This window comes from Primulina eburnea, chromosome 10 (genome assembly GCF_022965805.1).
Source record: "Primulina eburnea isolate SZY01 chromosome 10, ASM2296580v1, whole genome shotgun sequence".
Taxonomy (NCBI): Eukaryota; Viridiplantae; Streptophyta; class Magnoliopsida; order Lamiales; family Gesneriaceae; genus Primulina; species Primulina eburnea.
In genome coordinates, this window is record NC_133110.1 from 234,163 (window position 1) to 302,656 (window position 68,494).

Consider the following 68,494-nt stretch of genomic DNA (forward strand, 5'->3'; position numbering starts at 1 on the left):
TATAATTTACTTTTTAATTAATTTAATGAAAATTTAAATGTATAATTCATATTTATTAAAGCTCGATAAAGGTTTGAATAAGCTCGTGAGCCATGCATATATTCGTTAAATAAAACTTGAGCTCGGCTCGATTATAAACTAACCAAGCTCAAACATTCAAGAGCTCGGCTCGACTCGACTCGACTCGACTCGACTACATCCCTAATCGAGACCCCCCCTCCCTTAGAATGGGAAATCAAAAAAAAAAAAAAAAGATTATAGGTCGAATATTGAATTATTTTAGTTATCGATGACTGACCTTGTCGGGCCCACTGAGTTGGCTCACGGTTTTGGACAGTTTTTTCCAAATTTTGACTTGATTTTTTTTTTTGTAGGTTAGATGCTGAAGTAGCATTCTGTAGTAGCCCTGTTTAGAATAGAGAGAGGTGGCGCAAAACATTCGTACGTCGATACATTTCATATCTTGTTAATCTTAGGCTAATAATTTATTAAATTTTGTTTGTTCTATATTTTTATAAGGCAAAAACTTGTGTGAGACGGTCTCACGGGTCGTATTTGTGAGACGGATTTCTTATTTGGGTCATCTATGAAAAAGTATTACTTTTTATGCTAACAATATTACTTTTTATTGTGAATATGGGTAGGGTTAATCCGTCTCACAGATTAAGATCCGTGAGACGGTCTCACATGAGACCCACTCTTTTTATAAATCTCTATTTGCTTCTCTCATTTAATAATTTTTTTTTTAAAAGTCATAAATGCATTCTGAAATATCTATTAATATGGAGAGACATGAAATGCTTGAATTTAACTTGCGCTAGTTTATAAATATGGTGTCTTCCACATTGGTTTTGAGGTGCTGAATGGCTTCCACAAGGTGCCATCTGCTCGATTTATCCGACATGCTAACATGTGTTTGCGGGGTTTGTGTGTAGCTTAGGTGGTAAGAGATTGGTGACAGTGTTGTGGTTCCTTTTGGTGTGTAGATAGTTCAAAGTAGTGTTTTCTCGTTTATATTGCATTGTGATGTGTTCGAGGTAAGGCTTGATTAACCTTGCACTAGTTTGTCAATACGGTGCCTTGCTCACTCAATAAGTTATCATGATTTTCTATGGAACACGATTACAAGTTTTTATTTTCTTCTTCAATTTCTATATTTTGTATTGCTCCATGTGGTTGGAAATTAAACTGATGTTATTTATATTTATCCTCCAGGCTGGGTCTTGTTGCTACCATAAAGGTATTGGTCTTTTACCATTTCTGTCTGCCATTCATAAGTTGTCATTAGATCTTGGTTTATTTTGCGTACCTCCTTATGTGAAACTTATCTATTCAGGTATATTGACAATGAAATATGGTCAACCATTCCTTCTAGACTTTCTTATATTATATTTGTTTGAGGTAAGTTGAGAACAGGGTAGGAATCAATCACGTGTTTGATATATGTATCTCGTCCCGAGAATTATGCGATGTTGATGACAATTCCAACGTGGGCCCTTTGGTTTACTAAAAAATGTACTGTTTATAAGCTTGTTCCGCTCATGCCATATTTTATGGTTCAAACTCTAACAACACGTCTATCAACGCATGGATTCTGTGGTCATTTAGAAAGTTTGGTGTCCATTTTTTTGTAAAAAATAGTCTCACACTCTCTGCCTACATGTAAAGGTCTTTACTTTATGTTTTTAAAGAGGGCATATCGATTTTGTCGGCATAGACTACTTTTGGTTTGTGAATTTTCCTTGGAAATGTTGAAATTGCTTTTTTTTGCCTTACATGTAGGTTTTAACTTCTGAAAATTATGACACTTTGTAAAATGAAGTCAAAAGATTTCAATTAGTTCATTTGGTTTTGTATTTTTAGTAGTTGGGGATTTGTAGGATATCTTAATTAGTTTGGAGAAGCCGTTGAACCTCTGTTAATGTGATGTTGATTTCAAGGATCGAGCAAATGAGATATATAAAAAGGTAGAAGATCAAAAGCCTCTTCGTGGGCGAAATCAAGATGCTATTTTAGCTGCTTGCCTTTACATTGCTTGTCGACAAGAGGATAAGCCACGGACCGTCAAAGGTTTGGTTTGACCTACGTGGAAGTATTTCTTGTTTTTGATATGTGATTTCGTCATGATCTTGCTGAACATGTGGTTTCAAATAGAAATTTGCTCTGTTGCCAATGGGGCCACCAAGAAGGAGATTGGGCGAGCAAAAGAGTTCATTGTGAAACAGCTAGAGGTAGAAATGGGGCAGTCTATGGAGATGGGAACAATTCACGCTGGCGATTTTTTGGTGAGTTATTTCTAACACCTCGCTCACACACGTACTGTAGTTTAATGTATGAACATGATTGCAGAGACGATTTTGTTCCCATCTGGGCATGACTAATCAAGCTGTGAAAGCGGCTCAAGAAGCCGTACAAAAATCGGAAGAGCTGGATGTAAGGTAGAATCACTTACTTTTCTCAGACGCCTGACCTAGGGGCTTTTCTCACAAAACACATGCTTGCAGGAGAAGCCCCATATCCATCGCAGCTGCAGTAATATACATAATAACCCAGCTTTCAGATGACAAGAAACTTCTCAAAGGTGGTTTTTTTTTTTTTTTTTTGGTCGCTCACATGCAACGACAATAGCCCGGTTTTGGTTTTTGAAATTTATGCGTAAATTTTCTGAAATCCGAACACTTGACAGATATTTCACTTGCCACTGGAGTTGCTGAAGGCACGATTCGGAATTCATACAAGGATCTCTATTCATACGCAGCGAGGATTGTACCCAGTTGGTTTGCTAAGGAAGAAGATTTTCGACAACTCTGCAACCCATGATTGATTTTAGATGTGCAGATTTTGCAGTAGGATTGGACAGGTCCCGTTTAAGTTTTGTTTTCTTCCAGTTTTCCCCACCCCCGACCCATTGCTCAAATCTTGTGGAAATTAAATTCTCACTACAATCTAATTAAACTATTTGTAAGTATAAGAAATAATCTATTTTTGATAGTTCAAACTCATTTTTAATTACGGTCTCATTTAATTTTCAATATACATATATGTTTAGACTATCATTCATGAACCGAACCAGAATTAAAACAAAGTATCATTCCATGTTAAAGGTTTTATATATTTCATGTCCTAACGTTACATATCCATCTTATGTGGAATCCTCTTGCTCGTGGACAATTGAAAACATGTACTTGCATGTAAATAATAAGTTTACCATCATTCATTCTCAATGTTCCAAATCCATCTTATATGGAATCCTCTTGCTCGTGGACAATTGAAAACATGTACTTAGTAAGGGAATAAACCAAGGTTATATATATTTATACAAGTCAAACTGCAATATATCATAGCAGTATTTCAACATGAGATGACATGTAGAAATAATAATATATTGTTATGAAAATATCTAATCAAATGATATGCAGTGACTGTTTAGGACCACGAAGTGAATATCATGGGCTAAAGAGCTGGCTTCACCAACATTTGGTGTAACAGTTTTCCTCACATACTCAAATATCATTCATACAATTGATTATTTGTGAGTCAAAGTGAACTCACATTTTCATAATGAAATCACGTTGTTCAGATAAACTATATACACGGGTTAAATCCTCTTGTTCATTGGACTCAGTTTTCAAGCCAAAGTCGCGTTATCTAGTGGACTAACAATCCGATACATATACCGTTATCCAGGACTCGAGTCGTTCATTCATTCACTCAAAAAGTAATCGATTAGTAATCATTCAAGAACCAATAATATACAGAAAAATCATTAGTTTAAGAAATTTTACAGTAAATTTCAAGTCAAATGCCAAAATAACTTTAATAAAAGAAATGCAGTAATATACGTATCATATAACTTACAGTTAGAGCTCAGTTGATAGTCCAGAAATTAAATGAATTCCTAAAATTCAATAAGATCCATATTTTATATATTGGAGCCATATCATATTATACTATTTTTGTATATTTTAAGTAATATCGGTTCAAACCTTAGAAAATTAACTATAATTACTGTTGAAATATTATTTAAAATGTGAAAAATATTTGTGTTGAAAATGTGAATGTTGAATGTTGAAAAATAGGTGTTGAATATTGAAAATTAGTGTGTGATGATGTAGGTAATGATGTATTTTATTTTTGGATTATGTGTAAAGATTTCCTATAAATAGATCTCTCATTTGTGAAGAAAATCACAATTGAGTAGAGAGAAAAATATTATAAAGTGTGTAGTTTGGTAAATTTTGAGAGTTTGAGATTTTTACTTTTTACCATAAATTTTTACTTTTTCACAACACGTTATCAGCACGAAGCTCTAAAAGTCCTACATATTTTTCCAAGCTCCAAACAGAAGAAAAAGGTAACAAAAGTAATTATATTTATTTTACTGTTATTTGTTTATTGTGTATTTATTTAATATACAATATAATGTTATTATTAGAAATAATAAAAATAAATTTTTCATAAACTTGTTATAAATCCTGGGAGGATGTTAAGACGACATCCCACACTCCCGACAAGGGATACGACAAGTATAAAAGCCTATAAGGTTTTTAAACAAAATAAATTATGACACTCATTATAATATTATGATATGATATACATAATTATTTAAACATGTCTAATATTATATACATCATATTATTACCATAAAATTATACAAATACATACATTTATTCTTTTATTCACCAACAGTCATAAACGGTAACAAAACGGCTAGTTTTTGCCCTATAAATATGATCTCTCAAACTCATTCAATCACCCCAACTTTCTCTTCTTCTCTAAAAATTATTCTTCATCAAATTTTCGGAGAAAAAAGAAGATGGCTTTCGCAAGGTTATTTTTAATTATTTTAGTTATCATACTCACGAGTCTTGTATTTATCGGAGAATATCCTCCTCGTGTGTTTTCTTTATTTTTACGAATACTTGTACTTGTTGTTTATCCATTACTTTGTATTGCAATATTCATTAACTAATAAAATGCATCGTGATTTTTAGTACCACCATGGCAAACTTGACAAAGCTCGAATTCATCGCTCTTGACATTACTGGGAAAAATTATATGCCATGGACTCTCGATGTAGAAATGCATCTTGAGTCATTAGGTCTAAATGAGACCATAAAAGAAAATGGCATATGCACATCACAAGAAAAGGCAAGAGCCATGATATTTTTGCGTCGACATCTCGACGATGGATTAAAATGTGAATATATGACTGAAAAAGATCTCATGGCTTTATGGAAGGGATTAAAAGAAAGATTCGAACATATAAGGGAAGTTATACTTCCGATCGCTAGGGATGAATGGAATACGTTAAGATTCCAAGACTTTAAAAAAGTCAGCGATTACAACTCGGCGATGTATAGAATAATCTCGCAGTTGAAATTTTGTGGGCACGAGATTACAGAATTGGAAAAGCTTGAGAAAACATTTTCCACTTTTCACGCATCGAATATAACTCTACAACAACAATATAGAGTGCGTGGATTTTTGAGATATTCTGAACTTATCGCCTGTCTCCTTGTGGCGGAAAAGAATAACGAGCTATTAATGAGAAATCATCAGGCACGACCTACTGGTTCAACGGCATTTCCTGAAGCAAATGTCGTAAGCAAAAATGAATTTAAATCTGGCAACCAAAATCAAAGTTATAGACAAGATTTTGGTCGAGGACGAAATCGAGGTCGTGGTCGTGGTCGTGGACGTGGTCGGGGACGTGGAAATAGTCGTGGTCGTGGACGCGGCCGTGGTTTTGAAAATAATCGAGATAGTTACTTCAATAACTCATCTCAAAGGAACGTCCCAAATCATCCACCGAAAAGGCATCAAGAGAACATGAGTGTAAATGAAAATCACTCAAAAAGATTTGAAAGTTCTTGTTTCAGATGTGGTACTCCAGGACATTGGTCCCGTATTTGTCGAGCCCCTGAGCACCTTTGCAAACTTTATAAAGAATCAATAAAGGGGAAAGAAAAGGAGACCAACTTCGCTGAAAACAGTGAACCTTTGAGTAATTCAACTCATTTTGATGCTGGAGATTTTCTGATTGATTTCTCAGACAATGATCAATTTGCGGGTGGAATAAATATGTAAAACATTTTATTTTTCATGTAATTGTATGATAATATTTTATCGTGTGTTATATTTTAGCATATGTATTGTATTGTATTTTTATAAATGTATTGTCAGTAATTTTATTTCATTGCATATTTTTTTGAAGTTCAAATATGGAAAATACTATGAACAAAGATGAAGTTTGCATACCTGATAGTGGTACAACGCACACTATCCTCCGAGATAAAAGATATTTCTTGGAACTAAAACCAACAAAAACAATGGTGAATACAATATCAGGTCCTGTAGACTTGATTAAAGGTTGTGGTAAAGCACAATTTTTGTTACCTAATGGTACAAAATTTTTGATCAATGATGCTTTATATTCACCACAATCGAAAAGAAATTTGTTGAGTTTTAATGATATATATTCCCATGGGTATGATACTCAAACAATGAATGAAGGGAATGAGAAATATATGTGTCTTACCACATATAAATCAGGAAAGAAATATGTAGTTGAAAAACTACCAATGCTACCTACTGGATTGCATTATACATATATAAGTCCAATTGAATCAAACATGGTAGTTGATAATTCTTCAATACTGATCAATTGGCATGATCGATTAGGACATCCTGGTTCAACAATGATGCGAAGAATTATAGAAAATACACATGGTCATCCATTGAAAGACCAGGAGATCTTTCAGAATAATAAGTTTCAATGTAAATCATGTTCTCTCGGAAAACTTATTATAAGACCATCACCAACCAAAATCCAAACTGAATCACCAATGTTTCTTGAACGTATTCAGGGTGATATTTGTGGACCAATCCATCCACCATGTGGACCATTCAGATACTTTATGGTATTGATTGATGCCTCCAGCAGATGGTCACATGTATGTTTATTGTCAACTCGAAATGTTGCATTTGCAAGATTACTTGCTCAAATAATAAAATTGAGGAATCAATTTCCCGATTATACAATCAAGAAAATTAGACTTGATAATGCTGGTGAATTTACTTCCCAGACTTTCAATGATTATTGTATGTCTATGGGAATCATTGTTGAGCATCCTGTTGCTCATGTACATACACAGAATGGATTGGCTGAATCATTGATTAAACGTCTGCAAATGATTGCTAGACCAATGATTATGAAATCAAAGCTCCCTATTTCTATATGGGGACATGCAATTTTACATGCTGCTGCATTAATTCGTATCAGACCAAGTGCATATCATAAATACTCCCCATTACAGCTTGCATTTGGTAAAGAACCAGACATTTCTCATCTGAGAATTTTTGGATGTATGGTGTATGTGCCTATTGCACCACCACAACGAAAGAAAATGGGACCTCAGAGAAAGGTTGGAATTTATATCGGTTATGATAGTCCATCAATCATTCGATATCTTGAACCTCAGACAGGCGACGTGTTCACAGCACGTTTTGCTGATTGTCATTTTAATGAGGAAATCTTCCCAATGTTAGGGGGAGAACAGAAACATACCGAAAAGGAAATTACGTGGTATGTATCATCATTGTTACATATGGATCCAAGAACAAAACAATGTGAAAATGATGTACAACAAATTGTACACTTGCAAAGAATAGCAAATCAAATACCAGATGCATTTGCAGACACAAAAGGGGTAACTAAATCATATATACATGCTGCAAATGCCCCTGCTCGAATTGAAATTCCAAAGAAACAAATTGAAAATACTCATGATGTCATTAAACGCCTGAAGCGTGGAAGGCCGGTCGGTTCCAAGGATAAAAATCCTCGAAAAAGAAAATTCATAGAGAAACACGATGATCACAAAATAGAGAATGATGTTCCTGAAGAAACACATGATGATCACAAAATAGATAATGATGTTCCTGAAGAAACACATGATGATGAAAATGTTCTGTCAGAACCACAAACTGACGAGAATCGTGAAATATCTATCAATTACATTAATACTGGAAAAATATGGAACCGAAAAGATATAGAAGAAATTGATGATATATTTTCTTATAATGTGGCAATCGACATCATAAATGATAATGAAGATCATGAACCAAAATCTTTTGGTGAATGTAAAAATCGACAGGATTGGGTAAAATGGAAAGATGCTATCCAGGTTGAATTGGATTCGCTAAATAAACGTAATGTTTTTGGACCTATAGTCCTTACACCTGAAGGTGTAAAACCTGTTGGATACAAATGGGTTTTTATTCGAAAGCGAAATGAGAAAAATGAAATAGTAAGATATAAAGCTCGACTTGTTGCACAAGGTTTTTCTCAAAGGCCTGGAATTGATTATGAAGAAACGTATTCTCCCGTGATGGATGCAATTACGTTTCGGTATTTGATTAGCTTGGCGGTATCTGAAAATTTAGAAATGCGTCTTATGGATGTTGTTACAGCTTACTTATATGGATCACTTGATAGTAATATATATATGAAAATCCCTGAAGGATTTAAGATGCCTGAAGCACAAAGTTCAAAACCCAGGGAATGTTATTCTGTGAAATTACAAAGATCATTATATGGGTTAAAGCAATCAGGTCGAATGTGGTATAATCGACTAAGTGATCACTTGATGAAAAAGGGATATGTAAATAATTCAATATGCCCTTGTGTTTTCATTAAGAAAACAACATCCGGATGCGTAATTATTGCTGTATATGTTGATGATTTAAACATCATTGGAACGAATAAGGAAATTCAAGAAGTTGTGTCATACTTGAAGGAAGAATTTGAAATGAAGGATCTTGGAAAAACCAAGTATTGTCTGGGTTTACAAATTGAACAAAAAGAATGTGGAATGTTTGTTCACCAGACAAATTATACAGAAAAGATCCTTAAACGTTTTAATATGGATAAAGCAAATCCTTTAAGTACTCCAATGGTTGTTAGATCATTAAACATAGAAAAGGATCCATTCCGTCCATAGTGAAGATGATGAAGATATTCTTGGTCCAGAAGTACCATATCTAAGTGCCATCGGTGCCCTTATGTACCTTACAAATTGTACAAGGCCTGATATATCTTTTGCCGTAAATCTGTTGGCAAGATTTAGCACATATCCAACAAAGAGACACTGGAACGGAATTAAACATATATTCCGTTATCTACGAGGAACGACAGACTTGGGACTTTTGTATTCAAAAGATGCTAATTCAAGTATGATTGGTTATGCTGATGCTGGATACTTATCTGATCCACACAAGGCACGTTCCCAAACTGGATATGTATTTACTCGTGGAGGCACTGCAATTTCTTGGCGTTCACAGAAACAAACGCTCGTAACTACTTCATCAAATCATGCTGAGATTATTGCACTACATGAAGCAAGTCGTGAATGTGTGTGGTTAAAATCAATGACCCAACATATCCAAATCTCATGCGGATTATCATTCGATGAGAAACCTGTGATACTATATGAAGATAATGCTGCATGTGTTGCTCAAATGAAAGAAGGATACATAAAAAGCGACAGAACTAAACATATTCCTCCTAAGTTCTTCGCATTCATCAAGGAGCTTGAGAAGAATAAATGTATTGATGTTCGTCACATTCAATCAAGGCACTTCCTACGTCAATATTCAGAAAGCACATATATAATATTGGGATGCGCAATCTACGAAATTTGTGAAGAATTGTTCATGTCAACATCAGGGGGAGTTTACGTGACTGCACTCTTTTTCCCTTACTATGGTTTTTATCCCAATGGGTTTTTCCAAGTAAGGTTTTTAACGAGGCAGTACAAAACACGTAATGAAGACATCATTGTATCATGATCATCATCACAAGGGGGAGTGTTGAAATATTATTTAAAATGTGAAAAATATTTGTGTTGAAAATGTGAATGTTGAATGTTGAAAAATAGGTGTTGAATATTGAAAATTAGTGTGTGATGATGTAGGTAATGATGTATTTTATTTTTGGATTATGTGTAAAGATTTCCTATAAATAGATCTCTCATTTGTGAAGAAAATCACAATTGAGTAGAGAGAAAAATATTATAAAGTGTGTAGTTTGGTAAATTTTGAGAGTTTGAGATTTTTACTTTTTACCATAAATTTTTACTTTTTCACAACAATTACTATATATTTCCAAAATTCTGAAATTTAGTCAAATGATCGAAAATCAGTGCAGAAAGCGACAAAGACTGGAATCTTGGCGTTCCGATTGCACGTGTATTCAGTACCAAGGAAAGTTCCCTTGGCATATTCCCCTTCGGAATCCTGCAAAATCACATTGATTTCAGAGAAGGGGGAACTCCGCTGCTCAACAAGCTCCTACAAGAAAGCAGAGGAAACATCTGCCTGAGAAGCAGGAATCATTTGAATGGAATAGAATGGAATGGAATGGCTGAGCTCTCAAAATCAAACTCAATTTTCTTATTTCATAAAATTTTATTCAACTTAAATATATAATGTGACTTTTTTTTATGAGAGAAATTAGCGTAAATTTCATTTATTTAGTATGTCTGAAAAATCAAAACATAGAAAATTTGATTAGTAATTTATTTGAAAATTAATTTCAACTAATCATGATTAGTTGATTTAAAAAAGGATATTTGATTTTTAAAAAAAATCTGGTCAACAATTTTTTTTTTTTAAAAATGACATCTCTAAATATATTTGAAACATAATCAAATCTAATAGGATTTCTCAGTTTTAATGATTTTTGGAAATTCAAATGCTTTTACATTAATATTTAAGCAAATTTATATTTATATTTGTGAATAATGAAAAATCAATAACATTTAGTATGCCAACTAACAATATTTATAATTATGAAATACTTGTGATAAAATTAAATTATTATTTATATATTTCTTTTAAAATGATTTATTACCTTCCATTCCAATTAAAATTTAAAATTAATTTTGATTCTTTGATTTGATTCTTCACAAAAAACTCAAATAATCAAAATAACTCAACAAGCCCTCCAACAAACATAATCAACATAAACGATTACTGACTAGAAGCCTCCAAAAAATCTCTATTTTCGTCAAAAATCGAATACGGTTTAAAATACGACTCGACACGTCAAAACACCTAAAAAGTTTTCATTTTTGAAAATATCATTTAAAATATACCATATATTAAATAATTAAGAATAATCATTTAATAAAAATATTTTCTTTTATATGGTTTCCGGTCTTCGTTCTTCGATCGTGTCTCGAATAACCTTTAAACACAGTTTTATGCATTTTAATAGAAAAACATATTTTAAACATGCAAACATATACATCATATCTAATTAGTCATTTTTCATTTTCACTAGATTTATAAACAGTTAAATTACGTTATCACATTTTAAACCTTACAAAGTGTGTTGGTTAATTGAACACATGCTCTTCTCTTTTGGATTTCGTATTCATCGTATTAATGTTATTTATCAGTCAGTTTTGTCTTTTTGGATAACTTTAAAAAAGCGCATAATATATACGATTCTTTTAGTCAAAAAATTGTTCTTGTTAAATATCTTATTATACGACGTGAAATGAAGAAACATGAAAACGTATCATCAGATGATAACCAAGCGAACAGAACTTGGATGCAACAAAACCAGCAACCTAAGGCTGAGATGTATCAAAACGAGAAAAGCAGCTTTCTTTATTAACACACAAAATTTGTGGTGAAGCAAACCAAAACACAACTGATACATCCATACTTACAATACATAAAAGAAAAAAACTGCAGCGGTCTCCTGGACAACATATAATACGTCAAAATAGTATTCAGCAAGATATTTAAGTCATCAAAAGCATTCCAGTTATGAAATGACAGGGTACAACATTTTAAATGTACTACGCAATAAGAATGCAGTTTATGAAAAAGATCATTTATGAAAACAATACATACTGCGCCAAGGGACATCTCCGATGAGCATCCAGTCTCCTTCTTTGTCTTCATTTATGAGTATGAATTCAGATGAATCATCCGATAACCTCCGCTGGTATCTCGTATCAGCCATGACAGCTTGCTCCTCCTAACTTGATCCTATAATCATTCAGAGTTGGTAATTACAAAAGCATCCGGGCACAAATTTGACAACTATGTAAATATTTCCATCATGGTTTATCACAAAACTAGGATATTAAGAAAATCACCATAAAAAAATTAAAACGTGGTATTTGTTCTTGTTTACCAATTTCAATAATATTCATGCATAACCTTCCCTTCTTACCAAGAGGGAAAAAACATACTTGTGACTTATAGCAAACATGAGTATTTAACAGTGATCTAAAAACAGAGATTAATTATACTCTGGAATATATGTGAGGTAGAGCATTGCGTTTTGGGTGAAAGTGGAAAAATTGAAAGAAACTTCACCCTCATTTTTCGATGTAATTGGATTGTATGCTTGTTCTTTGTACTAAACAAAGTAAAAGATAGAAAATTACCTCTTGGGCCAACTGCTGCACCAGGTCTAAACATCTCATCCTCGATTTTATATACGAACAAGAAATTGATAAAACGCTGTGACAAAAGAGCTTGAGGTGGTGTTTGTGGTGACTCCTGCTACTGGAGATGCTGTTTGGTAGAAGTTCAAGTTTGAAAAAAAATGCAACAAAACTAGTGGAGTCAAAGGTTGATTCGTTATCATCAAAGGAAATTAACATGGAAGCAAAGGCCAACTTTCTTGTTCCATTGTTCGATTTGCTCTCAGCAAGAGCAAAACATTGGGGATATTAGATAAATCAGTTTTCAATTATATTTAACTTATCGATGCCAGATATGCTAACTGTACTCTTTATTTGAACTAATTATATTCATAGGAGGATAAAGTTCCCAAAGCGCAATTGTTGTATCTTCACAAGTTAACGTCAATTTAACGTCAATTCTTCACAAGTTAACGTCAATTTTTAGGAGGATAAAGTTCCCAAAGCGCAATTGTTGTATCTTCTGAAGATGAAGCCAACAGTTTGCTATTAGACGAGAATGAAACAGCATTACAAGTGGCATGATGATACTTCAATATGGCCAAAGCATTTCCTTTGCGATAGTCATATATCCTCACACGGTGATCCCAGCCAGCAGTTGCTAATATTTTGCTATCTGCCCGGATCGATGCTCCAGCTGTTCCAGGCCTCTCCAAAATAATTTCTTTCTTGGCCAAACATGATCCCATCGAAGGATCCAATTTAAACATCACTATTTTTTCATCAGCGGATGTAGAGATCCCCCCTCCACATGAATAGTCAACACACAAGCTTAGAACTGGTTCTGAATGAAATTTTATACATGACACTGGCAAGGATGGATTCCTTAAATCCCACCAAACCATGGATCCATCTTCATAGCCAGATATAACATTTATGTATCCTTGGGATTCAGAAGGTAAGAATGCTCGAACAGCCATACACATTCCTCTACCCTTTGTAGAAAAATTTGATCCTGTGGAGGGATGAGATAGCTTGACAAGGTTTTCAGCAGCATCGACATCCCAGATCTCAACCACAGATGAATCTTCGCCAGCTACAGCAACATACCTAACTCCTGCTACTTCCTTGTCACCTTCTACCAATGTCAAGTTTTCGATTTCACTAGCCGCAACCTCACTCTCCGGGCGATCCTTGACGAGTCCATTGATCTTAGCATTGGGGTTTTGTAAAACTGAAAGCTTGCAAAAATGATAAGAACTGGTATTGAATGTAGTAACTGGGAATCTGGACAGGCCCCCTTCTGCAATATCCCAACACTTGACTGTTCCATCACGTCCCTGGCTAATAACCCTGTTCTCTCCAACAGCAACAACACTCATAATCCCATGAGCTGCGCTGTGCACCCATGAAGAAGAAACAGTTCGATGTTGTACAGTATCCCATATGCGCAATTCACCATCTGCAGCGCCCGTGAATAAGATATTTTTGGAGAGATGAAAGGAAACATCGGTGACCGAAGCACGGTGGCCTCTGAGAACGGCCATTGGATCAGGGGGTGGACGCTTGCTCATTCTTTATTCACAGTTGTTTGAGTTCAGCAATATATCAAACACTTTTGCTTCAACGGTTGAAACAATGTTTTTACACAACCAAATACACCTCAAATTAGTGGCATCTTTCAATTTTTACAGCACCAAAATGAAATATCTTTGATGCTTTCTTCCTGTCAAAAAGAAAGAAAATTTAAATTAAATAATATAAACAAGACTTAAACTTTAAAATTGTATTAAAAAATAACGAAATAATTGATTGAATTAAGTGAATACACATATCTATTGTTTAGAAATTTTGATCTGAACAAGACCTAAACTTTGTTTTTAATTATCTAGATGAGTATATATTTAAGTTGAAATGTGTTGTATTCAATGATTAAGAATGAGGAGAGAAACTGCCAACAAGTCAATGTCAAGTTCCAGAATATCTGAAACAGCAACAACTTTTTCAATTTGCAAATCTACACTCAAACTCACAGATGGACAAATAATTTCATTACAAATTAAGGAAGCAATTCAAATATTTCCATACATTTGCTGCTCAATCATATGATTGGGGAATGATGGTCGGTCTATTTGGTGGGCCGAAAGAACTAGGAAAGCAACTTTCATGATGGATTTCGAAGGTGATGATGCACGCTGGTTCAGTCTTAGGCTTAAGGAAATCATCGAATCACCTGACACAGGCTCGGTATTTCAAAGATTCAGAGGCAGAAATGCAGTTCTTGTTATACAGAGAATAGCTGACAAACGTGGAAAATTTTTGGAATTGTTCAAATTCAACAAGCATGGCAGAAAGCAGACTACGATTATACCGAGTGGCTTCAATTCACAAGGGTGGATTAATATATCAAGAGTACTGGATAAGTTGATGACCAGAGGGTACCAGAGGCGATCAACCCACAGTAATATTTCTCATGGAGATGCTCAGTCGAAGCAAGCCCTTCAAGACGAGTCATACTTGGCGAAGAATTCTATCTGTGGGACGACGACACCTTCGGAAGGTAGTGACAAGCTACGAGCTCAGAAGAATTGGAACGAAGCAATCATCGTCACCAGAACCAGAGTAAATTCTTCATGGGAGATTATCGAAGGAGTTTTAGGGAAGTCAACAAACAGAAAAGTGGAATTATTTCCGTTTCAGGCAAATAAAGCTCTATGGTGGCCCTCTAATGCGGATGAAGCTTCTTTCTATGTTAATCTGAAAAGGGGTTTCTTTGATTCTGGAGTTACTTTAATTTTCGATGGTTGGTGAGAAAAAATTAATACTACGGACACGGTAGAAAATTGTTGCAACAGTTGGATATCCATTTGCGGATTACCGTGGGAGCTTTGGTCGCCGGCAACATTCACAATCATTGGTGAGAAATGCGGGGGTCTGTTGGCCATCAGCGCTGACACTTTACATTTTCGAGTGCTCGGAGCAGCGAAGATAAAGGTAAAAGGAACTGAAGGAGGCTTTATTCATACGAAGATGATAATTCCGTTGCAAGGGACTAATACAGAGATCAGGATTAAGGTTGAAACATTTGAACCTAAAGGTTACGAAAAGTATGAAAGGATGACTTATGCTCAAGCAGTGGTGAATGGAAAGAAAATCCTAGCGGGGTGGGGCAACAATAACATTTACAGGACATTATCAGGGAAGGCCGAACTCTCAAGCAGGACTGGTGAAGGAAAACGGGTTCAAGAAGTACAATCTCTACAAGAAATACGCAAGTCAGATGAAAGGATAGGAGGCGGTGCAGGAAGTTTGGGAAATAAGTTGGAAGACACTCATGGATCCACATCTCCAAATGATCAACCGAAAATATCAACTATAAGGAATGAATCAACGAAGCCTCCACTTGTGGGGAAGGTGTATAAGGTACTGAGAAAAATTGATCCAAAAGAATTAAGGCAATTCAGAAGTTCCTCTATTGAATCCATGAATAGCAAGCAAGACGAAGCCCAGATCACCAGGGAGGGATCAGCAAGGAACAGAATAATAAACAATAAGTTTGGGCAAACTTACTACAGAAGAAGAAAAAAAGTTGTTGAGGAACCAAATGAAGCTAAAGATATATGGGGGAGTTCGGTTAATAACATTCATGACAAGGGGATTAGTAGGATGACGGAGGATGCTGATTCGGAAGAATTAGAAGAGATCGGATTTGATGATTCACAAGACGATTTGTTTGAAGAGGAAGTCGATTCCTCGGACTCTGATAGTATGGGATTCATCGGCTCTGAGTTCTCAGAAACAATTGAAGATGAGGCAGCAGATCTTGCCGGATTATTTTCATCACCGGAGGAAAGGAAGACCGTCCCAAGCTCACTTACACTAGAAAATCCGAAACCATTTGTGGGACAAATCATTACTGACATTCATTCTACTATTCTAAATCACTCTTTCTATTTAAACTGTATTTTACCATCTTCTTTTTCAGCTTTGGGTTTGTCTTCTGGTTTTTTAGGTGGTGGTTTAGGAAGAGTTGATGAAAATCCTGGTAAAGTCAGCGATATACCTACAGGGAAAGTGGAGGAGGAAAAGATTATTTTAGCAAAAGAAGTGGAGGTACTTGAAAGAGATGTCAACAGTGGGAAGGGGGCTGAGAAGTCGAATGGTTGGTTAAAGAAAGAATTGTATAGGTTACACAGCGGTATAAATTATGAAAGAGGTTCTACATCGAAGGGTTCCAACGAGTCCATATGAAAATTTTTTCTTGGAATATAAGAGGTGGAGGGGCAGCAAGAAGAAGACAGTTGGTTAGGACAATTATCCGTAAAGAAAAACTATATATCGTGGTATTAGTGGAAACAAAAATTGAGAAGGTGGACAGAAAATTCGTGTGCAGTGTGTGGAAGTCAAGATTTGTTGATTGGATTTGTTTACCTCGAAGAGGAGGGAGAACCCTATGCCAATGCAAGACCTGGATTTTCTTCCTGAAATCACTCGATCTCTTGGATGGGAAAGAGCCTGCCCCTAGACATTGAGCACCTCATCAGGGTGCAAATCCAAATCCTGTCTATAATACGAACCCGCGTACCATCACTTGGAAGGTCTGGGGGAATTCTTGTCAAGTGGGACCCAGGAAATATGACAGTGATCAATAACCTAATTGGGGAATTTTCGGTGTCAATTGAAATTAGTGGAAATGATGATACAACTTGGTGGTTTTCAACCATCTACGGACCGGTGAAACCAAGAATGAGAGAACAGTTTTGGGGATGAGATAGCGGGATTGAAATCAATTTGTGGGCATATCTGGTGTTTAGGAGGAGATTTCAATGTTGTAAGGAATCCGGGAGAAAAATTAAATAGTCAGTCTTCGACTACAAGCATGACATGTTTCGATGTTTTGATACAAGAATTGGAACTCGTTGATCCTCCGTTGATAAATGCTAAGTTCACTTGGTCAAATTTTAGAGCGGTACCTATTTGTTGTCGACTAGACAGATTCTTTTTCTCCCGGGGATGGTCAAACTTGTTCCCAAATTATAGACAAACGGTTCTGCCACGAATCACGTCGGACCATTGCCCTCTAGTGCTTGATACTGTAAAGATGTGTTGGGGGCCGATTCCTTTCAGATTTGAAAATGCATGGTTGTCACATAGCAATTTCAAAAAGTTGGTGAGTAGTTGGTGGATCAAGGGGGGCAACCCAAGGGTGGGAATGATACAAATTTATGCAAAAATTGAAAATGATAAAATACTAAGTTTGCAAGTGGAACAAAGAAGTGTTTGGAGACGTGGGAGTGAGAATTCAAGAGTTGAGTAATAAGATTAAGCAATTGGATGGGATTGAGGCAGATGGATTGTGGTCGGAAACGCTAAACGAAAAAAGGAAGGAAGTGAGGTGTGAGTTGGCTGATTTATCGTTTAAAAATTTTCAAATGCATAGCCAGAAAGCCAAAATGAGGTGGCTCAAAGAAAAGGACCATAATTCAAAGTTCTTCCATTCTCTGTTGAATAACAGAAAGAACAAAGCATTGATTGACATAGTGGAATTGGACAATGGAAGAGTGGTCACGGAGGAAAATCAAATTGGATCTGAGATTTTAAAATTTTACGGTAATTTGTTCAAGAAATCTGAAAGTGATGGGGGGAATTTTGAAGAGGTAGGGTGGGGACTCAACGGGTTGGATTGGAGTCCTATACAGAGGATAGATGCGGACGAGCTGGAAAAACCATTCGAGGAGGAAGAGATCAGAAAGACGGTGTTTGACTGCGATGGTAACAAAGCTCCGGGACCGGATGGATTCACCATGGCTTTCTTTCAGAAAAATTGGGTGACGATTAGAGAGGATTTGACAAAGGTGTTTGCTGAATTTTTTGAAGATGGGATTGTCAACGGGATTACAAACGAAACTTACATATGTCTTATCCCAAAGAAAAAATATGCGCGACGGATCAATGATTATAGGCCAATTAGCTAAAGTACCAGTTTATATAAGATATTGGCTAAGGTCTTGATTAGCCGTATGAAAAAAGTCGTGGGTGATACCGTCTCGGAGAACCAATGTGCATTTATTAAAGGAAGACAAATACTGGATTGTTGTCTCATCGCGAATGAAATTGTGGAAGAATATAGAAGGAAAAAAAGACGGGATGGGTGCTGAAGATTGATTTGGAAAAGGCTTACGACAATGTCGATTGTACCTTTCTAGATTTCGTGTTGCAAAAGAAGGGGTTTGGGGAAAGATGATGGAGGTGGATAAGAGGATGTGTTTCTTATGTCTTTTTCTCAATATTTATTAATGGTAGACCGCGAGGGAAAATAAAAAGGGAGAGAAAGGCTGCGACAAGGGGATCCTTTATCACCATTTCTATTCAATTTAGTCGTTGATGTATTGGGGAGGATGGTGGAAAAGGCAAGGGCTGTAAAGGAGGTTACGGGATTCGAAGTAGGGAGAGAAAATATCGAAATAACGCATTTACAGTTTGCGGATGATACCTTGTTCTTCACAAAATCAAGGAATGATATGTTGGCAATAGTGGACTTAATAAAATTGTTTGGAACAAAATCAGGATTGAAAATTAATTTGGGCAAAAGTGTTGTGCTGGGATTGAATTGTTTGGCAGAGGAATTAGATGAAATGGCAGTTACTTTAGGGTGCAAAAAAGAAAAGTGGCCTATTAAGTACCTTGGGTTACCGTTGGGTGGTAACCCAACAAAGATGGATTTTTGGGAACCCGTTCTTTCGAAAATGTATAAGAAGTTGGCAAATTGGAAAAAGTCCTTCCTATCAAGGGGGGACGATTTACGTTGATAAAGGCCGTGATTTGTGCAATGCCATCTTATTTCATGTCACTGTTCAAGGTGCCAATTAAGGTGGCAAATAGGATGGAAAAATTGATGCAAGATTTCTTGTGGGATTTGTCATGTGGTAGGTTGGAAGCAGGTTTGTAAACCAAAGGATAAAGGTGGATTGGGATTGGGAAATGTCAGCCTCGGGAATAAGGCCCTTCTTGGTAAATGGTGGTGGAGAAGTTCAGTGGATAGGGAATAATTGTGGAAAAAAGTTATTAACAGTATTTATGGGTCTCAGGATAACGGGTGGGATTTGGGGTTGGCGGAGAAGGCGACGTTCAGAAGTCCTTGGAAGTGTATATCTCGGTCTTACCAGGATTTTCATCAACTAGTTAGGGGGGTGCCAAAAGAAAGTAATATCGTTCGTTTCTGGGAGGACGTTTGGGAGGGGGAGTCTTCGTTTTCAACCCGTTTTCAGTCTTTGTTTCGTCTTTCTTTGCATACCAATAAACCTATCAGTCATTTTGTGGAAGTCGGTAGTAGTGGGGGTAGTTTTTCTTTTATTTGGGATATCAGATTCACGAGAGATCTTACGGACGGAGAGTTACTCGAATTCACTGATTTGTTAAGAGTTCTAGAGAGTGTTAGATTGCAGCCAGGGTCTTGAGGATTGTAGAGTGTGGTTGGGGGATGATTCAGGGTCGTTTACTGTTAGATCTTTTTATGATTCCTTCTTCACTACTTCTAATTTCCCTTCATTCAGCTATTACAATAACATTTGGAAAATTAATGTCCCTCAAAAGATTAGGATCTTCTCGTGGATCGTGGCCTTGGATAAGTTGCCTACATGTGAATCGGTGCAGCGTAGGTGGAGGGATTGTGTTTTGAGACCGCAGTGGTGCTGCTTATGCCGAAATCATGAAGAGAATCAAGACCATTTACTACTACATTGCTCCTTTGCACGAGGTCTATGGTTCAGAGTGTTAGAAGAACTGGAAATTCAATGGGCTGTTCCAAGACAAGCTAAAGACTTATTTCATGTTAAGTCGGATTGCCCGTTAGCCAACAAATTCGGCACTTTCTGGTCTATGATAGTTCATGGCATGTTTTGGTCAATTTGGTTGGAAAGGAATAGCAGAATTTTTATGGATGCGGAGGAGTCTAGCGATCAAGTATGGGAGAAAATAAAAGTTAGGGTCGCATCTTGGACGATCAGCTTGGATCAATTCAACCATTTAAGTGTTTCGGATTTGGTTAGGATTGGAAATTTGTATGGTCTTGATTTTTGTGTGTTGTTTTTTAAAGGGCGCCTTATGTTAGTGACCATGTAATGTTGCGGAATTCTCATCCGCACACAATATGTAACCTCTATCGATTTTAATAAAATTAGTTTCCTATCAAAAAAACAAAAGGAAATATGTTATCCAATTGAAGCACAGAAACCTGTCACCAATTTATACCATTTTAAATTCAAGAGAAATCTTTAATTCTAAACTTCGCAATGCTAAGAACATTAAAAATGTATATAACGATTTCAATTTCACAAAAAGACAATTAGATTCAAACCATCCTTTCAAAAATGGACCTTTTATAGGCATTTGGTTTGAAGATCACAATCAAACTGCTTTTATGCTTATGGGATTTGAAATCTACAATAATGTGGATTACCTAAGAAATTGAAATCTAGGACTAAAAGACTATATTTTTATACCAAGAACTCACTACTTATCCTCAAGTTTTTGTCAATCATAACAAGATTAATTAAAAAATAATCAGACTCAAAGATGAACACCACCATTAGCATAAATTAACTAATTATTTCTAGTTCAATTCCACCAAAAAAGAAGAGATTAATAAATCAAACCATTTACCACAGTGTTTCCGAACTTGAAAGTGAAAAACTCAAAAGGAAAACAACAAGAAAAGTTAATTCAACACCTTTTAGTCTTTTCACCAGCTACAATAATCATCGATTAATTTCCATAAAAAAATTTAAATACGCAGAACCTCTACCAAGAACAAATATCAATCTGGAAACAAAGGAAGAAAAAGATTAAATGAGGGGAGGACAGAATCAATGTACACAACCATATGTATATTAGTACAAGTGTAAATCCTCATCTGATATCTTAAATACATTCACATGAAAACATATAAACATAAATCCTGTTAATTTTATGAACGGTAAATAAATGACATATAAGATGGTGGGGGGTTTGAGAAACCTAAATGGTATGAAATCAGTCTCAAAGCTACTTCATTCTTTTCGAGAGTCAATTTTGTATCACGTAATAGCATCAAACTCATTAAAAATCAGTAAATAGATCATACCACAAATCGTTTTACCTTCTTTCCAAGAGACAGCTATCGGTGATAAAAAAGCTATTAAAGTTTTAAGCAGAAATTCTCTTCCGATATTTTTATCATTCGGTGCTCTACCTCGAAGTCTTATCCATCCAACACCATCCGCATTCTCTATCTTCATACTCAACTTTTCATTTATTCTACCAAAAGATATCATTTTGAGAGAAGGGCACTTCCGCGAAGGGAGGAGGAGTTCGTGATGAAGGGTGGCGGCGAAGATGGGATGAGGAGGCCGTGACGGTAAGCAGAAGGGTTCAGTATCAGTTGTGGCTACTTTTTTGAAGAGATAAAGTCATCCGAGGGGGTGAGGGGACTTCTTGTTTTTTTAAAAAAGAAAACAAAACAACAAATTTCTTAAGTTATATTTTTTACTTATATATTTGATTTATTGATAATATTAATGATACGAATAACGATCAATATTATAAAATAAATTAACAATAATAACAATAGAAACATTAAAAATAATGTTATTAATAAAATTAACAAAAAATAAAAAGAATTGTTGGGTTAAGTACGTATGAGTGAGAGTAGTACTGAGATAGGTGACCTCTTGGAAAGTTCTCATGTGTCAAATTGCTAAAATTACGTCGCTTGATCTGGTTGGCTAAGTGGGCCGTAAAAGAATGACATTAGATCTTAAAAAGGGTAATATTACCTCTACTAGGAACATGACCGACGGTAGGGAAATGCTAAGACTGATCTATAAGGAATATGAGATAGCACCAACAGAAAGACACGTACTTCTCCGGGATCATGAGCTTAACAGCTCGACCCATTAGCACACAAGTAGGTGCACTCTGCGCTGCCACAAGTATAAAAAAATAAAGTTATGTCTTGACTAACAACTATAGTTTTTGGCTAAGTGGTAAGTACTTGATCCTAACAATTGGTATCAGAGCGAGGTCATGGGTTCAAATCTCTCAAAAAACATATTTCTATATTTCTTGGTGAGAATGTTGGTTAAATGTGCATGTGTGAGAATGGTACTGGGATGGATGACCTCATAGGAAGTTCTCACGCTTCAAGCGCTAATGAGATGTAAAAGAGCTACATCAGAACTTAACGAGTAATATTGTCTCTGCTGGGATAGGACCGGAGGCAGAGATAGAGAAGCCCGACCCATTAACATATAAGTAGGTACACTTTGCGTTGTCACAAATATAAAAAAATAAAGTTGCGCTATTGACTAACAACTATAAATTTTGGTCTAGTGATATGCGTTTGATCCTAACAAAAATATTTTATCATTTATGTGATACCCTTGTCCCATGTCTTAAAATGAAATATTTAAAATGAGTTTAAAATGGTTTACAATGAACTTATATAGCAACTTGGGTTAATCATTTTCGTAAAGCGAGGACGAATACGAAGTAGTTGCTATAGGGGCCCATTGTACAGTCACGCAGCCGCGGGCCCGAGCTCGAGGTGTGACAGAATGGTATCAGAGCTGGTCACCAGCATAGAACACCGGGAAATAAGCGCTATACGGGGCAAAGTGCTACGTGCATGAGAACCACCTCTTGAACCTGCGGGGCAAAGTACTACATGACGGGAGCCACCTCTTGAACCTGTAGGAGCTACCTCTAAATTCTCGGTGCTGGTGGATCGAGTGGTCAGGCCGCGACGTGAAGAAGGGATGATTGTGATACCTTTGTCCCACATCTTAAAAATGAAAGATTTAAAATAAGTTTATAATGGCTTACAATGAACTTCTATAGCAACTTAGGTTAATAATTTTCGTAAAGCGAGGACGAATACGAAGTAGTTGCTATAGGGGCCCATTGTGCAGTCACGCAGCCGCGGACCCGGGCTCAGGGTGTGACAATTTATTTAATGATCTTAATCATTTTTTTAAAAAAATACAAACAAGGATGCAGCGCCACCATGGGCAATGGCGGGCCACGAAAAATGAAATTAACAATTTATTTTACTTTTGGTTGATACCGAGTGAGATATCTGAGAGTTGAAACACTGCATTAGACAAATGAACATAATATACAAGGGAAGTGACCCCATAAAAGCGTTATTAAATAGAATGACACGTATAAAACCACACACTGAGAAAGAAAGCGGAGCCGACAAGCATGCTTCTTGCAGTGTATGAATAATTGGGATCTGATACGACAGGCATGCGACTGAGAGTTGCTTCTTTGGAAAGATCACAAGAGGCATTAGAAGAAACTTCTAGATTTTATCGAGCTTCTCTGCCTTGATGACCGGGTTGGCCTCGCTATAGCATCCTGCCCTGCACTGCGATAATCGAAGGGTCAGTTGTGTTTGTCATAATACCAATGAGTACCGCAATAAATATTACCACAACTTGCAGCTAAATCCAGTAAGGCCAATCCGTTTCTTGCAAGTGATGCATCGGTTAGGACCCTCCTTTGACTTAGAATCGACAGATACAGCAGAACTCAGAGCGTTAAGTGTTTTTGCCTCCCTTTCTACCAAATCAATTCTAACATTTGCTGAGTCTACAAGTGAAGATTCATCGTCATTGCCACTAGATGATCCTTTGACTATGCTTTCTAATGATGATGCCGCAAGTTGAGCATTTTCTTGTTTTGATATCAGGTCCTTGTAACACTTGGAGCACATTTTCATGTTTCCTGAACTCCCGAAGAAGCCACAGTTGTTTAGGATAGGGCTTTCTGGAGCGGTCTGTAATACCATTCATCGTGCTTCATTTGGTAATTTTTGCTGCATTGAAATAACAAATGTTTGTGATGCCATAATACAGTGAATTCACTATAAGCACTTTTCCACAAAGAGACGAGGAAAGAGTAATCCAACAAGAACGTTTTTTGCATCTGTCGACATGGACAATATATGTTCATTTGTCAGTCGAAGCATTAGTACGTAAAGATGGATTTAGAAACTATAGGGAATTTAGAGCAGTTCATTGTTCTGAACTGTAGCACGAGTGTCTAAACAGAACGGTGAGTGTTTTAAAACATATCATAATGAGCCTCATTTTTCAAACAAAGGCAATTTCATGCCTCTAATATTCTTTATCCCCTTTGAAACTTTTGTTCTGATAAATAAACACAAAATTATCTACGTAAGCACTACTGAAATTTAGCATTTAATGATATATCAAAGCACAATCCCTCCAAGACTTATCATTTCATCGAATTAAATCAGACTGTAATGATCATGGGTCATTAGGTTGAACCCACATAGGCCTCGGCCCATACCAATGCACTACTACTGATCCAGGGTCGTTAGGATAGTCGAGCATTCACCGTAGCCCATGTCCATTCACCGTAGCTCATAGAATATCTCACCCTTGGAAAGTGGCCTCCCCAACACTTGAACTCAAGACCTCCAGGTTTAAGTACCTAGATTCCTAAAATTTTGGGCTACAGTTCATTCTGGACTATCCTAACGACCCATCATCAGTAGTGGTGTATGGGTATGGGCTGTTGGTTCAGCCTAATTGGCCATGATCGTTAAAAAAAAAAAGGCAGTAGACTTTACATAGAGAATCAAACTGAACCATTTCTAAGATAGAATAATAGATTAATGCACCATTTCAGAGATAAATGAAAGATTCAAGCTTTACCCAAAACATGTTCAAAACACACAATATTGGCATAATCTCCTCGAAAAGTAACAAAATCCCCGTTCAGAAAATCTCCGATTCAAATCAAACGAACAACACTAGTTAACACAGATGACGAACCCAAGGTTTTCCATTTGTATATATTTTTTTGATCAACAACAGTATGGAAAAACTGGTCTTAATTAAATTACGGAACAATGATAAATCCCGAACGCGAAAGAAGCAACGTAATTATACATACATAATTCAAGGCAAAAAAAATTAATTAAATCAAACGCCCAAACCTTTATCAGGCCAATATTGTGTGTTTTAAACATGCATAACAATTGGTATGAGGGGGGAACCCAAAACATAAATAAAGCATATTCGACACATCCATCCACGATGCTACAAAAACATGCATAATATCACAACGAAAACATAAAAAAGAATATAAAAATCAGAAGAAAAAACTGACCGTGGAATGCAAGAGACGGGAAGGAGAATAGAGCTTTTTCTTGTTTTTGGCAAAGGTTGCACGAATTTGCGGAATGAAATTTATTATCGACGAAAAATTAAGGTAATTAATATGTGATAGAATTTTACCAAATTGTCAAATGATGAAAGAGATGGGAAAGGAAGAAAAGTATTGCTTGGACTTTTCCTTTGCAACAATTATTCTCCAACGAACAATGTTTCTTGATTAGGTGAAGTGGTGTGGAGGATGATTCTGATTATTTTAATAGAGCTCACTTTGTGATTTTCTTTTGTTTCTTAGATGATGGATGTATATCAACTGAAGTAGTTTCGGAAAAGATGCATGCAAAATTTTTTTAAGTGGAAATTGCATCCGTTATCTTTAGATGTTTATTGAGAAAATCATTAAGTAATGCAATACAGTAGAAACTACGTTAGCCAGATAAATTATATCCGACAAACTCTATACAACATGCTTGTCCGAGAAGATATTGATAAGATGAATCGAATTTCTGGTCATTATCAAGTGCTCACGTACTTCACCAATTCAGACATTCCTGTGATATGCTTACTCGTTCTTGTTTTTAATGAGATAAGAACCTGCGGTTGATATTTTTCGGTGTGTATTGAGTAAACTATCGGACTAACACAATAGTTTGCAAATCTCGCAAATTAGATAAACTACACCATGCACTACAAAAAAAAAGGGTTTAACCGTCGCTAAAACGGTGAGGCGACGGTTTGGTGGTCCGTAACCGGAGGTTGCGTTCCTTCATATAGCGACGGTTTCTCAATAACCGTTACAAATAGTGACGGTTTTGTTGAACAACAGCTGTCGCTATTTAACGACGGTTTAGATACATCATCGCTTATACTAGCGACGGTTACATATAGGCCGTCGCTAATTTAAGCGATGGTTATACACAAACCGTCGCTATGGTTATACACAAATCGTCGTTAATTTAAGCGACGGTTAGCGACGGTTTTTGAATAACGACGATTTTGTCAAAAACCGTCCCTATATTTAGCGACGTTTATTTACAAAATCGTCGCTTTATTAACCGATGGTCTTTCCAAAAACACATGCAACGACGGTTTTTAATCTACCTAGTAAAAGACAACTCATTAATGATTTACAAAATTAATAATCTACTATGCAAAAATTCATAAATAAAATACTTCGCTAAAATTCATAAATAAACTACTGTGCAAAAATTAAATATTAATTTTTTTGTAAAGAAAACGCTTTAAAAACCTGACGTACGCGAAGATATGCAGATCCACGTAATACTGGAAGATCACACCGACGAGCAAATATTCAAAATTAATACGAAAAAATGTTAGTACAAAATAAAAAAAAAAAAACCGAAACTGCGAAAAAATTGATAGATTTTCGCTACTACCAGAGAAGAAAGACGAAAATCGCGTAAAGAAAATGTTGGCGAAACTCGGTATATATTGAAGCCTGGCGACGGTTGTTGAAACCGTCGCTAATAGCGACGGGTGCTTGACAAAACGTCGCCGACCGAGATCGGCGACGGTTTGTGTGTAACAGTTGCTATGGGCGACGGTAGTTTACATCCGTCGCTAATAGCGACGGTATGAAGCCAATGATTTTCGGACGGAGGCGAAGTTGGTTTTTCAAAATAAGTAATCATTAAAATTCAAAATATAAATATAGTAGTTTTGTATCATATTAGACGCATATTTAAAATCGATTCTAAAAAATCTTCATTCATTGCAATGATTTTTTTTCAAAAAAAGACAATTAGTGGTAAATAATAATTACATAACAATCTAAAAAACTATAATGGCAAAAATTTCAATATTTTATGTTATTTATAAATTATTCTATGAAACAAAGTATATTAATCTACAAATTTTGAATCAAGTTCGAACTCGAATAAAATTAATTCGAGTCGAATTCGAACATTCAAATTTTCGTCATATTTAACTCGATTCAACTCGTTTACACCTAGTTTTTTTGGTCCTTTTATAAGACTGATATTATAAATTGGTTTATATAAATCTTTTGCTCTCACTATGCCAAAAATCACTTTTTACTTCAGATAATATCTGAAATAATAGGGTACTTAAGTGCCGAAGTATATGGACGTGAAGTAATAGATGTACCTTTTACTTCGCATAATACCCGAAGTTGTAGTATTGAAAATACCGAAGTCTTTTGGCCGGTTTTGGGAGAAAAACCGGTCCAGAATTGGACCGGTGTCGAAGTAATAAATGTGTTTTACTTCATCGATTATAGTGAATAATGAAGTAGTATATCATATAATTTCCTCTTAATTATTATTTAGCGACGGAATTCATGTTCAAACCTGTCGCTATTTTGCGACGGAATTCCAAAACCGTCGCTATTTTGCGACGGACGTAATGTTAATCGCCGTCGCTAGTATGCGACCGAATTTATATCAAAAACCGTCGCTACTTAGCGACGGGGTTCGTATGAGTTCCGTCGCTAATATGTTAGGTAAATTAAAAAAAAATTTAATAAATCTGTGTTATGAATTGGTGCGGTAAAATATAAAAAATTTAATAAATCTGTGTTATGAATTGGTACAATCGTGTAAAAGATAAAAATTTTAAGTATCGTAAAGTGGTAAAATCGTGTAAGAAAAAAAAATTTTAAGTGTTGTGAATTGTGAAATCGTGTAAGTGATAAAAATTTTAAGTGTTGTGAAGTTGTAAAATTGTGTAAGTGAGAAAAAATTTTAATTGTTGTGAAGTGAAGTGGAAGAAATTGGAGAGAATTTGTATGTATTTATAGAGAATGGTGGAAGAAAATAGAGGGAAAAATAGGCGGGATATAATTTTTTTGAAAATGGCGACGGTTTTAGTAAAATTCGTCGCAACATTTTAAATCGGCGACGGTTAAAATGGAGGGGAAATATATCCGGGGTGGAATTTTTTGAAAATGACAACGGTGTTCCTTTAACCGTCGCCAAATTTTTAATCGGCGACGGTTGGCTGGAACCTGTCGCTACTTTTAGCGACGGTCAAATGACAACCGTCGCTAAATATAGCGACAGTTTTTAAAAAACAGTCGCTAGTTTTAAATATGCGACGGTTTTTATTGGACCGTCGCTAAAATTAGCGACGGGTTAAAATAAACCGTCGCCGATTTAAAATTTGGCGACGGTTTAAAAAATCCGTCGCATGTTTTAATCTTTTTACTTCACTCTGTATTTTCATTATTTTTTACTTCATCAAAATTGATATGCCGAAGTAAAATATATAAAAAAAATACAGTGAAGCCCGTGTTTTTAAACATCCGAAGTAAAATATAATATTTTACTTCGCTTGTGTTATTAATGAAGTTATTGGTAATATATTACTTCGTAATTTATTTTTGCCGAAATAACGCCTGGCGAAGTAAAATGTCATTTTTCACATAGTGTCTCAACAGATATCGTGTTAGCTATATCTGTCATCATATTAACTCTATGAGGATACCAGACCAAATGTGTGAACAAAAACAATTAATTGTATTTAAATCAAATTTTGATCTTTTAGATAATCAATACTACTCTACCAACTTACTGGACAATTTTCGAATTTTTCTCCGGGGTTGATAACGGTTAAGTATAATCTATATGTAAATTTCATATACTTTTGTAAGCAATTGTAATTAATTATTTGCTGTTATTTTTCATGAGTGTGTATATATGCACATTATTCTATCAGTTTATCAAGAAGCTAGCCTTCTTCCTTATACTTTCTTGTCCCCAAGAAAACAACCGCCCTAAAACCCTAACCCTAACCCTATATGAAATCCACAATTCGTTTTTAAGGTTTAAAAAATTTGAGAATTATTATTAATAAAAAAAACGGTCCCTATATTTCGATGCGACACGAGCACTTTCCGGGCGTTTCCTCCCAATCTTGGAAAATATCAATTCTTGTCCGCCTCAAACTACCAATTTTACCCTCCATCTCTTTCATTCATTATGAGATGATTTACTGCTTGTGTAATTAATAATTAATTTAAGTAAATTTTTTACTTCGAATGATCTTGAATTCTTGATCAGGCATGCTGCCGCTGCTTCCAGTAATTATTCATCCAGTGTATAATTAACAGTACTGGTTGCTGGCCTGCTAGTTCCCATGCATGCATTAATAAAACTCCATTTCAGATTTTTAGTTTAATTTAATTTAATTTAGAGAAATATATATTAGTCCTGAGTGAGAACTAATTTTTTGACGATCCAGATGATGGCTTTATTAATGGCTCTGCAGCTGATCCGTTTGACTTTATTTTTAGTTACTCAGAATTTAATTACTAGTTTCAAATATATTCCACTCAGTGAACAAAATCCCATAACAAAATTGCACTTGTAAGGCACAAAAAGAAACAAGAATATCTGAAATTTGTAGTTTTGATTCAGCAACTTTAATTCTAGTAAATTAAGAAGGAGATGTTACTAATCTACATAAGAAATTTAAATTCATTACCTGTGTTTCATTATTATTTTTATATCGTGAATAATAATAAATTAAAATAAAAACATGTATTTTGAAGTCATTGGATTCTATTTAGGCATAAAACAAACACGTGATAACTCAAGATCACTGTTAGCTTTTTCTTGGAAAATGTTTACCGACATAGCAGCTAATTTCACTTGATTATCATATTCTTAATTCCAATGTTTTAAAAAAAAATTATGTTATGATTTTTTACATTCCCTCTAATAAAAAAATGATCACTATATTTCCTTTAGCCAATCAAAATTATTCAACAAAGTCAACAACACCGACATGAAGCCGTCAGATTCCTATGAACCACACCGCAAAACGTGAATCGGCGTGGGGATCAGTCAAACTGTAAACAGATGAAAACAACTTTATTTTTTCACCACGAATTAATTATTAATTAAATGCTTCTCCTCATCAACTTACGATGCTTCACTTCACATTTTTCCAGATAACTCACACACACACACACACACATATATACAATAATACACCGCCACATAACACATATACATACACAGATTTTCATTGATGGGAAAAAAATTAAACTTTTGCTTAAGATCAATGATACTATAATATATATGTAGCTACGTTAAGATTCTTCCACAGTTTGCTTCTGGGCAAGCCAGCTTTTTATATATAGTAAGTTCATCTGTTTTATTATCATTTTTTTTTTTTTTGTGATTTTAGGGTTCATTTGCAGCAAGCTGTTCACTTTCTTGTTTCTGGTGATTTAAGATATTGATTATTAAGAAAAAGGGACAAAATTAATCAATGGGTTGAGTGTTTTCAAATGTTTCTTGTGTACTTACTTTATAATTTCATTCTTTAATTATCTGTTGATTGGATTTAGGGAGTTTTCATGTTAGCTAGGTTTTGTGTTAAAAAAGGACAGCAACAAGCGATCGAGAGACGTGGGTCCTGTCTAATTTACTTGAATATATTCATCATCTAGTCGCAAATTATAAATATAAAATAAAAAATATATATTTTTTAAAAAATGGTATGGTTTATCATAAAGGTATATGAACGTATCATTCAATCAGATGCAGAAACATTTTTAGTGAAAAGGAAATAGATTTGCACTGATTGATCATGGATATCTGAATCTTGCATTAGTTTTTAATATTGAGGAAGATAAAAAAATTATAGAATAATGAGTTTGAAATTGGTTTATTTGACCGAATCAGTGAGTGGAAGACAGAAGGCAGCAAGTACCGCATGAAACTTTTTAATCCTTACTAGTTTATTTAGTTTAGTTAACACGACATGCATGTATTAAATAAATCATTAAGAGTAATTATTTTAAATTTTGACGAGTCCGAATTCCAACTATACGGTCAACATATTTCAACCAAGAAAAATCCAAACCAAATCTTTAAACTTTTTTTAATCTCGTACAAATTTTTTTGAAAACGGGGTAATTCTCCTGTATTTTTATGGGACTATACTTTTAATGTTTTAATGTTAATATCATCAAATTCCTGTATATTATTTATAGAATGTAAATGAATGTTTAGCTTTAACGCGAGCATTTGGACTGTGGATCATGAAAATTATACTTACATGTTGATTTGTTTTTACTGCATGTTCTATATAAACATATACTTGTGTCATTTTTATGGGCTTAAATTTAGTAATATTTACAGCTGTTTGGCTAAGTAATTTATTTGTCCTAGAGATGATTTTGTGTTGTTGACATGATGGGTTTTGGGGTGGCATTTTTTGCACAAAACGAGGAAGAGAGTCCCAATAAACCAAGTGGGCTGGAGTCATTTGAGTTTATGCATCGGCTTTTTTTGATTTCTGCTTCATGATTTCAGATACATATACAAACACAAACACACACACACACATATATTTATATGTATTTATAGAAGAGACTACAAATTGATCTTTCCTTTTCTTCATTATTCCTCAGCTTCTTGAATTCTCTCCTTTTATATATTCCGATTATATTTTTAATATTTTAGTTGATCTTAATTCTTTCTGATCTTGGAATATGCAGGAGAAGGGCGCCATGAATTCCAACAACTGGCTTTCGTTTCCATTTTCTCCCACTCATCCTTCTTTACAATCTCAGTCTAATCACTTTTCTCTAGGGTTAGTAAGTGACAAAATTAATGAAACTCCATTTCAAAGCCAAGGTAAGTCATCACTCAATCCTTTATCTTCTTCAAACCCTAAATGGATGTTTTTGGCAGCCATATATTAATTATACATGTTTTATTTTTGACAATAATATAGCATATGATTGGAATTTGATCAACACCCACGGAAGCAGGGAAATCCCAAAAGTTGCTGATTTTCTTGGAGTGAGCAAATCCGACAGCCATTTAGAGCTCGTACCTTACAACGAAATCCAATCGAGTGATTCGAATTACCTGTTTTCCAACAACAGCTTGGTGCCGGTTCAACACAACCTGTTGGCCTCCACCACAAACTACGAAAGTCTCCAAGAAAATGCTTGTAGCATGCAACAATTGACACTTTCCATGGGCAGAGGTAAGGGTTCAAGTACGAGCGAGACCGTTGCCACCGCAGCTGCCACTGCAGAAAACAGTGACACTAGTATTGTTGACGCTGCCCCTAGGAGGACCTTAGACACGTTTGGCCAAAGAACCTCGATATATAGAGGTGTAACAAGGTGGGGTTCTCTATATATATCCCTTCATTTTCTTCTCATAACTTAAAAGGCTTATTTTATGACTTTTCTATAGAAATTGTGATTATATGCATCATTCTTTCTTATAGACATAGGTGGACTGGGAGATATGAAGCCCATCTATGGGATAATAGTTGCAGAAGGGAAGGCCAATCGAGAAAAGGGCGTCAAGGTTTACATAATAAACTTATACCTTGATTCTTTTGTTTCTTCTTACTTTTATATTTGCTAAATTTGTCTATGATCACTAATTAATCTTCTTTCTTGATTGTTTTTTTCCATGGGATGCAGTGTACTTGGGTAAGTCGATTAAGTTTCTCCATTAATTATTAATTAGTGTCATCTGAAACACCTTTAATTGCATTGAAATTGTCCAATGAATTATAAGTTTCTTTACTTATATATAGGTGGATATGATAAAGAAGAAAAAGCTGCTAGGGCATATGATCTCGCTGCCCTAAAATACTGGGGAACATCTACTACCACTAATTTCCCAGTACGAAAATTTGTAGAAAAATGTTATAAAATCTATGTTTTTCAGGTCTGATATTTACAGCATAATTTTCTGTATATTTTTCAGATCAGTAACTACGAGAAGGAACTGGAGGAGATGAAGCATATGACTAGACAAGAATTTGTGGCCTCTATACGAAGGTAAATTAAATCATTGATTATAGGTTGTCGTGCTATCTAACATGCCGATCTTTTTGTTAACACGTGCAATCGTAGAAAGCATAAAATATAATCCTCGTCGGAGATTAATCTACTGATATATTGAATTTCAGGAAGAGCAGTGGCTTTTCGAGGGGAGCATCCATGTATCGTGGAGTGACTAGGTGGTCAATGATTTCTTTGGCTTAGAAATTTATTATATATTTTGCATGAATATTCTTTCCTCTTAACTTGATTTTCTTGTTAATGTCCTTCGTTAATTAATAATTATTTCTCAATATTTAAATTTGGTTATTTTAATCAGGCATCATCAGCATGGAAGATGGCAAGCAAGAATAGGAAGAGTTGCCGGAAACAAAGATCTATACTTGGGAACTTTCAGTAAGCAATTAATTTTCATTTCTTCTATTTGTTCTTTATAATCATTTAATATATATTTTTTAATAATATACAGTTTTCGTCCTAAATTTTGAACAAACGAAATAATTGAAATGTTATATTTTTTCATAGCCACTGAGGAGGAAGCTGCCGAAGCATATGACATAGCCGCCATAAAATTCCGAGGTCTAAATGCTGTCACCAATTTCGACATGAATCGTTATGACGTAAAGGCCATTCTTGAAAGCAGCTCTCTTCCTATCGGGGGAGGTGCCGCCAAACGCCTCAAAGAAGCTCAGGCAATCGAGTCATCACTAAAACACGAAGACATTATATCTTTAGGCTCAGGTTTCCAATATGGCAGCATCCCAAGAACAGCGTCCCATCTTCAAGAATACTCACTAATGCAGCAGCATCCCTTTGATTCTCAGCCTTCTTTCATCCTGCAAAATCAAAATCTTTCACAATACAATCAAGATTCCTCGTCTCTTTATCATAATTACATCCAAACACAGCTCCAGTTGCAGCAACAATCTTGTTCTTACAACAGCATCCCTCATCACACAAGCACGAACTTGAATGATTCTCAGTTCTATGGAAATTACCTTCAAAACAACGCAGTCACGCTGCATGGACTCATGACAAACACAGGGTCTTCATCTTCTGTGATGGAGAATAATGGGAGTTCAAGTAATGGAGGGTTTACTGGAAATTGTATAAGAATGGGCTCGAGTTCAGATTCGGGCAACGAACTTCCGCTGGTGAAAGTGGATTATGAGCATATGTCATCGGCTGCTACATACACTGGATGGTCTGCGGAGACAGTTCCTGCAGGGACATCAAATCCTGGTTTATTTTCAATGTGGAATGAGTGAAACAGAAACTTCTTTATTTCTTTCAATGAAAACTAATTGCTAACCTAAGTGTGGAGTTTTTAGTTCTATCTTTGCTTTTGACAATTTTGTTATGTGGGGATCAAAAGTATGATAGCACGTACTAATGAATTTTGGTGTACTTCTTTAATTATTTATTCTTTAAAAATTGAAGAAACAATGGCTTCATAGATTTACCTCATTAAAAAAAGAGTGTAGTGACATCATCCTCAAGCTAGAGATTTGATGGTTTGCTAATCAGATAGTGCTTTTGTTTCTTGCTTTTACTTATTGAAGATGAAGAAATAAACTTTTTATTTTTTGAAAATAATATTGACACGTATCTGTTGTAAGGAGTTGAAAATGTACTTATTTATATAGACTAAAAAAATCATTTTTTTTATCGGTAAATATAAAATATATTAACCATAAAAATAAAGAATCATCCCTCACAAGTATATACACCGGGCAAAGATCAAGTCATAACATATATATCAAATGCAATGGTTCACAACTATACAAGTTACCTAATCTATTACGTACATTTTCAATAGAGCTAGCTAGTAGAAAGATATAAGTGAAAACAACGAAAAACTCAAGCCTTGAATTGATCATGAAAAATAAAGCATCTATTTAGGGGACTTCACCATCAAATACCATCAATTAAATATAAACGGTGCTTGAGAAGGCAAGCAAACATGCTTTGTTAATATGGGAAGACCTGTACAATATTCACGCTTGACCCACTTCAAAGCAACATGAATGGTAGACATGGAATACTAGTGCTCGTGAAGTCAATCCTTATCCTGATCTAAATCTGTCTAGAAAAATGACATTTGAAGAGATGTGATCGAACTTTTCTTGTACTAAAAATACTCAGTAAAAATTATTGAAAAGTTCAATCTCAAAGTGATTGTGAGTACACGATGTAAGTTATAGTATAATGTATAAAAATACAGATACCGTTCCACCATTATTTTCAATTATATATTCTTTAGCAAAAGATAATTTGAAATGAGTTATTAACTACTAGAATTTAATTAACTAACTGGCTCAAAGGTTAAATAAATAATATAAAATGAATATTTAAAATCAACAGAGAAATGAATTTGTTGAGAATCTTGGTTCACCTACCCCTTGCTACTTTAAATAATTAATCTCGACTATTTTTCAGGGGTAGGATCCCCTTGAATCCTAACAAAAAAGAGCTACAAAAACGAGTTTAGTTGCTAAAATTCATATTCAATTATGCAACCAACTGAATAAATGAAAGTTTTTAAACTAAAAATTCTACAGTAATCGAAGAATGGAAGACACGCTACTTGAAAATCCCGAAATCTTCAAGTTTCCTTGACTCCGGTTCTTTTCTCCTTCCGTTTGGCTGCTTTTTTTCCTTGTCTGATCAGAATTCCTCCTCCAAAAACATGTGCTAGGGTTTTCTATGAAGGTAACATCAAGAGAGAAATCAACCTATTTTTTATTTCTTAATCGCACTGGGGTGGCTGAAAATGTCGCCCAACGCGCATGTCTCGCAAGTTGGCTTAAATATTTTTCTCACAAGCGCTAGGGCGGGCAAAAACCTCCGCCCACAGCACATGGGTCGCAACATTCTCTTTTTTTTTCTTCTTTGGCGTGCTAGGGCGCACAATTTCTTCCACCCCAGTATGCTTGACCCGAATTTCTTTTTCTTGAGCACGTTAGGATAGGCAAAAATCTCCGCCCCAGCAAGGAGGTCATGCAAATTTTTTATGGTTTCTGCAATTGTGCGCTGAGGCTGGAAAATTCACCCGTCCTAGCGCATCTTGCTCACATTTTAAGCTCAAAATTAGGTGTGTCAAAATGCAACACGACCCGTCAACCCGACACGACCCAACACAAAAAAAAATCAGGTTCGGGTTAGTTCCATGTTAGACGTGTTTCGGGTTGGGTCACGGGTTGACCCGATTTTTTTTTTTTTTAAAATATTACCTATATTTTTATATATTGTATGTTTGAACAAAATTTATAATATATTTAAACTTGAGGTACGTTGTAGTATTTGAATGATGTTTCTCTCCTGGGCATGCCCAGCGTGTTTGTATTTTAAACTTTTTACTCGTTTTTAATGAATATTCATTAAAAAAAGAGTTTTATATATAGAAAATCTTCAAATAATATTTATTGAAAAGATTCCTATATTAAAGTTAATCAGCAAAAATGGGAGTAGACTATACTTAATAAAATTTGCTAAAATCCAACCAGTCTACCTTAATTTGTCCTCAAAATAGATTAAGTTAATAACTGTTTTTCAAAGGTACAATCTATTGAAGAATGAGTCAAAGTTTATTTAACAAAATAGATTAAGCTAATAACTACTTTTCAAAAGTACAATCTATTGAAGAATGAGTCAAAGTTTATTTAATTGCTTAGTCAATTTGGTTAAGATTTAGTGGATCTCATAGTTGGATAATTGGATGAGTGGCTTAGTGGTTAATATTTGTTTTTATTTGCTTTATTTTGTTTCTATAAATAGCATATGTAAATGGTCTTTAATTGAGGAGATTGATGTTCACGTAAACTCCAGTATGTCTATTCCTAGAGTGAAAACACGTGAGTTGAAGGATATAGTTTGAGAAAAACTTTCATGGCCAACAATACTTCTGCAATGGGTGCTGCGCGCACAACAGCCTATTCCAATTTTTAAAGGAGAAGGGTATGAATTCTGGAGTATCCGTATGAAGACTCTGCTCAAATTTCAAGATCTTTGGGACTTGGTAGAACATGGTTTTACAGATCCTGACAAATAAAGCAGTTTCAGGGAGAATAGGAAGAGAGATTCAAAGGTATTGGTAATTACGAGCAGGCTGTTCAAGACTGCATCTTCTCAAGAATCACATATGCGACCAAGTCAAAGCAAGCATGGTCAATTCTGCAGAAAGAATTTCAAGGTGATTCAAAAATCATCATGGTGCAGCTGCAGTCACTTCGACGAGACTTTGAAACCTTGATAATGAACAAGGAAGAATCAATTGCTGATTTTTTTTCAAGAGCAATGGCAATAATCAGTCAAATGTGATCTTACGGGGAGAAGATTATTTACCGGACCATCGTTGAAAAGGTATTGATAAGTTTAAGTACTCCAAAATTTGATCATGTTGTCGTTGCAATAGAAGAATCTAAGGATTTGTCAATTTTTTCATTTGATGAACTAATGTGGTCTTTGCAAGCCCATGAGTCAAGAATTAACAAGTCACTTGAAAAAAATGAAGAAAAGGCGTTTCAAGTGAAGTAGGCAGTAACTTGGAGAAATTGAAATCTCAACAACTAGAGGCCGTGGAAGAGGAGGATTCAGTGGTCATGGTCGTGGTCGAGGTTTTGGTAGAGGACGGGGCAGAGGTAGATTCGATTCGCAATCGAAGTACACCAGTGAGCAAAAAAATAACAAGAATCGTGTTCAATGCTATTAGTGCAAGGGATATGAGCATGTAAAAGCTTATTGTCCAAACAAAGACCAGAAAGTGAATTATGTGGCAGAGAATGAAGAGGAAAGTAAGTTTTTTATGGTTCATTCTAATACTGACAATAATTCAAGTGGTGTGTGGTTTGTAGATAGCGGTTGTTCAAACCATATGACAGGCACAAAATCCATGTTTAAAGAACTCGATGAGACACAAAAGATGAAGGTGCAGCTTGGGAATGGTAAAGATGTGAAAGTTGAAGGGAAATGTACCGTAGATATTGAAACCACCAATGATAAAATAAAGTTAGTGCACAATGTTCAATTTGTACATGATTTGGGATATAATTTGCTTAGTGAATATGTCGAATCAAATTGCGGCCAATGTGAATTTGTATTCTCCAACTTAATAATTGGAAAGCCAACTAAAATTTCTTAAAGTCTTCATTTTATGAATATATATTGCAAAAAAAAATATCTGTGGTTTCAGATTGAACGATTTCCCCGTTTGACCAAATGAAACATCATTAATCATGTGAAAAATCTTGGTTGATATTAAATTCTACGATTTCGGCGCCCATACAGGATAAAGTGTTCTTCATTGAGGTGATAATTGGAATCGACCAATATTTTTTGGACCAAAAATAGGTTAGATTTCCTGTAATTTTATTCCCACGATCGATATACAGGATGAAATGTAATTGTAAGGGGTTGCTTAAATAGAATTAATTTTATATTATATGTTTTTTTTTTACAGTATTCAGAATTATTTGCCAAACCAGATTTCGAATTGCTAGAATTTTATTCATGCAATCACGTGCATCTAAATATTATAACCTTGTCAATTTTAAGATTATAATAGGTTCTGATTTCCTGGATGGTTTTATTATTTTATTCAATCAAAACGCCACCCTAATTACCTATAAAATAATTTATGTGATCATGACAGCTAATTCCGTAAAAGTAATTTTAATTGTAAAAATCTAAATAAATTATGTCATGTGTTATTATAAAGCAACGTATGCGTAGTGGATTCATAATTATTTAGATGGGATGTGTTCACTTAATCTTATACTACTACAGTAAAACATACTCGTACGTTGATATATCTAAAAAAAAGATATCCGATTAGACAGTTTCATATATATAATAAATATCAATCCAATCCTATCGGTAGCGAAAAAAAAAGTATTTTTTCATTAGTCGATCGGAAACATGTTTTATAAAATTTACTCGTAAAAAGATCTAATAAGAGTTTTATCAAAAATAATATTTATTATTGAGATAAGCAGATAATAATTTTTAAAAATAAATTTAAATACATAAATATAACCTATTTAAATGTAACATGTCATTTTATCTGTGTTTTATTATTATTATTATTATTATTATTATTATTATTCTTTATGGGACAACTCTAATAGCTATGGATTTCTACAAAAAAAAAAAAAATAAAAAACATGACTGGATTTTTTGGATTTTATTAAAATAATGTTCATATTAGGGATTAATCAAATGAGAATGTGACACAGATAGAAGATTTGACGGTTCGTGAATTTTTTGAGTCTGCTCAATAAATATTTTATTTTTATTCGAATTTCTCGATCTCGAGTCTAATTCAAACATGTTCGAACATTTTTCGAGCCAAAATTTTTTAATTCGATACTTCGCGAACTTTAATATTTTATTAATATAATATAAATTATATATTAAACATATATCTATTTCGAGCTTTCAAACATGTCGAACTTTACTATCCGAACAATAGTTTTAATATCTCGCGAAAAAGTTCGAAAAATTTGAGCCGGACTCGAACTCAAATTTTCTTTCGAGTTGAACTCAAATAAAAAAATTAAAAATTTAGAGTTTCGAATCAAATTCACGAATTTAAATATATTTAATTCGAACCTTAAATTTTTATTAATAATTGATTCGATTTTTTTTGTTTATAAGGATAGATTAATAGTCAAATATATATCGTTAAAATTTTAAGATGTTTTAATAATCATTTTGACCCGGTTTAAGATCTAATTTTATTAATCAAATAGTTATCCATAAAATTGGATCTTAAACCGGGTCAAAATGATTATTAAAACAACTTAAAATTTTAACGATAAATATTGGACTGTTAATCTATCCTTATTTAATCCACTCAACCAAACACACCCCTAGGAATATGTTGCTTGCCAAAGGCAAAAACTTGTGTGAGACGGTCTCACGGGTCATATTTGTGAGACAGATCTCTTATTTGGGTCATCCATGAAAAAGTATTACTTTTTATGCTAAAAGTATTACTTTTTATTGTGAATATGAGTAGGGTTGACCCGTCTCACGGATTAAGATCCGTGAGACGGTCTCACATAAGACCTGCTCCTTGCCAAATACCACAAGTCAGTGCACGGTAATTGTGGTTAACCATTTAGGAAGGAAAACAAACCCATGATTTACTACATGCTAAATATATTTAATTTTATTAAATATTTAAAATAAGCTCACGGTATCGTTCTTCTCCTCTTTATGTTTTAATATTTTGAACATAATTGTAAGATTGAACCATAAATTATTTATTAGAAACAAACTTGTACATATTGAAAAGTATAAACATACACAAAAACTGCATAGGTTCAAAAATTTCATGGAAGGATCTTAAAATAAATAAAAATTTCACTTAAAGAGTTGAAATTTTAATGATATTTAAAATTCGTGATAAAAGTCACCTCATTTGTCATGGGATTATATAAACATCTTGCAATAAGCGAGATATCTGAATATAATCTCAAATAACGCTTGGTTTGTGAATAAGATGAATAAAGAATGATAAAAATATATAAAAAAAAATAATATAGTGTGATAAATTATATGGTTTTTACTATAATTTTAATGTGTAGGATTTTTTTGTATTTGGCCTTAAAATTACCGAAATATTCTTTCAGAATCGTCCAAACCTGTTTTCTTTTGCCACAATCCAAATTCACCCATTTAGTGCATTCAGCAGCTTCCTATTAAAGAAAGATCAATCTTTCGGTTGCAATGTTAATGGAGGAGGACTTGATTGTGTGTTTTTTGCCACTAATACTAAATATGTCAATTAAATTTCCTACTCCATACGGATGTCTGGCACTAACCACGACTGTCCACCACCTCCATCCGACTTTCAGCCCTCAGAACAACTGGTCATGTGTGGCTAGCACCATCGCATCATCTCCACCCATGAGTACTGCTGCATCACTTCTGTTACGTCGCCTTTAACTAGAAAATACTACTCCACAACCTCCCCCAAGAATCATTATCTCATGTCTGCCAAGCAACACTCTATTTTATTTATCTTTTTTTATTATTATTTTAAGTTTTACCGATGACGATAGTTTAGCATTTTCCACGGTGATGATATATAAATTATTACGTGAAGGAAGATGGATGAAGTAGATAGAGAAAACAATAATTTTGGACTGTAACTGAACTTTAAAAAACCAATCAAACAAAAGATCAGTATGCTTGTTAATACTAATCACCTCTAATCAGGTAAAGCAGACGATGCTTCAGTGATAAAATAATAATAATAATAATAATCCCACTCCATATAATGATTAAGATCATAAAGATTACAGGTTTTTCTTACAAAGGATATGTACAAAGAGATTCGAATTTTTTATAAAAAATTCTCAAAAATAAAAAAAAAAAACATCAATGTGTCCTTTTTGACATAGTAAACTGAATGCCCAAAGGAGGAAGAACTGTCAAATTTATTACGTCATTTACTTCTGTAAAAAACTGTGGCGCCCGGTTTAGGAATTCATAATTATTCCCTTACTAGGTGCCACATTTACCTTCAATCTTTCTTTATTGAACTTCTATTTTTATTTTTACCATTATTATTATTAGAAAGATATTGTAGATAAAATTTAATTACGTTCTACAATAATTTAAGGATTATCTACAAATATTTACATTCTTATTTCAAATATGTACAATTATTTTACAGCGGAAGTCTATATGTACAATTATGTTACAGCGGAAGTTTAACATTCATTTATAAACAGATCATCTCAACTTTCAAATGCTCTTATTTCAGCTTCAGTTATTTTTCTCTTGTTCCAATTCGGGGGTTCCTGTGTCTGGAAATTACAATAGACGAAAAGAAACAGAGGGTTAAGTCTTTGAGGACTTAGTGAGTTTAAATCAATATATGGCTTTTAAATAACACTTCATCATAATTATACATGAAATAATAGGAATAAAAATTTAGATATTATGAATGATATGCAATGAAATAATAGATAAATGAAAATTCCATGAAATAACATTGGTGGCTCTAATTGAGCACTTTTTACGAGCCGGGTGAACCATTCTCCGGACCGAAATATTCGGTGCGCGTTGTTCAGATGAACCATATACCCGGGACTTTTGACCCGTTGTTCATTGGACTCATTTTCCGGGCCGAAGCCACGTTGTCCAGTGGACTCAATTTCCGGACCGAAATCCGTTGTCCATGACTCCATTCATTCATTCATTCAGTCATGATATATCAATCCATTCATAAATATTCAAGAAATATATCAGTAATTCAAATGAACAGTGGATGATATTTGAACATTAAATAAATGCTATTGAAATTTCCAGGCCAAATGCCAAGGGCTTTAATAGAAGAATGAATAGTAATTTCCTCACCTGATAACTTACAATTTAGGCTTGATTAATACTCCGAGTTCCTGGAGCAAGTCCTAAAAATATATTATGAATGATATTTATATGTTAGAGTTTTTAAGTAACTATTTGATCATTTTCAGATTATTTTTTTGTTCAAAATTTAATCCGGTGGATTTTAATTAAGTTTCAAAAATTCATATTAATTAGAAGGTATATCCAAATATTACGAAAGTTGGCCAAAAAGTCGGAAATATCATCAGCAATGATCGGCCACCGGAAACTCGCCGTTCCGGCGGCGCGTGTAGTACACGCGCCGACGGTGCCGGCGCGTGGCTGGCCGTCCGGCGGCCACGCGCGGCCCGTTTTTTTCCAGCATGTGTAACTTTTTACGATCTTTAATTCTTCCGTTGAAAGTTTTGTCAAATTCCTAGCCGATCAATACCAGAATTAAATATCGACGTATGGCTAACTGAGGTACTCCGGTATTCCGGAAATGTTAGTTCCGGCAATATTTTGGGATGACGGGCGGTATGTACCTCATCTATGCAACAAGAGGTACAACTTTGTTATTAAAGTCGACCTCTAGTTTTGTGTGTAACTATAAGAAAAATAAGCGAAAAGTACCTAGCTTGAATACGGGATACCGTTGCCGATTTGCGGAATATCTTTGTTGAATTTCCTTGTTTTCGGTCGATCTTCTTACGCCACCTCCAGTGCTATATTGTTTTATGATATGAGGTGAATAGTTGGTGATTTATCGGGATTTTTCGGAAAGGGTATGGCTTTTCCTTCTATTTTTTTTTTCTCTCTTTTTTCCTTCTTTTCTTTCCTCTTCTCTCTTTCTTTCTTCCTCCCCTTTCTTTTCTCTCGATATGTGGTTTTGGAGGAATGGAGTCGGCTATATATAGCCGAATTTCATGATTATCCTTTAATTTTTATTATTATTTTTTTTTATTATTATTATTTTATTATTATACTTATTATTTATTAAATAGAAAAAATCTCATGTTTATCCAAATTTAATATTATTATATTCGTGTATCCAATTATTGAACCTAATTATCTTATATTGAACTCAATAATTAGTGTAATTAATTACTTAACATATATGTTGAGTTTAATTATAATATTTTATTATATTTTATTATATTTTGGGTATTTGATTTTGGAAAAAGCACCTCATAGTGCTTGATGAATTTTTAAGTGTATTGTGATGTATTTTAATGTATTTCTAGATACTTTGGACAAATAAAATTTGTACCGAAAAAATAATGAAATTAATAAATTTATACTAATAAACTTTAATTTATGCACCTTTGTTTTTAGGGTGTCACAATATCCCCTCCTTTTAAAAATCTGGTCCCCAGATTTAGGAGTTATTGGAATAAATGAGGATATTGATATCTCATATCTTTCTCTGTTTCCCACGTTGCTTCTTCAATGTTGTGGTTTTTCCATAAGACTTTTACCAACTGAATTGGTCGACCACGAAGTTCCTTTATTCTTTGGTCCAAAATCTTCACAGGTTTTTCTTCATATGTTAGATTGTCTTCCAGATCTATCTGTTGGTGGTCAATCAATTGGGCTGAGTCTACTTTGCATTTCCTTAATTGTGATACGTGGAATACGTTATATATACCAGAGATATTTTCGGGTAGAGATAGACGATAAGCCACAGTGCCTATTCGTTCTATCACTTCAAAGGGTCCAACAAATCGAGGATGTAACTTTCCCTTCTTTCCAGTACGCCTGATTCCTTTTCTTGGTGATACTTTTAGTAATACGAAATCTCCGACTTCAAATTTCAAATCTTTCCGCCTCTTATCTGCATAACTCTTCTGTCGACTTTGAGCTGTTTGTATTCGTTGCCTGATAAGTTGTATTTTGTCGATAGCTTCTTGTATAATGTCAGGCCTGATTGCTCGTTCTTGTCCATTCTTTGTGCCTCTCCATTCATCCATATCCCAGTTAAGAGGAGATCGACATTTTCTTCCATATAATGCTTCATATGGCGCCATTTTTATTGAGGATTGATAACTATTGTTGTATGAAAATTCAACTAGAGGCAAATGTTTTCCCCAGTTTGCCCCAAAATCCAGCGTACAGGCGCGAAGCATGTCTTCCAATATTTGAATGGTTCGTTCAGACTGACCATCGGTTTGCGGATGTGCTGCTGTGCTAAAATTTAATTTGGTACCAAGGCATTCCTGAAGTTTTTTCCATAATCTTGATGTAAACTTCGGATCTCTATCAGATACTATGGTAGTGGGGATACCATGTAATCGTATGATTTCCTTCTGATAGAGTTCAGCCAGTTTTTCCACCCCATATTTGTGACTTATGGGTATGAAATGTGCTGACTTGGTCAAGCGATCAACGATTACCCATATGCTATTAAAACCTCCTGGAAGCTGGGGTAATCCGGTCACAAAGTCCATAGTTATTTGATCCCATTTCCATTCTGGTATAGGAAGTGGTTGCAAAAGACCTGCTGGTCTTTGATGTTCAGCCTTTATCATTTGGCAAGATAGGCATTGCGAAATGAAATCTGCAACATCTCGTTTCATTCCTTTCCACCAGAAGTGTTTTTTAATCTCTTGGTACATCTTAGATCCTCCTGGATGAATGCTGATCCGAGACTGATGTGATTTTTCCATTATTTCCTTTTTCATTGAGCTAGGCACACAAATACGATCATGATAGCATAGTATTCCTTGTGAATTGGTGACGAAATTGGTATCAGTATGGAGTTTTGAAACTTCTTGGTCTAATTCTTGATTTTGCTTAATTCTGGTATGAAATTCAGGTTCGATTCTCAATCCCGCCAAGTGCCCACGAGAATGGATATGTACCCATTTTTTTTCTTCTTTCATTCCCAAACAAGCCATGCTAATCTTTCTACTTAAAGCATCAGCCACTACATTAGCTTTACCTGATTGATAAAGAATGGAACAATCGTAATCTTCCAAAAATTCAATCCATCTTCTTTGCCTCATGTTCAGCTCTTTTTGAGTAAATAAATACTTCAAGCTTTTGTGGTCTGTATAAATATCAAATTTGGAACCGTACAAATAGTGTCTCCATTTTGCTAATGCAAACACTATTGATCCTAATTCCAGATCATGAGTGGGATAATTTAACTCGTGATTCTTTAATTTTCTAGATGCATATGCAATAACTTTATCGTTTTGCATTAATACACATCCAAAGCCTTCTTTTGAGGCATCTGTGTAAACCACAAATCCTTCTGTTCCTTCTGGTAATGCTAATATAGGTGCACTGGTCAGCATTTCTTTTAATTTGCAAAAACTTTTCTCACACTCATCATTCCACAAGAAAGGGTTGTCTTTGCGAGTTAGCTGTGCCAGGGGAACAGCAATTTTCGCAAAATCTTTAATGAATCTTCGGTAGTATCCTGCTAAGCCGAGAAAACTTCTAATTTCTGTGATGTTGATTGGTTGTTTCCAGCGAGATATGGCTTCTATTTTTGCAGGATCTACTTCCAGTCCTTTCTTAGAGATAAAGTGGCCAAGAAATGACACTTTTTCTAGCCAAAATTCACACTTACTGAATTTAGCATACAATTGATGCTCTTTCAAAGTTTTGAGAATCAATCGTAGATGTTGAGCATGTTCCTCATGACTTCTTGAAAATATCAAAATGTCATATATGAATATGACAACGAATTTGTCCAAGAATGGTTGAAATATTCGATGCATCATGTCCATGAAAGCTGCAGGGGCGTTGGTTAATCCGAATGGCATTACCACAAACTCGTAGTGTCCATAACGAGTATTAAAAGCCGTTTTGGAGATGTCATCCTCCTTAATCCTCAATTGGTAATATCCTTGCCGTAAATCAAGTTTTGAATATACTTGAGATCCTTGTAAAACATCAAACAATTCTTCGATATGTGGCAGAGGATATTTGTTTTTGATGGTAACATTGTTAAGTTCTCGATAATCAATGCACATCCTTAGAGTTCCATCTTTCTTTTTGACAAATAATACAGGAGCACCCCATGGAGATGTACTAGGCCGGACGTACTTCTTGTCCATGAGCTCTTGTAATTGAAGTTTTAATTCTTTTAACTCTGAAGGTGCCATTCGATATGGAGTTTTTGATCTGGGTTGTGCTCCAGGTATTAGATCAATGGAAAACTCTACGTCTCTTTGAGGAGGTAAAGTATTGATCTCTTCAGGAAAAACCTCTGGGAATTCTTGTACAACTGAGATTTCTGAGATTTTGAGTTGATCTTTTGGCTTATTTATCAAATAAGCTAGAAATCCTTGTCCGTTGTCTTTTAATATAGCCCTAGCTTCTGTTGTTGATACTATTCCCATAGTATGGTTAGCTTTGGAAATGATTGGATGAGAAGTTTGAAGATAAACTTCTTTTGTGTAGCAATTGAGTTGGGCTTGGTGTCTAAATAACCAATCCATTCCAAGAATAATATCATAGCTCTTGATAGGCAATTCAATCAAATCTGCTAGATATTCTTGTTCTTGGAAGTTTAAGGGACAGTTTCTGTAAACGATGTCAGTAATCATCGTTGTCCCTAAAGGTGAGCTAATTTCGAAGCTATATGGTAGCTGTTCAAATAATAGTGGTAATTTATGTGCAAAAACTTTTGAGATAAAAGAATGAGTAGCTCCTGGATCAAATAAAGTTTTTGCAGAACTGGATAATATGGTAACAGTACCTTCTACGACTGCAGTGGGGTCAACTTCCTCCTCTTGGTTTCCTAAGAGGGCATAGGCTCGAGCAGGTATCTTTGACTTTGTTGTGGGTTGAGTCTTTTGCGTTCTTTTTGGACAATCTTGAATACGGTGTTGCTCACTTCCGCAAATAAGACATTTCCCACTTTTTCTCCAACACTTTTCTTCTTCATGATTTGGTAATCCACAATATCCACACTTTTTATTGTTGTTTCTTGGAACTTTTCCTTTGACAGCTTCTCCTTGCCCGACTTGTTGTGTTTTCTTTTCAAATTTTCTTTTCCGGTTATCCTCAAAAAAGTTGGGCTTTCTGATTTTCTTTTCTTCTTCTTCTTTTTTAAGAAGTGTCTTTATGTCTTCTTCCACTCGTAGGGCTTGATTAACAGCAGAAACATAACTGGTAACTTCTGTGGACAGCGTTGCCCAACGGATATCGAGCTTTAATCCTTGGACAAATTTTTTCCTTTTTCTTACCTCATCTTCCATGTAATGTGGTGCATAATGTATAAGACGGTGGAATTCTGCCTCATATTGAGCTACGGTCATGTCACCTTGGACTAAATCCATAAATTCACGTTCTCGGGTATTTAATATAACTTGAGTTATATATTTACCTTCGAACTCTTGCAGAAAATTTTCCCACGTTTTTGGGGTGTGATTCTTTGTCCACCTATGTTCCACTGTACGCCACCAGTTATGAGCTGCTTCTTCAAATAAATAAGTGGAAAAATTCACCTTTTGTTCTTCAGGATATTTGAGAATAGAGAATATTTTGTTGATTTTGCTTAGCCAAGATTCTGCTTGACAAGCATCTGATTTTCCTTCAAACTTTGGTGGTTTGAATCTCAAAAATCTCTCAAGAGCTCTATCATTTGTCTCAAGGTGATGTTCTTGAGCTTGATCATGAGGTCGTGGTTGATTTTGTTGACAAAACTGCACAAATTGATGCATTATTTCAAACATATTTTGCATGTTTTGTTCTTCGGGGGGATTGTGTTGAGCGTTTCTGGAATTTCCACCAGTTGCCGAGTTGTGGTCATCTTGAGGAGGGATGTCTTGTCCGATTCTGGCTTGAGTACTATTTTGTGAAGACGTCATTCTAAACATATGAATATAAAACATGAACATATCTTGCAATGAATATACATAGTTATGTCAGAGGGTAAACAGTCAGTTTTATTTATAAACAAGACATGTTTCAAATATTTACAATACCCAAGCAAAATATAATCAAAACAAGCAAACTGGGTCATCATGCCTACAAAAAATGATGACCATGATAATCATCATGCCTACAAAAGATGATGATTATTACTACTAGTTATATACTATTGTTCAAAAGTCATTGTCTTCATTCGTCGTTGGAGAGATCTATAAAAGTGGTGTGGCTTGATCCTTCATTTGTTCCCGTGGTTCCCATGATAACATTTTCATCCGTATTCGGCCGTGATGTATGTGGTTCAACTAGGTCTGGTTCATAAATAAGCTCATTTTCATTTTCACTTTCCGGTAGGATAGTCATTGGAAGAAATTCATCTACTCCAAACACAAAGTTTTCCCACATAGGGTCAGGAAGAAATTCAACTTCTGGTGACTGCAACAGATTATCTTTTATCATAAAAGGGTCTTGATCTATTGATGGGTTCATGATTCCAGAATATTCTGCAAAAGGGGCTGGTACATATTCTGGAATACTACTACCTTCGGTTTCAAATGTGCTAGTGATGGGAGGGGCTGTGGTCTGATTTGTGTAAGATGGACCGATAACACCAGGTTCCATCCCGTTGATAGATTGATAAACCAGTTCACGCCCATGCATGATTAAGTGGTCAATGTGGATCGAAGGGTGTGATACTCCTTTTAAGAAACTAATCAAACCTCGGTCATAAAATTCGTGCATGTCTAGCAAGTATATAAGAGTGCGGTCTCTTTCATACAGTATATGACCTAATTCGCCCTGATATGCTAGATTATCAGCCATCATCCGTTCTTCGATAAACCCATGAAAAGTTTCAGTTGTTCCAAAGGTTTCAAAATGCTCCCGATACATATTCACTAAACATTTCAAGTCTGAGTTTTCTTTGCTTAATTTTTCTATTTCTTCCTCCATTTGTTTGATGATTATACTTTGTTTTTTCTTTGATGTCCCACTAGACTCCGTCATCCTGAAAGGAAAACATTTCAATTATGAAGACAACATAAAGATTATAATAAACCTTAGGTTCCTGTTTCTAGACTCTAGGCTTTAAGAAACCTAGGCTCTTAAGAAACCCAGGCTCTGATACCACCTCTGTGGCGCCCGGTTTAGGAATTCATAATTATTCCCTTACTAGGTGCCACATTTACCTTCAATCTTTCTTTATTGAACTTCTATTTTTATTTTTACCATTATTATTATTAGAAAGATATTGTAGATAAAATTTAATTACGTTCTACAATAATTTAAGGATTATCTACAAATATTTACATTCTTATTTCAAATATGTACAATTATTTTACAGCGGAAGTCTATATGTACAATTATGTTACAGCGGAAGTTTAACATTCATTTATAAACAGATCATCTCAACTTTCAAATGCTCTTATTTCAGCTTCAGTTATTTTTCTCTTGTTCCAATTCGGGGGTTCCTGTGTCTGGAAATTACAATAGACGAAAAGAAACAGAGGGTTAAGTCTTTGAGGACTTAGTGAGTTTAAATCAATATATGGCTTTTAAATAACACTTCATCATAATTATACATGAAATAATAGGAATAAAAATTTAGATATTATGAATGATATGCAATGAAATAATAGATAAATGAAAATTCCATGAAATAACATTGGTGGCTCTAATTGAGCACTTTTTACGAGCCGGGTGAACCATTCTCCGGACCGAAATATTCGGTGCGCGTTGTTCAGATGAACCATATACCCGGGACTTTTGACCCGTTGTTCATTGGACTCATTTTCCGGGCCGAAGCCACGTTGTCCAGTGGACTCAATTTCCGGACCGAAATCCGTTGTCCATGACTCCATTCATTCATTCATTCAGTCATGATATATCAATCCATTCATAAATATTCAAGAAATATATCAGTAATTCAAATGAACAGTGGATGATATTTGAACATTAAATAAATGCTATTGAAATTTCCAGGCCAAATGCCAAGGGCTTTAATAGAAGAATGAATAGTAATTTCCTCACCTGATAACTTACAATTTAGGCTTGATTAATACTCCGAGTTCCTGGAGCAAGTCCTAAAAATATATTATGAATGATATTTATATGTTAGAGTTTTTAAGTAACTATTTGATCATTTTCAGATTATTTTTTTGTTCAAAATTTAATCCGGTGGATTTTAATTAAGTTTCAAAAATTCATATTAATTAGAAGGTATATCCAAATATTACGAAAGTTGGCCAAAAAGTCGGAAATATCATCAGCAATGATCGGCCACCGGAAACTCGCCGTTCCGGCGGCGCGTGTAGTACACGCGCCGACGGTGCCGGCGCGTGGCTGGCCGTCCGGCGGCCACGCGCGGCCCGTTTTTTTCCAGCATGTGTAACTTTTTACGATCTTTAATTCTTCCGTTGAAAGTTTTGTCAAATTCCTAGCCGATCAATACCAGAATTAAATATCGACGTATGGCTAACTGAGGTACTCCGGTATTCCGGAAATGTTAGTTCCGGCAATATTTTGGGATGACGGGCGGTATGTACCTCATCTATGCAACAAGAGGTACAACTTTGTTATTAAAGTCGACCTCTAGTTTTGTGTGTAACTATAAGAAAAATAAGCGAAAAGTACCTAGCTTGAATACGGGATACCGTTGCCGATTTGCGGAATATCTTTGTTGAATTTCCTTGTTTTCGGTCGATCTTCTTACGCCACCTCCAGTGCTATATTGTTTTATGATATGAGGTGAATAGTTGGTGATTTATCGGGATTTTTCGGAAAGGGTATAGCTTTTCCTTCTATTTTTTTTTTCTCTCTTTTTTCCTTCTTTTCTTTCCTCTTCTCTCTTTCTTTCTTCCTCCCCTTTCTTTTCTCTCGATATGTGGTTTTGGAGGAATGGAGTCGGCTATATATAGCCGAATTTCATGATTATCCTTTAATTTTTATTATTATTTTTTTTTATTATTATTATTTTATTATTATACTTATTATTTATTAAATAGAAAAAATCTCATGTTTATCCAAATTTAATATTATTATATTCGTGTATCCAATTATTGAACCTAATTATCTTATATTGAACTCAATAATTAGTGTAATTAATTACTTAACATATATGTTGAGTTTAATTATAATATTTTATTATATTTTATTATATTTTGGGTATTTGATTTTGGAAAAAGCACCTCATAGTGCTTGATGAATTTTTAAGTGTATTGTGATGTATTTTAATGTATTTCTAGATACTTTGGACAAATAAAATTTGTACCGAAAAAATAATGAAATTAATAAATTTATACTAATAAACTTTAATTTATGCACCTTTGTTTTTAGGGTGTCACAAAAACACTACAACCCCTACATCATTAATAAATGCAATTTTCTGACCTTTTCGCCAAAAAAAGTCCAAGATCATTGGTACCCTGAGTAACCGTTTGCTGTGCTATATACAACTCTGTCCCTCTTCCTCAGTTCCTCTCTCTCTCAACACACCGCCACCGCCACCATCACCGCCGCCTCCGTCACTGTCATTACTATTGCTCTGAACTGATTTCTTTGAAAACTCTTTTTGGAGGGAAGAAGAAAGATGCAATCTTTCTGTGAAGAAAGTAAAAAAGTCCTTGTGCTTTTAAAAGCAACTCGTGTGCTTGATTGAAGGCTTTGGCTTTTTCCTGTTTGTTGTTTTTTTCCTTTAATCTGATTAACTATAGGTGTTCTACCTTTTCTTGATGGTATCTTTTTAAATTCAATCACAGTTCCACCACTATTTTCTAGTTGGGTAGTTGGGTATATTTTCAGATAAATTCTTGGAATATATCTTATACATCAGTAAGCTCATATTCGGCTCAATTGAGGTTCTTGATTCTGTAAAGTTGCGCATTTGAATATTCCTTGCTTCAATGCATGTCTCAGATTGTTGGGCTGGTTTGGGATCCTGTAAAAAGTTTTATAATTGCTTGGATTTCAGAATTTTTCAAGATTTTTTTAATCTGATAAATTTGTTTTTCCCCGTTATCTCTTCTTTTATGTTTTTGATTATGCGCCAATTATTTGCTTTTCAAACTTGATGAATAATTCCAGCAAAATATACAGATAGGCTCTGGATTAACCCGCTACCGATCTGCGCCGAGTTCTTATTTTTAAACTCTTTTAAACAGTAATAATAATAATAATAATAATATAATGAGTGATGATAGATTTGGGGAATATGAATTTGACCATCTTTTGAACCCTCGAGCTTCGAGTTCTGAGACCCAGAAATTTTTCTCTAGTCTCATTAACAGTTCCGAAACCATTCAAGAAAACTGCTCTTCCGGTATGAATCCACAATCACAATTATGCCCACAGTATCCGCCACCGAGAAAGAACGAATCTTCAGTACACAAACCTCGGCAGCAATTGCAGAGACAGCAGAGCAATGACTTTTCTTCGGTTTCTCATATGATGCATCAGATCGTTAATTCCGGTGCTGCAAATTCTGATATGCAAGATTCGAATTATGGATTAATGGGTTCAATGAACTCGAACTCCGCGGTGCAGATGAAGACGGAAGAGGGTGGCGGCGGAGCCAGTCTCATTCGACACAGAAGTTCTCCTGCTGGATTATTCGAAAACATAAACATCATGAATTGCAGTACTTTATATTCGCCTTTTACAGCTGACTTTTTCAGTAATTTTTAATTTGACAGGATGCTAATATTTGAGCTCTGTATAGAGCTCGGTGCAGCGAATTTAAGCCAAGTGGATTATAAAACTGCAGAAAACAGTCATGGAGAGGGACGATACTGCGAAAATCATGATAAAAATGGTGGATGCAGCTCGGATTTCCCAATAAATTCTTGGGATGATTCAGATATCCTGCCCGACAGTTTCTTCAAAGGATTAACAGATAATCATCGGGTCTTGTCTTAGACTTCAAATCATTTGTTTTTTTCAAATTGTCTTGAGATTACTAATGTGAGATACTGATGTATTTAGTAGAGCATTGAAGGTGGAAGTAAGCATACAATTTCCAATTTGTCTCATCACTTGAGTCTGCCTAAAAGTTCAGCTGAATTATTTGCCCTGGAGAAACTGATGCAAGACTCGGAGTCCTGTAAAATCAGAGGGAAAAGAGGTTTCGCCACGCACCCACGAAGCATAGCTGAGAGTAAACTTCCGATTCTTTACTGATTTAATGCATACAAAGCAAAATAAAAAAAGAAAAACAATATGGATTTTGGAAGAATGAAATGCATTTCAGGATTTATGCAATGATTTGAGGTTAGAAGAACCAAAATTAGTAAACGGATGAGGAAGCTGCAAGATTTTGTTCCTAACATGGAAAAGGTAAACCTCTTTCTTGCATATATTGTGACTAAATGTGGATCCGACAAGTGGAGGCACATCTTAAATGTGTTAAGTTGGATGTGACCGATGCTACTTGGTATAGTTATGAAAAGCCACCCATAGTGTTGGATGGTGGATGTCGGCTTCTCGCGAGGTTGGCAATGTTACACTTACATCCTGCATCGGCTTGAGAAACAATTGAGCGATGTTAAGTTTGATGAGATACTATCCCATGGCAGTCTTCTGGGTTTAGATTATACTCTCGGTTTATATATTCATTCGAAGTGTTGAAAGTAAGAAACTAATGTTGATTCATTGCCCACAAACTCGAGTCTTCTTTTGGAAAAATGGGTTCCCATCATGATAATAGAGTAAGCAGATCATGATAATAGAGTAAGCAGGTCACAAGTTAGAGATCTCGTTTCTTATTTATCGACCCTTTTCATCATACAATATCGACCATTCTGCGCGTGTAAACCATAGAAATCTTTTTTTTGGTTTATATTTTCATGTCTGGCTCATACTTTTGGGCAATGTCAAAAGAATTTTATATAAAAATGGTTTCTAAAACTACAGTGTGTTCTGGATTATGACCTCTATTTATTCTCTCTACTGGGCGATCAATTTTTGCATTCACTTCAATTTGCAGCAAACAAATACAGCAGACATGTTGGATTTGGCTGTTGATTACATTAAAGATCTTCAACGGCAAGTAAAGGTGTGTGTATCAAATTGCCAAATTACTAATTAAATACCGAGATAAAAAATGTATGCGTTTACATGGATTTTTTTTCATCTGTCAATATCATTTGTTTTTTGAACTCCTCAAGACACTTTCTGATAATCGGTCGAAGTGCTCATGTTCGGCTAGGCAGAAACCATAGATCAAAGGCCTTCTCATATTCATCAATAGGATCAAGAATTCACCCCCTTTGGCTCCTAACTGAGAAGGGTAATTATTTCGTGGATATCAAGGATAGCATCTTGAGCTCTGTTCTGATGATAGTGTGAATCATAGAAATTAGGTGTTTTTGTAAAGATTCTCTTTTTGTAATTGTAGTTCATGAATTTCGCCAACTTTTTGTCAGATTTTTATAAAGTCAAAGTCGGGAGATGCATTTAGCTTGATGTGCTTCTTGTCATGGTCAGCTAGTGCCCATCTGATTAGATCTGAATCTTTACTCGTTTGGAATTCATAGGCAAAGACTAAGAAAAAATTGACAAGTTTGAATCATCATGCTATTCATTGACTTTGAAGTTGAACGTGCAGTCAATTTGTATAGCACAGTAAGGAATATCAACAACATTTTTAGAGGAGAATTCAACTAATTAAACATTTACGTGGAAAAAAGAAGTTTCCATTTTTTTTATTAAAAAATTATAAATATAAAATAATATTATACCATTTTGATAATTTTGACAATATAATATCAGACACATCGAGTTTAGTCAAACACTCTTTAATATTTTTTATATAATATTCCCATGTGTAAGGCATATTAATTAAGAGTCAAACATTATGATCAAATAAGGTAATTATCACTATATTGTTTGATAACTGATTAGTGAAGGCGACAAAAATAATTGGGCAAAAACTTGTGTGAGACGGATCTCTTATTTAGGTCAGAATATTACTTTTTATTCTAAGAGTATTACTTTTTATTGTGAATATGGGTAGGGTTAACCCGTCTCACATATTATGATCCGTCTCACGGTCTCACATGAGACTCACTCAAATAATTGCGTAGCTAAGATACTTTTTGGATCATATTTATATAATCTATATATTAAGATAATGAAAGTTGAAAATTAAAACAATTTCTTTTTCTTCTCAAAACTATTTGGCCCTCGAGAGTCTTATTACATAATTAGTTACAATACTTATTTATCTAGTTCGATCCAAATTCGTTTCGACGAGTTCTTCAAACTTTTATATTCAATACTAATTAATATGTATAAATTAACACTGCATATATGATCAATATTATACAATAGAATAATTATTAATTAAACATAAAATACAAAACTGTGGGGCTGCCCCCTCCTTTCACCATATTTTATGTGCAATTAATGTCATTTCCGAAGAAAATTGAGAGAATAATTTGATGTATATATGTGTTGATAAGTTGAAGACCAAATATTTGACAAGTTCTTTAAATTCCCATCAAAATATGCTGAGAATTAATTAAATACATTTGAATTGATCAGTTCAAAATAATAAGCAAAACAACATAGGATCATTTTACGCACCTCGATGCTTGTTAATGGAATAAGAATAAATTATTTGAAGATTATGTTTGTAAGTTCAAAGTGCATTTAAATTTCAAAACACAAGCTTTTCACCTTCAAATCTTCAAAGAGTCGTGAATGTTAAAGCACAACAACATTTTTACAACAAAAAAATTCAATACAAATTCTCATGTGATAATAACAAAATATAACTGTTGTAAATATCGATGTATGATATATTTATTGTATTTTTAGCATTATTATCTTTTAAAGATCAATAGCATCCGATTCTCAACAATGTTTTGGTTATTTTTTTTTTTTGGTAGTGAAAAAATCTATCTTTTGGGAACTAAGTTTGATATTTTGGGATTGATATTTAGTGGTAGGAAAAATATCGAAATCTTCGATATATCGAATTTATCGTGCCGAAAATTTTGGTCTAGTGTAATAAAGATACTGAAATATTCGATACGGTATTAGTATAAAATTTTGAAATTTTCTATATTTCGATATTAACGAATAAATATTATAAATTTTAAAAATATAATACTTAACTAATGAAATTATAAATAAAATAAGAAAATGATTTTGTGATAGAAGTAATGTAAAATTTTCTATCGGGTTCTTTGACATATTGTACTGAACCACCTCTATTTGTGTTCCATTAAAAACATTGAGTAATTGTTGATTATTCAAATAGGTACATTCTCTATATTACTAACAAGCAACAACTATAATTTTTGGTAAAACTATAAGCGTTCTCAGTCTTGTTATTGGTATAATAATCAATGTCACTAGTTCGATTCTCATTATTTACCAACAATGTAATTATTGAGAGATAAATTATTGTGAGTAATAATTATTCCTATTAGAATAACAATCTAAATGTGACATTTGAGTTGTTGTACGGTTTAAAATATTATAGTACATTGTTACTACTAACTATAATTATTCATAAAACGAAAAACGATATATTCTACAACATTGTTACAATTGAGTCTGTAGCAATATTTTAATAAACTTTTTGAATTTTAAACCTCAACCATCATGAAGAGATAAAGACCTACTACCTATCATACAAAATTGGAAATATAAATTTAAAAATGAAAGCCAAATAATAAATAAACCGGAAATATTATTATCATAATGATTATTATTATTATTTATCTAAATTTCCAAGAAAAATCACCAATGAAATTGCAGTGTGTGTTGTTTGAACACAGCCACACGCAATTCAACTTCCTTCTGGATCTTTGACTTTTAGCGTCTCTAATTTCTCTGTAATAAATAATGATAAAAATTCTCTCAACAACACAACACAACACAACACAATTCCCTTCCCGAGTATCAAAAGTTCCTTCGATTCTCATACGAAACAAAGATCCCAGTAACTCTGGAAAAGAAAAACTAAATGCTCGGTTCGATACAGGATCACGAGTGAACCCACCAATAAAACCCACATAGATAGCATGTCAATGGATCGATCGCCGTATTCCTCGTCCTCATCGGACAGTTCCCAGTTCTCCTCCACCAATTCCTCGCCGGCGAAAGGGTCTTCCACGGTGGTTCTTTCCATCGAGTGCTTAAAAGGAAGCTCCAAAGCCGATGAGTGGACCGGGGACATGCTGCAGACCGGCGACATAGTGGAGGAGCTGAGAATCGGCAACATGATCATCAGCTCGCCGTTCAAGAATGGGAAATCCGGCGTGCAAAAAATTCTGCACAACTCTTTCAGGCAGAAGGAGACTTCGATCCATGTCCGAGTCCGCCGTGGCGCCGACGAGTACGCGAAGCTGCAGGCGTGTATAGTGCCAGGCGATCAGTTCGTGGGGAGGAGACAGTACGTGTTGCGGGCCATCGATGACCCGAATTACGCCGTCGGATTCTTTGATCGGACGGAGAGCGAGTGCTTCAAATTGCAAGGTAGGGGGAAGATTACCTTTCGAGGTTGACTTTTCGTTTGGATTTTTAGCAGAGTTCTATGAATGTGAACGACGGTCGGTGCGTGCGATTTTATAAACGTTTTCGACTTGTTTGTTTAGTGGTATTCCATTTCAAGTACTTGAGGTCACATTTTTCCTTTTAGTTACATACTTATATTTGTAATCATCGTTTTAATTTGGGATTTCCCAAGTGTCAATTCTCTTTGGTTGGTTTTTTTTTAAACCTCTCATTCATATGTTATGTGACAAAAATGCCAAATTCAAGATTACTTTTTTAACCTTTTTTTGGTCATCAAGTGTTACATCATCATATAAATTATATAAAATGGTTGATTGGTGCAAAAAAATATTCTAACCAGAATCGTGCTGTTGATGAACTAATAATTCAGTCAACACACAATTTTAATGAAGTTCTGTGATCGAATATATATATATATTTTTTTTTTTAAAAAAAACTACCTATAAAGATTAAATTTTTTCCTGTTTGGATATATATCTTGTACCCAAAAATTATTTAATCATTTAACAATGTGAGATCCCATTGCAAATAAGTTTTTGTGTGTAATTTTTAATGCATTTTATGGTCCTTCACCGTGATACACGAGTGGGTAAAGTCAGAAAGCCAGTGTAAACCCACTAATGGCTAATGCGGACCAAGAAGTTGGTTTGTGGAGTCACCTGATTTTGACTCCGCGAACTGATGCTTTTTGGGATGATTTTGAATTCGAAAATAAAATCAATCGAATGAAAGATGTTACCTTTTTTTAGCACTTTCATATATGTTAGCGAAATATTTCAATCTGTACAGCTTCAAGAACGGCGAGAATGGTGAGTACCCTCGAAAGAACGCCCCTTCAAGACGGATACGTTTCATATCCATGGGACCGAAGGATGCGTGACATGCTGTCGATTCCTTACTCAAGCAGCTTCTACTCCATCCTATTCCTCCCGAAAGCCTCAGATATAGTAGCTTCTCGTTACAATGATTTAGAGGACACTCTAGCACGAGCTCACGCCTGGATCAATGCGTCCCAAGCCTCTGGTGCTCCCATTGTCTTCATGAGCATCCAGACTGAATCCCTCCTCACCAAGGTACTAGAATCGCCAAAATTGTTAGAAATGCATAGTATTATAGTTGGAAATGTCAGACCTCATGCTCACAGACTCCCACAAGCGTGATCCCACTTGATGGAAAATCGATAACTCAAGCTATCAGAAGAATCCATTGCATAGTAGTCTTGTTATCACGTTCAAACATTGTCATATAATTTTGATAGAATGTGGTGTTATAATAACCGTCAGGGATAATTTAAAGAATTCGGTTTCAATTCTGGTTTAGGTATCTGGAGAAACTGCTTCTGCAACTGTGAACACAGGCTCACTCTCGGATTTATCGAATCTTGCAAACACGAGTCTGTACGGTTTCGAGGATTACCATGGTGTGGATATAGGTGTGGTAAGAGCGGTTCGTATGTGGTTCTCCCCTCTCGTAGGGGAGATCCCAATCGAGATCAGAATCAGAGAAACAGATGCAAAACTTGGTTTTGCCATCAGTAGAACAGAGGAGGTACTTTCCTCCCTTCAAATTCTCGCAATTCTCACAAAAATCTAACTTGACTGGCCACTTTTTCATCTGAACAGGGATTCATTTATATATCAACAGTAATCGAAGGAGAAGAAGATGTCCCCTCAGCTCGATCTGGGCTTAGCCATTTGTATAAACAGGCAAACAGTGCCTCCCCATCCCGCCTCTTAATCGTATCCCGAATATCAAACCAAAAAGTCCTCCCATGGATGGTTTCAACAACAGGGGCAATTCGCTGTTTCGACACTGTTTCACTGAGCCAGAAGCTCTCTCTACACCGGCACACACGGTTGCCGATTCTGATGCATGTTTTCCTATGGGACAGAAATGCGAATGTTTCAAATGTGGGTAGTATCAGGGCTCGAGCCATGTCCACGTGCCCGCCTACTGCACCAGCAGAGGTTAATTTGCCACATCCTCCATTTCTCACGTCTTTGACTGAAGACGATTTAGAAGATAGCGTAGCCATTGAAGGGTCTGAAATAATGCGGGAAAGGGACACTGCAGGAGAGTTTTCATTCAGGGTCACATGATTTTGCCCTTACGAATAATTGGGTCTGACAAATTTTTTGCTGGTTTGGTTTCTGTATTATAGTATTCTGTTGATCCATATGAGACTGGTTGTGTTTTCTTGTATCATTCTGCGACAACTTAAATTCCATAATTAATGAAAATGCATGCCTTTGGATTTTCTCACACCACAAAAGATTCATTATCATATATAGTTGGACTTCACAAGCATATATAGTTATGTTCAACTAAATAATCATGTCCGAGAATTTACAGAATATAGTTAAAGATAGTCACACAATCACCATCTCTAGTACAATACATATTCTACAATATGTATACCAAAATCCCGGAAAGAAGAAATTAAGCAGACATGATAATATCATTATAGTGTATATGTATTAAGGCCAAAGGGAAGCGTCCATATTATCTTGATCCACGAGCATGTCCACGTTAAAATTAAATGGGACTTGGCGTTATGGGATTGCGAGTCCCTTGATGAGGGAGACGCGTTCTCCAACTGATGCATGCGCATGTAACTGAGTCTGTAGCACATCAATCTGCTGATGCAGAGAAGATAGACCGAGTCTCTCACTCTTGCATTCGCTTCGTATACTTGTTTAATGTTTATATGAAAAAATTATAAACTGATGTAACATTATACATATCAATTTCATGATGTTGGAAAAAGACTTGTAGAAAAACAAAGATAGGACCAAGACTTCTAGAAAATGATTTTAAGGATTCCTGATTCATATTAAAGGATCTACCCGAAACATAAAATTAATTTGCGAATATTCAGTTTATTTTAATGCTCACTGGACCTGGTCTATCCATTTTGTTTTTTTTTAAAAAAAAATTGTAAAGTTAATTTATTAATTAGTGCCACTATCAAGGTTGATTTACGAGATAATTAAATGAGAAAAGGTTGTGAGAAAGCAATGTATTGTTGACACGACATAATTATTGACTTACCAAACGTTGTTCGTAATAAGTCGACATGATATATTTATCTTCCAAATGAAAATTTATGTTAAAATTATCTTCCAACGACGCTCGGAAATTTTAGATGATTCACCTTTGTTTCACGAATGTTTGCTTGTTAATATAAACTGAGAAGATTATATACTAAAAACACACTCGACGAATATAACATGTTTGCTTGTAAAAAAAAAAAAAAGTAAAACAAACGTAAATTTATATTTTTCAAAATAAAACGTCAAAAATGGAAACAAAAACCAACCTGGAGCATCTTGTTGACATTGCTGGCACCAAAGACTTTGTGAACGTTGCCGAATTTGTGGGGCTCGTCAGCAGGAAAATAAGGTGAAAACACGCAATCCTGCGCGCATCTCCGCCGAAGAAGCTCGCACGCGGCGCATGGAGACGCCGCCCCCTGCTTTCCACCTCTACTTTCTTTCATCGTTAAGAATATATGTGCGTCAGATTCTGTTAATAACCTAAATGTTTACAAGTACATCGGTTTCTTGATCTTTATATTCGAAATTTAGTATCTGCTTTGTGCCATGATTCTTGTCTTGTAAAATGTAAGGGGAATCATTGGAAGCTAAGGGGCCGGGGGAATGAGAAGAAGCTGGGACGAAGGGTCTTGGGGATAATGTAAAAAGAGATGCGTGAAATGTAAAATAATATTGGTGTTTTAATTTAGATCGATGGTCAAAATTAGTACGTCATATTAGATAATTTTTATCTATTTTCTTAATCAGGTCATTTAAAAATGCATACCCCAAATGTCTTCCTTGTTTTATTTTAAAAGAAATATATATATATATATATATATATATATATATATATATATATAGGTTTTGATCCAATCTTAATCTAGGATAAATATAATTGATAAAGTTGGTCCAACATAATATGGAGTTTTCTACATGTTGTTCTAAGTTTCCAAGTAGGTTTAATGTTTGTTATTTGTAGCGAAAATCGCCAATTACAAGTATCCTATTTGGCATGCTCGAACTTGTTCATAAGAATCCCATTTGGCATGCCATGCTCAAACTTTTTCATCATTTAATTTTTTTTTTTAAAAGATATGGTGCTCAAATATCATATATTAATATCTGAAAAATTGATACTCAGATATAATATATTGCTATCACATTTTTAAAGTAAACATATTTTTGTGGATAAGAGAGCCTTGATTGGACCTACATGTTCTGTGCATGGAAATTAAAGAATTAATGGATTTTTAAAAAAGTGCAGAAACTGAAGTTGTTTGATCCCTAAAAAGAGAGATCATAGCTTGGAAGATGGTGCCAAAATTGAAAAAAGGAAGAAGCTTTGTTTTTTTTCCTCAATCATTTCAACACCCACAGTTTCTTTAAGTGGGATCAATGACTTTTTGACCTAAATAATTCACAGCCGGAATATAATGAAAATTTTGTTTAATCTTTTATGTCACGCTTCTCAACATAATGAAAAGAAAATTCATGTCAACATATACCAAAGTCAGATTTGGTGGCAAATAATTTGTTTTGGAAAAGGTTGTCTATCACTACAATCCACACTTTAGATACACTTCACACATTAGATCAATGTCCCCTCACATTTTTAAATGGCGTTCATCGAAACAACTCGAAAAATGTAAATTACAATACCTGAAGACAAAAAAAAAACATCGACATCTTGCTACATTCATCGTGTATATCTTTGCATGATCAAAGATGACGTGTAGTTTCCTCAAGTCCAGAATTATTATTTACTGAACGGATGGCCAACTGCTGCTCAGTGTGACGCTTTTGAATCAGAAATAACCAGCAATGACGAGAGCTAAAACAGCAAAAATACTAAAATTAACAACCATAGAATGAAAATATTATCGGCAAAGCATATTTTTTTCTACAGATCTGCTGGTAAGCACTATGGGAAATTGCAAACACCGAATATGATGAATCTATCTGACGAAAAACTTGTAATGAAAAATAAATGCAGTAATATATTCATCAGATTTAGCATGTTTGTACCCAATGCTGACATATGATAAATACACAAAATTAGAATCGTGGAGCAGAAGTCGCAATCATGTCAAATAAATTGTAAATCAGGGTTGAAGTATAATAGAATCTGCCTCCAATGTGAGTTTTAAATCTAGCTGAGGGCGATCTGAATTTATTCAATATTTGATTATGAAGCAAGCTACAGCATCAATAAGTTGGAATGTACCTTAGTTCCAGCCACAATGGTGCCATTCAGGGGATGAGACGTGCATGCAGTAATAGCTTCAGAGAGTGACACAAATCTATTCTGTATATGCTGGCCAATTGTTCCATCATTGCTTTTATCATCACAACTAGCACCAAACTTCAAATTAGCAGCCCAAACCCAAAAACTTTTATTTGTTATTCCTTTTTACATTGCTAAAAGAACTGGGGAATCACACTCAAACACACACCTACCCAGCCAAACATGAACAGCATTAACAATTTTTTCCCAAATGAGTAGAAAGGGTCAATAATGAATGGATAAATAATATCAAACCTGGAAATGTATTAGCCGGCTTAATATGTTAAATAAATACTTGGAGAGCTAATTTGCCTCATGTATCAAGTGATCAGACACACTGCTTGAATAAACACTATGTAGTAATCATAAAGAATGGCTGAAATTTGAATTGTTTGGGAGTTCCTTACTTGTAATCCACATGACAAGCAGAGGCACTGTCTGGATAGAAATCCAAAAGGTAAAGGCCATTACTGGACGGTGATCCCACAACGTAGATCTGCAAAAAGGTCGACAATAAAAGTTGCAAAAATGAGAAGATGCTATAACTGCATACTAACATTATTAGAAATCACTCAAGACCACAAGACTAAAATCCATGACCTTTCATTGCAGGTAAATGAGATGAGAATATATCAATCAGGGAGGTACTCAGCCCGCGCTTTCATACCACGGAATAAGCTAGAATATAGAAATGCAATAGACAGACAAGTCGAAAACATTTTTATAAATTTCTCCGTTCTTTCACTTTTTTCCCTCTCTCCGTGGAATTGCAACATTGACTTTCTAAAAAATCAACAATACAAAGTCATACTGCGTCGAACATACGTAAAACTGGTGACCCTTGGCATGCGTTGCGTGCTTGTACATTTTTTTTATAATTAATTTGGTTTATATTTAAATGAGGGTCACACCGTAATTGTGAAAAATAGGAAGAGATTAAACTGCAATTTTGATATAATGAATTAAAAAAAACAGAAAAAGACCAAAAAACAGACCAAGTAAGGATTGAACCTACAACTTTTTGCTTAGGAAGTAGATAATCAATCCACTGAGCTACATATAGCTTGCATTAGAAACCAAACACTTTATTAATATATTTAATTATAAAAACAGACCATGACATTGTGTCTTTTGGTTCTGTTACGAGAAAACTTAATAATAGTAATAGATAGATTGCTTAAATGACTCACTGAGTTTATTGGAAGCCAACACGGTCTTCTCAAGAATGAGACATTGGTAAAACCATTGGATGCATCCCTGTAAGTTGACATCGGCAAGGGGGGACAACATTCAGCGATCTTCATTCAAAAGAAAGTAGCAAGTTCATATTGTACATACAGCCAAGGAGGTGGTGGGCAATGAATATGTGTCACTTGAAGCTTGTTAGTGTCTAGAACGCCTGACCTGGAAGAAACAATAACAGCAATAAGCATATAATCCAATCTGAACAACACAGATATATAGGACGGAAGACTCCAAAAATAAGGTAAGATGGGAGTTGAAGACGGTCAGGTTTTCAACTCTTGACAAATGGTAACAAATGCAATTAATTACAGCTGTCACTAGACTTAAGACCATTCCAAAACATAAAAAAGCAGCATGCCGTTTTTCGCAAACATACCAACCATCATCAAGATGAAATGCCAGTTGGTAAGGGCATGATGGATCAATATCAATCGAGTGTATTTCCTTTGAAACAATATTTGATTGAGCCTGCAGATAATTGATAATATGTAGTCATATTCAGCCATTGCATATAAAAGAATCAAAGGGTGAAACAAATGGTAAGCCATCGAGCAGAAAAGGAGTATATGATTCCAAGAATCCAAATGGGTAGAGTACCTTGATAGATTGTAAATTTATAATATGGAGTACATTTTTCTGAACTTACGGGACAAAAAAACAAATTTCTAATGTAAGATTCCTTACAAGAATATCACATAAAATGGTGGTCTTGCTGCCTTTGTTAAAGTTGCAATAGTACGGTAGTATATGAGTAATGAAAGTTGAATTACCCTTCATAACATAACCCAACATGTGCTTGAGCGGAATTTGTTCAATAACATAGTGGAGTATGTGAATCAGTAGTCTCTACATCTACATACCAAATAAATTTCTTCCACTAGCATTTGATCATTATAGACAACAAACAAATATTACCTACAGAAATTTATCTTTACAGCCAACAATGTACTTGAGTGAAGTAATCTTTTCATTTTTAGAAATGGTCTCAAAAACAAAAGAGTTGGATTCAATGAAACCAGGCCAGATAGTTTAAATAAACGATGAAAAAAAGGTCAGAAAATTTCAGCACAACAATTGACACGGTATGGAACTAGAAAACTGATGTGGATTATTTTGCATACCTTTAAGGACCATATCTTCTCCAGCTCATGTGATAACTTGACCGCAATAAGAGGAGAACAATATCCCTAAATAAGCAAAGCTTCTGTTATGGCTAACTGGCTATCGATCAGTCAAAAAAGATTTCTTCTTAAGAAAATGGGTTTGTGCTATTCATCCAGCACAATCTCAATCTTATACGTCTTTCTATCTTGGCTGTTTGTTTTTTCTTTTTGACTATACGATGCAAACTTTATCCCCAGCAATGTTAGAATAAAAGGTCCTCTTAGCCAAATCACTGGGCATAAACCAGAAGTGCCGGTACCTCTTTGTGATTACTGAAAGCAGTAGATGATCGTCCTCCACGCAGATCCCACATATATATAATTCCCTGCTTGCTAGCTCCTAATATAATCTATAGGCTCAACAAAATAAAGTGATCGCTATAGTCTGTTCTTGAAAGTGAGTGATTAAATAGATTATTTTTGGCCTCATTAGTCAACTTCAATAAAAAATTTACCTCATTATCCCCACTTAACTTGATACTGTTAAGTGTCCCAGAGGAATTGGTCGAGAGTTCCAAACAGGGAAGATCACTAGCTCTTCTATCCCACACATTAATTGATCCATTAGCATCAGAAGCAAGCAACCTATTAATGCGTATTATAACGAAGCAACGCACAAGAAATGAAAGACTTGTCAGCATATGACTAAACAATAATAATAATAATAATAATAATAATAATAATAATAATAAGAATAATAATAAGAAAGAAAGAAAGAAAGAAAGAATCACAAATACAGAACCTTAAATTTGTTCTAATTTATCATTTTTCTCTGAGGTCGACCTATGCAAAACTATGTTACATCAATAACCTACTTTCTATTCTCCAGAGATCACTTGCTCCTATTCTTTCCTCTTTTTTAATGAATAATTGGCTTCCTAACATCATAAACACTTATATAATTTCTCTTGCAATATATTATCGATTGAAAATCATGGAGAGACGATGCCTCTCATTCATTACAAACAAAAAAATTCAAGCAAGAGTCCGATAGTTTTAAACCTTGAATTGTCGTCAGAAGAAAAAGCTATGTCTGAGAAACCTTTATGAGAATCAATCCCATGAACAGTGACAATGGGCCTCTTTCTTAGCACCTGCATATAAAAGTACACGGAAAAGGTTATAGGTAAGTGAAAAGCCATGGTCAAAACACAAATGCAAACTCATAACATCTACAACAAAATCCTACCGATCTATGCCTTCATTAGACTGACACAACTTCCAAAAAATTAAATGCATGTTCTCAGTCATGAGAGTAATTGGTGCCTATTCCAGCTTTTCATTCATGTTATTCTCTTTCAGTCCAATGCATTCGTCAGAAATTTCAGATATATTTGACCCATCCATACACTAATGGATCAGACTTCAACGAAAATGCAAAATATGGTAAGGATACTATCATAGATACCCATATATGGACAAGCTTAACAACAAAATTGCTTCTTTGTATATCATAGTGGTTACGGAAAGAAAACAAGGAGGAATCAGAACATAATGGATTGCGAGGTCTGTTATTATCAGCCCATATAGAGATCTAATGGATATAGTTAATTTTTTAGTTAAATCCATGATTTCCCATTCCTGTTAATCACAATTCAGAGGATCTAAAGTGGGTCACCTTTTGATAAAAAACATCTTTTTATAACTTTCATTAGTTTTTATTATCAGGTTTGCTTGTTAACTCGACAAGTATTTGTGCACCATCAGTTAGATTCCCTATATAAAAAGTAAGGTGGGCCTTAGTTAAGACTAAGACTGCAGAAAATTCATTGAAGAAAGGTGAAAAAATGCTCGAGGAAAAAATGCTCACCTCAACCGGTTCAGAGGAGACATACCCAATGTCATAAACATGGACTTCACTGCTTTTTGTTGATGTGCAGGCTATCTGCAAGGTAAGAAAAGAAGTGTGAAGAAGCAAATTACAGAAATTTTTTTAATAGAAAATAAGGTTCAAGAAATTTGTGGGGGCAAATTGTATCCGCAACCCCTGTAAAAATTCAAAAAAGTGAAAAACCCTTGAGTAAAATTAAATGCATTTAAAATCCCGCGTTTTAAAAATCAGGCAAGGGATAAGCGTGTTTGACTTTTTTTTACACAGGGGTTACAAGTGTTCGAATTTTATAAATAAGAGGATTTATTAGTCTATTAATATTTTAAGGACGTTGTATGCTTTTAGGCTTTTCATGAGGGGATCCGGTGCAATTAGGCCAAATTTGTGGCATTTTGTGTTTCTTCAAATGTATGCTTCCTGTCTATTCCAAATAAATTTTAGCCAAGGCCCTTGGGTTGCAAACCTCATCTTGGTTAGCAGCATTCCAACGGATGACATCAAGTTGTTGAGAAGTAGATACATGCAGCACTTGTTTTGCTTCATCTTCTTTCACATCTAAAAATTTTTATGCATCAAAAGAACAACATGAGGACATTCTGAGTTCTAGGGGTACCATGCAGAAAGATAATCAAATCAGAAAAATCATAGACAAAAAAAAAACGATGACACTGATCCATGTTTCCATAATTGCAACAGAGCTCAATATTTAATCTTGAAAGTAAATTGCAAAAAAAAAAAAAAACCTTGTGTTT

At 34.8% G+C, this 68,494-nt stretch overlaps 7 protein-coding genes, 1 long non-coding RNA gene and 1 pseudogene across 12 annotated transcripts in view; 4 read left to right on the top strand and 5 right to left on the bottom strand.

The window, feature by feature from the left end:
* Nucleotides 1-3,026, top strand: part of LOC140803992 (transcription initiation factor IIB) — a 4,128-nt gene extending 1,102 nt beyond the window's left edge. Inside the window, exons 2-7 of one of the 2 annotated variants that reach the window (XM_073159845.1) lie at nt 1,216-1,240; nt 1,941-2,070; nt 2,155-2,285; nt 2,350-2,433; nt 2,505-2,581; nt 2,687-3,026. In XM_073159845.1, coding sequence (XP_073015946.1) covers nt 1,216-1,240; nt 1,941-2,070; nt 2,155-2,285; nt 2,350-2,433; nt 2,505-2,564 — 430 coding nt within the window. In that variant the 3' untranslated portion in view covers nt 2,565-2,581; nt 2,687-3,026. Of the gene's footprint in view, nt 1-1,215; nt 1,241-1,940; nt 2,071-2,154; nt 2,286-2,349; nt 2,439-2,504; nt 2,582-2,686 lie in introns of both variants that reach the window. The other variant, XM_073159844.1, reaches the window with a different exon arrangement.
* Nucleotides 3,027-11,904: 8,878 nt separating this feature from the next.
* On the bottom strand, nt 11,905-27,040 carry LOC140803993 (protein DECREASED SIZE EXCLUSION LIMIT 1). Of its 4 annotated transcripts, none has more exons than XR_012112003.1 (3): nt 26,892-27,040; nt 12,471-14,175; nt 11,907-12,066 (listed from the first exon to the last, which is right to left on the bottom strand). XR_012112003.1 is itself a non-coding variant. In XM_073159846.1 (2 exons), the coding sequence occupies exon 2, from the start codon at nt 14,021-14,023 to the stop codon at nt 12,926-12,928; it is 1,098 nt and encodes a 365-aa protein (XP_073015947.1). In that variant the 5' UTR covers nt 14,024-14,175; nt 26,892-27,040; the 3' UTR covers nt 11,905-12,925. The 4 variants fall into 4 exon arrangements, 1 of the variants encoding a protein (XP_073015947.1); XR_012112005.1 differs by having other exon boundaries at nt 26,883-26,982; XR_012112004.1 differs by lacking the exon at nt 26,892-27,040 and adding an exon at nt 21,586-21,943.
* LOC140803629 (zinc finger A20 and AN1 domain-containing stress-associated protein 8-like) lies at nt 23,917-24,279 on the bottom strand. Its single transcript, XM_073159536.1, has one exon. The coding sequence runs from the start codon at nt 24,277-24,279 to the stop codon at nt 23,917-23,919; it is 363 nt and encodes a 120-aa protein (XP_073015637.1).
* Nucleotides 27,041-32,131: 5,091 nt separating the features above from the next.
* LOC140803794 (AP2-like ethylene-responsive transcription factor PLT2) lies at nt 32,132-34,781 on the top strand. The gene is made up of 9 exons (XM_073159668.1): nt 32,132-32,262; nt 32,363-32,762; nt 32,870-32,952; nt 33,072-33,080; nt 33,188-33,276; nt 33,361-33,434; nt 33,566-33,616; nt 33,757-33,833; nt 33,963-34,781. Exons 1-9 carry the CDS (start codon nt 32,136-32,138, stop codon nt 34,703-34,705), a joined length of 1,653 nt encoding a protein of 550 aa, XP_073015769.1. The 5' UTR covers nt 32,132-32,135; the 3' UTR covers nt 34,706-34,781.
* A 9,380-nt stretch (nt 34,782-44,161) lies between these two features.
* On the bottom strand, nt 44,162-48,601 carry LOC140803630 (uncharacterized). The gene is made up of 3 exons (XM_073159537.1): nt 46,796-48,601; nt 44,655-46,297; nt 44,162-44,534 (listed from the first exon to the last, which is right to left on the bottom strand). Exons 1-3 carry the CDS (start codon nt 48,599-48,601, stop codon nt 44,162-44,164), a joined length of 3,822 nt encoding a protein of 1,273 aa, XP_073015638.1.
* A 3,475-nt stretch (nt 48,602-52,076) lies between these two features.
* LOC140803994 (transcription factor bHLH130-like) lies at nt 52,077-55,199 on the top strand (annotated as a pseudogene).
* Nucleotides 55,200-57,494: 2,295 nt separating this feature from the next.
* Nucleotides 57,495-60,437, top strand: LOC140803995 (uncharacterized). Its single transcript, XM_073159847.1, has 4 exons — nt 57,495-58,142; nt 58,971-59,254; nt 59,502-59,729; nt 59,804-60,437. The coding sequence occupies exons 1-4, from the start codon at nt 57,689-57,691 to the stop codon at nt 60,278-60,280; spliced, it is 1,443 nt and encodes a 480-aa protein (XP_073015948.1). The 5' UTR covers nt 57,495-57,688; the 3' UTR covers nt 60,281-60,437.
* LOC140803996 (uncharacterized) lies at nt 58,410-58,972 on the bottom strand. The gene is made up of 2 exons (XR_012112006.1): nt 58,619-58,972; nt 58,410-58,575 (listed from the first exon to the last, which is right to left on the bottom strand). It is a non-coding gene; the product is annotated as an uncharacterized lncRNA (long non-coding RNA).
* Nucleotides 60,438-62,696: 2,259 nt separating the features above from the next.
* LOC140803997 (uncharacterized) overlaps nt 62,697-68,494 on the bottom strand; it is a 9,214-nt gene continuing 3,416 nt past the window's right edge. Inside the window, exons 8-19 of the mRNA XM_073159848.1 lie at nt 68,206-68,297; nt 67,722-67,796; nt 66,914-67,005; nt 66,367-66,496; nt 66,172-66,261; nt 65,870-65,935; nt 65,125-65,216; nt 64,842-64,907; nt 64,694-64,760; nt 63,911-63,999; nt 63,444-63,570; nt 62,697-63,050 (exon numbers count right to left, since the gene is read on the bottom strand). Coding sequence (XP_073015949.1) covers nt 63,006-63,050; nt 63,444-63,570; nt 63,911-63,999; nt 64,694-64,760; nt 64,842-64,907; nt 65,125-65,216; nt 65,870-65,935; nt 66,172-66,261; nt 66,367-66,496; nt 66,914-67,005; nt 67,722-67,796; nt 68,206-68,297 — 1,031 coding nt within the window. The 3' untranslated portion in view covers nt 62,697-63,005. The remainder of the gene's footprint in view (nt 63,051-63,443; nt 63,571-63,910; nt 64,000-64,693; nt 64,761-64,841; nt 64,908-65,124; nt 65,217-65,869; nt 65,936-66,171; nt 66,262-66,366; nt 66,497-66,913; nt 67,006-67,721; nt 67,797-68,205; nt 68,298-68,494) is intronic.

What these genes read in the sequence shown, in the direction of transcription:
- LOC140803629 (XM_073159536.1), bottom strand. Translation starts at nt 24,279, where the DNA reads ATGGTATTACAGACCGCTCCAGAAAGCCCTATCCTAAACAACTGTGGC.
- LOC140803630 (XM_073159537.1), bottom strand. Translation starts at nt 48,601, where the DNA reads ATGACGTCTTCACAAAATAGTACTCAAGCCAGAATCGGACAAGACATC. An exon ending in CATCTCCATGGGGTGCTCCT is followed by an intron (nt 46,298 to 46,795) that starts GTATTATTTGTC and finishes TTTATCTCTAAG; the next exon opens with AAAGGACTGGAAGTAGATCC. An exon ending in GACAAAATACAACTTATCAG is followed by an intron (nt 44,535 to 44,654) that starts GCAACGAATACA and finishes AAAAGGAATCAG; the next exon opens with GCGTACTGGAAAGAAGGGAA.
- LOC140803995 (XM_073159847.1), top strand. Translation starts at nt 57,689, where the DNA reads ATGTCAATGGATCGATCGCCGTATTCCTCGTCCTCATCGGACAGTTCC. An exon ending in CGAGTGCTTCAAATTGCAAG is followed by an intron (nt 58,143 to 58,970) that starts GTAGGGGGAAGA and finishes CAATCTGTACAG; the next exon opens with CTTCAAGAACGGCGAGAATG. An exon ending in CTGAATCCCTCCTCACCAAG is followed by an intron (nt 59,255 to 59,501) that starts GTACTAGAATCG and finishes ATTCTGGTTTAG; the next exon opens with GTATCTGGAGAAACTGCTTC.
- LOC140803794 (XM_073159668.1), top strand. Translation starts at nt 32,136, where the DNA reads ATGAATTCCAACAACTGGCTTTCGTTTCCATTTTCTCCCACTCATCCT. An exon ending in TTTGTGGCCTCTATACGAAG is followed by an intron (nt 33,435 to 33,565) that starts GTAAATTAAATC and finishes ATTGAATTTCAG; the next exon opens with GAAGAGCAGTGGCTTTTCGA. An exon ending in TCTATACTTGGGAACTTTCA is followed by an intron (nt 33,834 to 33,962) that starts GTAAGCAATTAA and finishes ATTTTTTCATAG; the next exon opens with CCACTGAGGAGGAAGCTGCC.
- LOC140803993 (XM_073159846.1), bottom strand. Translation starts at nt 14,023, where the DNA reads ATGAGCAAGCGTCCACCCCCTGATCCAATGGCCGTTCTCAGAGGCCAC.